This window comes from Harpia harpyja, chromosome W, assembly GCF_026419915.1.
Source record: "Harpia harpyja isolate bHarHar1 chromosome W, bHarHar1 primary haplotype, whole genome shotgun sequence".
In the NCBI taxonomy this organism is placed as follows: domain Eukaryota; kingdom Metazoa; phylum Chordata; class Aves; order Accipitriformes; family Accipitridae; genus Harpia; species Harpia harpyja.
The window spans coordinates 31,899,468-31,971,556 of NC_068968.1; the positions used below are offsets into that span (position 1 = coordinate 31,899,468).

General features: G+C 43.0%; 1 pseudogene; it reads left to right on the forward strand.

The window, feature by feature from the left end:
- Positions 1–12,441: 12,441 nt before the first annotated feature.
- On the forward strand, positions 12,442–32,696 carry LOC128136159 (dnaJ homolog subfamily C member 21-like; annotated as a pseudogene).
- Positions 32,697–72,089: the final 39,393 nt, after the last annotated feature.

Here is a 72,089-nt window from a genome sequence, read left to right on the forward strand (position 1 = left end):
TGAGGGAGTTGCTAAAAGATTTGAGTTAATCGTTACAAATCAAGATCCAGATTGGAGAGAGATTGATTTGATGTTAGATGCCTTAACCGAAACTGAAAAGCAATTAATAATAAAGACTGCTCGGACTCAGGTCCAAATTCAAATAACTGCTGGGGTTTTACCCGGTACGGTAGATAATCACGTACCGAGAACAGACCCCAATTGGGACCCTAATGATGACAGTGATTACCGATTGTTGAAAAAATATCAAGAATGGATAAAGATCGGTATTGAAAATGCGATACCAAAAGCAGTTAATTGGTCAAGTCTGTATTCAGTAAAACAAGGTCAGACTGAAACTCCCACAGAGTTTCTTGATCGGTTAAGAGCAGCTATGCGGAAATTTACTACCTTAGATCCCTTATCTGAAGTAGGAAAACAACAGTTAGTCTCTTTGTTTCTAGGACAATCTTCAGAAGATATAAGGCGAAAGCTTCAGAAACTAAAAGAGCCTGAGATAAGGGACTTAGAGAAGTTGATAGAGGAAGCTTGGAGAACGTATCGAAACAGAGAGGGGGATGAGAGACGAAAATTGGGAAAAGCTATTGCTGCAGCTACAGTAGCTGCGCTGGGAAAGCAGGACAACTCCCTTCGTGGGAGGGGTCGGGGAATTGGAAGGAGGGGAGGCTCACGCCAGCCCTTAAGATCAGATCAATGTGCTTATTGTAAAGAAATAGGCCATTGGAAAGGACAATGTCCTAAGCTAAGTGGAGCACGAACTGTTGTAGCCGATGTTACCTCTGGTCAATGAGGGGGACTGGGGGAATCCACCCTAGCGGATCCACTGGTTAAAGTTAAGCTAGGGAAAATAGAACAAGAGGTGGATTTTCTTGTAGATACGGGAGCGTCCTATTCAGTGTTAAATCAAAGGTTGATACCGGAGGATGAAGAGTTTGTGACTGTAGTGGGAGCTACTGGCCAGCAGAAAAAGGCTTATTTCCTAAAACCGCTTAAATATAAATTGGGTAAACAAATAGGAATACACAAATTTCTGTATTTGCCCGGATCTCCAAAATCCTTGTTAGGCCGTGATTTGCTAGAACAATTGGAAGCAGAAATTGTTTTTGAAAAAGGAAAAATGGAATTAAAAATCAAGGAAGACCAGCTAATTAACATTTTAAGCCTGGCATTAATACAAGCTGAACCAAAATTTGAAGTACCTCCGGAAATTGTTGATCAAGTATATCCTGGAGTCTGGGCCTCTGAGGTTCCAGGAAAAGCTAAAAATGCAGCCCCTATAGTAATTAAGCTGAGACCAGGAGAAGAACCTGTCAAAGTTAAGCAATATCCCCTGAAAACAGATGATAGGAAGGGGATCAAGGAAATAATTGACAAGTTTCTACAATATGGAATATTGATTGAGTGTGAATCAGAATATAATACACCTATACTACCAATTAAAAAGGCAGACGGGAAAAGCTATAGGTTGGTCCAAGATCTGAGAGCCATAAATAAGATTACTGAAGATATACATCCAGTAGTCGCAAATCCATATACTTTGTTAACAAAACTAAAAGATAACCAAGTTTGGTTTACCGTGCTGGATTTGAAGGATGCCTTCTTCTGCCTGACCTTAGCCGCAGAAAGTCAGAATTTGTTTGCTTTTGAATGGGAGAATCCTGAATCCGGAAGAAGAACTCAGCTAACGTGGACAGTATTACCTCAAGGCTTTAAGAATAGCCCCACTATCTTTGGAAATCAATTGGCGAAAGAGCTTGAAACTTGGGTACCTCCAGACAATGAAGGAATCTTGTTACAATATGTGGATGATCTCTTAATAGCTACTGAAACCAGGGAAAGCTGTATTCGATGGACTGTGAATCTTCTTAATTTTTTGGGTTTAAGTGGATATCGAGTCTCTCAACAGAAAGCCCAGCTGGTTCGACAGCGTGTGACCTACCTGGGACTTGAAATCTCGGGAGGACAACGGGAGCTCGGGACCGAGCGAAAAGAAGCCATTTGCCGAACCCCGGAGCCCCAAACGGTAAAAGAGCTGCGGACCTTTCTGGGAATGACAGGTTGGTGCCGCCTTTGGATATATAATTACGGATTATTGGTAAAGCCATTATATGAATTGATAAAGAGAGACCAGTCAAAATTAACTTGGACTGGAGAAGCACGAAACGCATTTAAGCAACTCAAACGAGAACTAATGAGAGCTCCTGCTCTGGGACTGCCAGATATTTCAAAACCGTTTTGGCTGTTTTCTCATGAGAGACAAGGAATAGCTTTGGGAGTACTAGCACAAAGACTTGGTCCCTATAAACGAGCTGTAGCTTATTTCTCCAAACAGCTGGACGAGGTAAGCAAAGGATGGCCTGGCTGCCTTCGAGCTGTTGCAGCAGTTATCAATATTCAAGAGGCCCGAAAGTTTACCATGGGACAGAAAATAACGGTGTTAGTCTCCCATGCAGTTTCAGCGGTTTTGGAACAAAAAGGAAGCCATTGGCTCTCACCCCAGAGATTCTTAAAGTACCAAGCAGTGTTAGTAGAACAAGATGATGTAGAAATTGTAGTTACTAACATTGTCAATCCAGCCTCTTTTCTTAGTGGAACTTTGGATGAACCAGTGACACATGACTGCATAGAAACAGTAGAAGCTATATATTCCAGTCGACCAGACCTCAAAGAAGAACCTCTGGAGGATGCTGAAAACTCCTGGTATACCGACGGGAGTAGTTTTATAAAACAGGGACAACGTAAAGCAGGATATGCAATCACAACCACCCAACAGGTAATCGAATCTAAGTCATTGCCTTCCGGAACTTCAGCCCAAAAGGCGGAGATAATTGCCCTTACCCGAGCATTGGAATTGGCAAAAGGGAAAAAGATAAACATTTGGACAGATTCTAAATATGCATTCGGAGTAGTTCACGCTCACGGTGCAATTTGGAAGGAACGAGGATTGCTAACTGCTCAAGGAAAGCAAATAAAACATGCAGAAGAAATCTTAAAACTATTAGAAGCCGTGAAGCAACCAGAAAAGGTAGCTATCATGCATTGTCGAGGACACCAAAAAGGAAACACAGATTCAGAAATTGGAAATCGACTAGCAGATTATGAGGCTAGGCGGGTGGCAGAAGTGGTGGAAGCAGAGTCATTATCCTTAATACCAGACGGTAAAATCCAAACTGTAAGTACAAATCAGAAACCAAATTATTCGAAGGAAGACCTAAAATTAATTGAAGATCTGGATGGTAAAGTAGAGTCAGATGGATGGGTTCATTTAGCAGATAATCGTATAGTAATACCATCCAATTTAATATGGACAACAGTTTGAACATAATAAGACGCATTGGGGAGCGGATGCCCTATACAAAAGCTTAAATCAGAAATTAATAGGATGCAATCTGTATACAATGGTGAAACAAATATCTCAACAGTGTGAAATTTGTTTACGTAATAACCCTAATGTAGCGAATAAAGTAAAGTTGGGGATAATTGGCAAAGGAAATTATCCAGGACAACAGTGGCAAATTGATTTTTCGGAACTCCCAAGAAAAGGGGGGTACCGATACTTGTTAGTCATGACTGACACATTTTCAGGCTGGCCAGAGGCTTTCCCCTGCCGAACAAACAAAGCAAGAGAAGTAACTAAGATATTGTTGAATGAAATCATTCCTCGTTTCGGAATTCCAGCAACAATATCTTCCGATCGAGGTTCTCATTTTTGTGCCAAAGTAGTACAGCAGGTGAGCCAAACTTTAAGGATAGACTGGCAGTTACATACCCCACATAGACCTCAAGCAAGTGGGCAAGTTGAAAAGATGAATCATTTAATTAAGCAACAGATAGCAAAAATTGGTCAGGAGACTAATCTAACTTGGCCCCAATCTCTTCCCCTGGCATTGCTTAGAATGAGAGTGAAACCAAAAGCAAAGGAAAATTTAAGTCCCTTTGAAATATTGTATGGGAGACCATATCAATTTCAATTTACAGGAGAAGATTTAACCCAACTGGGTGCAGGGTATTTGTGTGACTACATGGTATCCCTCCAGAAGCAGTTGGAAAATATAGATAAGTTTTAGGAACCAGGGCTAGAGGGTTAGATCAACCAATCCATCCCTTTAAACCAGGTGATTATGTATATGTAAAGATTTTTTCAGGACAACCTCTGGAGGAGAAATGGGACGGACCCTATCAAGTGTTGCTGACGACCTTCACCGCCATTAAGATCAAGGAACAGCCAGCCTGGATTCACTCTTCAAGAGTAAAGAGAGCACCTGAGAGACCATGGACGGCCATCCCTACAGGACCCACGGGTCTGCGATTCTCCAGATCATGATGGTAACAGAGTTATTACTCGGTTCAAATGAAGCTCGATGGAACTTGAACTCACATTTTTCCTTGACACAAAATGTTTCCCAAATCCTGAACAGAACTGACTGTTGGATATGTACTCACATGCCAGAACATGGGGAAAAAGGAATCCCACTAATTGGTATTCCGATACCAAGAAATCACTCCTGGACCAATCTTTGGGAAAGTACCACATGGTATACTGACAATGATGAAGTCTGGAAGTTAGAAATAACTAGTCCTGAGGCCTAGGAGCCTTATTGTACGTGTGTACAGAGATGTAATCCACCTAGAGGACTTGGAAAAATTGACTGTGTTAATGGGATGTATGTAGGGAATCATACAGTTTGTAACAAAACTATAGATATTGGAACTTCAACTTCTGTTAATACTACAGCATGGCCAGTGCCGGAAGGAAAAGGATGGTACTGGCTATGCAATGACACTGCCCGGAAAGTTTTACCAAAGAATTGGATGGGAACATGTACTTTGGGAGCAGTGGTTCTGAATATGACTATACACAGTTCTCCACCAAAAGGATGGGTGCGAACACACTTTCGAAAGATTAGACGAGATGTTGAGAATCCTTTAGTAAGGAGGCCTACTGCCTTTCATAGTTTTGTCCGATGGTTTCTTCCATGGTTGGGAGTGAGTGAGTTAGAAAAAGCCATAGTTAACATTTCGGCAGTAATAGAAAACCTTGAGAATAGAACAATTGATGCAATAAGAGCCCAACAATTAGAAATATCCAGTTTATCTCAAATTGTACAACAAAATAGAATGGCATTAGATCTATTATTGACCTCTCAGGGTGGAGTATGCACAGTTATAAATACGAGTTGTTGCATGTATATAGATCAAAGTGGAAGAATCTCCACCGACTTAGAAGAAATTTGGAAACAGACCAAAATTTTACATGAGATAACAAAGGATGACCTCTCATGGGGATTTAAAGAACTGTGGGACAAACTAACATCCTGGCTGCCAAATTTTGGATGGCTAAAGCAAATTTTTATTGTGGTTATAATTTTAATGACTTTAGGAATGATGGTCTGCATTATGCTTAAGTGTTTTGTGTGGTGTTGTCAGAGCACGGTAGAAAATTACGAAAGTTGGAAACGAAATAAAATCAGACATCAAGTAGAAACCGGAAAATACTTTACACGGTCTCTCGGAAGTAGTGGAATCCTATAGTTGCAAAAGAATTTGCAAAGGTTTAAAGAAAAGGGGGGGTTGATATAGAGAACGAACTGCTTATTGCTTAATGATTGTCTCTCTGTAACTTTACATACCAAGGACTGGTGTTTGTCAAGGATTAAGCCTGTCAGAGACTGGCACTTGGGAGTGATGAGCAAGAAGGAACCATGAGCGATCACAAAACTTAATTAAATGTTTGATGAACTTACGATCTTGTTAAGAAGGCACAAGTAGAGGCCTTGCTTGAATAGATAGGGCCGGAAAAGATAACAACTCCTGCCTTTGTTCTCGTCCTTGTAGATAATTTAGCTTAAACTAGCCATATGGTTCTAAACTACTAATGAAAACTTAGATAATAGGAGCACTAACAAGCACTGAGGTATCAAAACATGTAAAGGACCATACTGTGCAGAATCACCTGAGGAGGGTCAAATAGCGGACAAGTGAGGAAGACTATGGAAGACCACCAGAGGACTCCTGAAGACCACCAGAGACCTTCAATGCGCCTGCGTAAAGGACGTTTGCATATGCTAATAGTTTCCCAGAAAACTAGTGAATATGTATAACATTTCTCGGAAATCTAGTGAATATGTATGTAGAACATGTACTTAACCTGCACAATTAGGCCCAACGGTGTGCACGATAGGTGGAACGATCCCCCGTGCATCCAGCGCTGCCAATAAAGAATACCTACTTAATAGTTAATCAAACTATTGAGTTAGTTTCTTTGAATCAGGGTACACAAGAAGTTGGGAGGGGACACAGCCAGGACAGCTGACCCCAACTGGCCAAAGGGGTATTCCATACCATATGATGTCATGCTCAGCAATATAAAGCTGGGGAAAGAAGGAGGAAAGGGGGGACGTTCAGATTTATGGCATTTGTCTTCCCAAGTAACTGTTATGCGTGATGGAGCCCTGCTTTCCTGGAGATGGCTGAACACCTGCCTGCCAGTGGGAAGTAGTGAATGAATTCCTTGTTTTGCTTTGCTTACGTATGTGGCTTTTGCTTTACCTATTAAACTGTCTTTATCTCAGCCCACGACTTTTCTCGCTTTTACCCTTCTGATTCTCTCCCCCATCCCATTGTGACAGGAGTGAGTGAGCGGCTGCGTGGTGCTTAGTTGCCGGCTGGGGTTAAACCATGACACTTAGTTTCTTCACTTGTATCGTGGTTTAACCCCAGCTGGCAACTAAGCACCACGCAGCCGCTCACTCACACCTCCCCACCCAGTGGGATGGGGGAGAGAATCGGAAAAAAAAAAAAAAAGTAAAACTCGTGGGTTGAGATAAGAACAGTTTAACAGAACTGAAAGGAAGAAACTAATAATGATAATAATAACAATAATAAAATTACAATAGTAATAATAATAATAAAAGGATTGGAATATACAAAACAAGTTATGCACAATAGAATTGCTCACCACCCACTGATCGATGCCCAGTTAGTTCCCCAGCGGTGATCCCTCCCAGCTCCCCTCCCCCCCAGTTTATATACTAGACATGATGTCACATGGTATGGAATATTCCTTTGACCAGTTTGGGTCAGGTGCCCTGGCTGTGTCCCCTCCCAACTTCTTGTTGAGACAAGGGGAGTCAAAAGAATCTCAGTAGACATAATAAAGGGGGATGAAAGATGATGTTTAGCGCTTACATTGTTGAAATTAGCTGAGGTAGAGACAGTCCTTGATAAGAAGAGCTGGTCCCAAGAACCAGCCAATGAGGCAGAGACAGTTCCTGATAAGAAGCAGGAGCTGGCCCCAAGAGCCAGCTAAGACTGGTCTTGCGGCTTGGGTGAATACCAAGAAACCACTGAGCCTGCGCAAGAAAAGAGGTTACTAGCGGTGATGAAGAGGAGTCATCTATCTTCATCTCTGCGACCACCAGACGACCACCATAAAGAGGCACTGCGCAAGCGCAGTTGAGAGGAGACTATGGAAATGACCTCTCGGAGCTAATTTTAATATGAAGTGGGGATAGGTCATGCATATGTATAGGCGTATTGTGAATATGTAACACTTGACTGTATAAATTTGAAGCGAACTGCCGAGTGCGGCGCGCACGACTTTGGTGGGACTACCCCCCGTGCTGCCCAGCGCTGAATGAACATACCTACTTTACAATCTCACTGATTGTGGAGTCTGTTTTCCGCACGTCATTGTGCCCCTCCAACCTTCTTGCTGGCTGGGCATGAGAAGCTGAAAAATTTTTGACTTAGTGGAAACACTACTTAGCAACAACTGAAAACATCAGTGTTATCAACATTCTTCTTGTACTGAACTCAAAACATAGCACTATACCAGCTACTAGGAAGATAATTAACTCTATGCCAGCTGAAACCAGGACACTAAGCAGACTCCGAAGTAATCTGTTAGTCTGGTATAGGTATACCTAGCTATATTTCATAGCTATATTGACATAATATTGTAAATACTTGTTTTTACAGGCAAAACTAACTGGACTTCCTTTTTAAGTAAACAAAATACCAATTTCTTTATTAGGACTGAGTTTTCACTCTTTTATTGTCTTCCTCTCTTTGAAAGGGTTCTGGGTTTTGAAACAACAGAGTGTGTGAGCCAGCACAGGCAGGATGCTGGAACAACCACACAACCACGTGTGAAATGCAAAGAGTAAATTTATTTTCATTACCTCGCCGACTGGGGGATCCCCGAAGCAGCACCCGGGCAGAGGCACACAAGTGGGGATGCAGGCACCGCGGAGCTTGGTCCATGGTAGAGGATCACCAAGCCTGCTGTTTTCACCTGTATATCAGGGATTCACGCAGGCGTAGTTTACCACTGTGCTTTGATCTTTCCCACAGCACCACCAGTACATTGTTTCATTTGATGCAATAAGTCCTGGAGATGTTGAATATTGTCCTCTACGCTGGCTGATTCATCAGTTATGTTGAAGCAACACATGCCTTCAAAATGGGAGCAGCATTTATGGTGTCGAAGGAGATAGTCCACTGCCAATTGATTTTGTAATGTTCCTTGGCATACAGCTGTTACCTACTTGGAAAAAATAGCAGTGAGGAACATTAATATCAAAAGCACTTAGCATAGCATAATTCTGTAATACAGCTACTGGGGTTGGCATGCCAATGAAACGTCAAAAGATCTGCAGCTGCTAATCCTCTCTCAATACAAAAGGCCAATGAGTTAGTTACAGTAGAGCCCAACCAAATCCAAGTATTTACATGTTGATCTCACAGAAATGTATCCAGGGTATGTGCCTGTAGTACAAGACTGCAAAGCAGGACGAGCCAACCTGTGATAGGGGAGGAAAACAGGAGTATGATCTCCTTCCAGTAATACATACACCATTGCTCCAGCTCCTTCAGCTAATATCACTCTGAGTTTGATAACCTGATGTGGGGTAATTGCCCACACTGATTGAAGAGCTACGGCTTGTGCTTTTTCAGATTGAACTTCCATTCTATGTTGGGTTCACAATACCAATAACACTGTTCCAATGCTATCTCCTCTAAATAAGGCACAGGTATTTTTCAAAGATACCTGAAATACAAGAACTCGAGAATCTGATATCAATAGAGGATGTAAAATAAGAGGAGAAGTGGGGGTACAGAACCATATGGCATTCTCAGGGGTTATTATGTGAATCTTCACGTCTAGACTAAAAAGTCACGGTCCCACCACGTAATCCGTCAGTGTAAACAATTCCATTTCCCCTGTAGTTAATATTTTGGGAGAGATATCATCTGGAAGAATTTCAATCCTCACCATGTTTTGTACTGGAGATGTTGTAATATGATCATAGGGTGTTTGATTATGAATATTCCAGCTGTTTAACAAAAATCTGCTTTAGTAAGATGTGAACTCCAGTGTTGTAAAGTTTTAGTACTGGATAGCTTTTTTAATTGTTCCTTCAGCATCCCATTCATTCTTTCAATCAAGCCATTAGCTTGGGGATGGTAGGCAATGTGGAATATCCAATCTATCCCTAGCCCTTGAGCCCAATCTTGGACATTGTGTCCACTAAAGTGTGTTCCTTGGTCACTTTGTATTTGGTGAGGAGGTCCGTATTGATAAATGAGTTGTTCTAGTGCTTCAATTGTGTTATGTTGATTAGCATACTTGGTGGGTTTAGCAAAAAACAGTCCTGACACTGTATCCACAGCAGCAAATACATATCGCCACCCCCTCGACAGGGGCAGGGGGCCTGTGTAATTGACCTGCCAGGTATTCAAGGCTCACTGACCCTGTTTTATCTTTCCCCATGGCCTATATAATGCCCTTAAATGTAGCTGCATACAAGTAGTACAATTACATGCACATGTTTTATAAATATGTAATGGCTGTTGAAAAGAAAGCATTAGCAAGATCTGTCACCATCTTCCAGGGTTGTAAATTTTTGCTGATTTTTTCTATAAGAGTAACCATGTCTAGTACCATAACTGCAAATTGGAGGGGGTGACTTTATTCAATTCTCTATAATCTACAGTCATTCTCCAAGTGCTGTCTGGTTTTCAAACAGGCCAAATAGGATTATTAAAAGCAGTCATGGTTTTGTTAACGATTCCCACTTGTGAAATGCCTGAATGGTTTGAGTAATTTCCTCCTCCCCCCCTGGAATATAATATTGTTTTACAGTTACCACCTTGGTAGGCATGGGCAGCACAACAGGATCCCACTTCAGGAATCCACGCAAGACGGTTATAGATCGAATAGCAAATCCTGCTTGTGAAGTCCCAGAGCAGAAGTGACCATTTAAAGTTTCAACTGTTCATCCTGCCAACACATCAATACCCAAGATATATTCTTTAATTGGGGCAATTAACACCATCATGGTAAATGGAGTGGCATTTCCTATTGTTAAGGTGACCTTAACTTAGAGTGCAGGGGTCAGATTTCCCCCCAATCCACAGATCTGTGATGTGGCTTCTTTATTATTAATATTACTATGTAATACAGTAACCTCAGCTCCAGTATCCACCAGAGCTAATACATGTAAAATCCCCCCAGACCACCACTCTATAGTTAAAGGAACATAGGGGCGTCGGCCCCCTTCATGGTAAGAGGCTACAGTGGCAGCAATTTTGGGGGACCTGCCAAACCTTCATTTCTGCTGTTTTGGCATTTGCCAGGTAGTGTCTTGCCTTGAGGTGGCAGGCGGGGGTGGAGGGTAGGCGTGGAGTTGGTGGTGGGGCCAGGGGCAGTCGGCTATTTTGTGTAGGCACTAACTTTTGCCACTGGCGAAACATTTCTGATGTTGTAATCCCATTTATTTCTGATCATGGGATGCTGGCTTATACAAGATCATTCCACATTTGTTTCCTTGCCACCCATAACGTAACTCCTTTCTGTTTTGCCGGCTTTCCTTTATTCACCACCTGCACAGATGGTCCCGAAGTTACAGCCCCAATTTCCCTCAAGGTATTTGCTAGGGCACCTACATTACCAGTAGCATTTGTGACTGCTGGTATAATCAAGGGTTTTAGTGAGGCAGGCACTCCTCTCAAAAGCTGCATTTTGATACTTCTCATTACTGCTACCCTGTCTGGATTGAATCCCGTAATCAACACATGAGCCACTGCTGTTATCAAAATGTTCCCAGGCACAGCAGAGTAAGATGATAAGCAGTACAGCAAGCAGCAAAAGCAAAAAGCAGCCACTAACAAGCACTAGACTCTAATATACAGTAAGGCAAGCAAGCCTCATGGCAAGCACAGAAGCCTGCCGATTAATAGCTAAACAGCAATAACAACTATAAATTCGATCTAGCACATTCCAATCAAATCTGTTGTTATCTTGAACCCTTCATGCCCCATGTTGGGTGCCAAAAAGGACTGTTGTGGTTTAACCCTGGCTGGCAACTAAGCACCACACAGTCACTTGCTCACTCCCCCCTGCCCTGTTTATTAGCAATATGCACTATCAACTGTTCTACAGTATCTTGCAACCCATGGCACTGCTCTGCTTGAGTAGTAATTACTTCTTGCACAATCATTTTTGCATCTTGTAAAGTCCCGACTTCCTTTTCCAATTCTCTCATTTTACTCCGTTATGCAACAACTTCATGGTGAAGAGCTCTAAGACCAGTAACTAATAACCATCCCAATCTCCCTGCTAACTTGCAAGAAGAATCTGATGCCGCTTTCCATGGCAACCCGTGCATAGCCGTTTCAATTGTCTGGGGGGTAACCACCACCCCATCATCTATTTCAGGCCATGCTTCTGGCGCAGCCAATGGTCGTGGTTTAACTACAGCCAGCAACTAAGCACCACGCAGCCACTCACTCACTTCCCCCCACCCAGTGGGATGGGGGAGAAAATCGGAAAAAAAAGAAGTAAAACTCGTGGGTTGAGATAAGAACGGTTTAATAGAACAGAAAAGAAGAAACTAATAATGATAATGATAACACTAATAAAATGACAACAGTAATAATAAAAGGATTGGAATGTACAAATGATGCACAGTGCAATTGCTCACCACCTGCCGATCGACACCCAGTTAGTCCCCGAGCGGTGATCCCCCCTGCCCCCACTCCCCCCAGTTTCTATACTAGATGTGATGTCACATGGTATGGAATACCCTGTTGGCCACTTTGGGTCAGCTGCCCTGGCTCTGTCCTGTGCCAACTTCTTGTGCCCCTCCAGCCTTCTTGCTGGCTGGGCATGAGAAGCTGAAAAATCCTTGACTTTAGTCTAAACACTACTTAGCAACAACTGAAAACATCAGTGTTATCAACATTCTTCTCATACTGAACTCAAAACATAGCACTGTACCAGCTACTAGGAAGACAATTAACTCTATCCCAGCTGAAACCAGGACACCAATGTAGCCGGGAAAGTGGCGACAGGGGTCCAGCACTCAGAACTGGGCCATCCCGGAATATGGGGAGTCACTGTCGTGGCCTCCCCAGTCCCCAACTTTTTTGCCAGCCATGTCATGCTTGTTCCTGGATCCTGCTGACTATGCCAAATGTGTGAGCCAACACAGGCAGGACACAGGAACAACCACAAAACCATGGATGAAATGCAAAGAGTAAATTTATTTTTGTTACCTCGCAAACTGGGGGATCCCCAAAGCAGCACCTTGGCAGAGGCACACAAGTGGGGACGCAGGCACCGCAGAGCTCAGTCCATGCTAGAGGGTTGCTGAACCTGCTGTTTGCGCCTGTTTTTCAGGGGTTCGTGCAGGTGTAGTTTACCACTGTGCTTTGATCTTTCCCACAGCAGGGCAGGAATCTCAAGCATGTTTGATAGGGTGCCTCTGAGTCTATCATAGGCCTATGTTATCTAAGCACAGATGTTCTACTTGTCAAGTACACAAGACTAAACAATGATTAGTATGATATATATGTTTTTCTACACCCCAGCTACAGGTCACTTGAGCGTGTTTACAATCCTCCTCACCAATCTTCCATTATTTTCCCACACTTGGCAACAGGGAAAGGGGAATAAGACACTCCAAATGTTTCTGCTTTTGAGCATTGGCCTTTTACACTTGAATACCTCTGGGAAACAACTCACTGTAACATGTACAAGGAATAAAAATAACTGGGTAGTCATTGGTGCTCATCATTAAATGGAATTCAAAAGTCAGCTTTCTTAGTCTGTGACAGTGTCCTAGTTTCAACCACGACAGACAGCAGTAGAAAATCCTTTTAAAAATTTTAACTTCATAGGAATTCTCTCTTGGGGGGTGTCCTGGTTTCAGCTGTGATAGAGTTAATTTTCTTCCTAGTAGCTGGTATAGTGCTGTGTTTTGGATTTAGGATGAGAAGAATGTTGATAACACACTGATGTTTTCAGTTGTTGCTAAGTAGTGTTTCCACTAAGTCAAGGATTTTTCAGCTTCTCATGCCCAGCCAGCAAGAAGGCTGGAGGGGCACAGGAAGTTGTTGACAGGGGCACGTAATGGTTTAACCCCAGCCAGCAACTAGGCACCATGCAGCTGCTCACTCACTCCCCCACTTCCCAGTGGGATGGGGAGGAGGATCAGAAAAAAAAGTAAAACTCGTGGGTTGAGATAAGAACAATTTAATAACTAAAATAAAAAACAAAAAACCCACAACCCTAACAATAATAATAATAATGAAAAGGAATACAATTAAAAAAAATAAATTAGACCCAAGAAAAGACAAGTGGTGCACAATACAGTTGCTCACCACCCGCTGACCAATGCCCGAGCAGCGATCTGCGCCTCCCAGCCAACTCCCCCATTTATATAGTAAGCATGATGTTCTATGGTATGGACTATCCCTTTGGCTAGTTCGGGTCAGCTGTCCTGGCTATGCTCCCTCCCAGCTTCTTCTACACCTGCTTGCTGGCAGAGCATGGGAAACTGAAAAATCCTTAACTTTGGATAAGGGCTACTTAGCAACAACTAAAACATCAGTGTGTTATCAACACTATTCTCACAATAAATCCAAAACACACTGTACCAGCTACTAAGAAGAAAATTAACTCTACCCCAGCCGAAACCAGGACAGGGGTGGTGGTAATTTTTTCATCTCATAATCCCTAGGGAATGCAAATGGTTATGGCCTCTTAATAGCTCTTTTTTATTAATAGTAAAAAAGCTGCTACTTTTGCCTGTGGTAGCTTCTGTACCTAATCAGGTTCTTAGGACCTGAAACGTACCTACGGGGGAGAAGCAGGCTAACTTGGGATTCTAGCCCTTTATACCAAATTCATTGAAAGTTCCCTAAAGGCAAGAGGTGAACATGTGTTGCGTTAAAGGGTAGAGAAGTTTGGCAGAAAATAACCCCCCCTTGCAGTCCAGCTTATCCTCAGATATCAGAGGAGCTGGGGGCAGCTAGGCTTAGATTCTGAGTGATGCCCTATTCAATGCTATAAGTCCGGTCGCATTCAATATATTGAACTATCACGATGATGGATGCACAAATAGTGTAATATACTTTCAATCTAGTCGTGTTCAACGAACTATCATGGCTAGACTTTAATGAACAGTACAGTTTATTAAAGCAACAGAAGTACAGATTCTTTTGGATTGCTGGTGATAAATACAGTCTGCAAAGCACATGCAAATACCAAGAATATGAATAACACAGTTGACTACAAGCATGCTAAATTATGGAAAAAACTCTACAGAGATTTCTAAGTTTCCTGGGGAAGCACTTGGTATAACCGAGTGCTTGAATCTTACCCAATAGGCGTCCCTATGGGGGGAAAGAGAGGTTCAGCCCATCGACTGATCCCAGAAGACAGCAATGTCCTCCCAACTTGTCTATGATGGTGTCTTCCCTAGCATTCCTCCTCTCTTAAGCCCTTTTATACTATTTTCTTATTTTTAGGTGGAGCTTGAGTGACTCTAGTCATACATACCTTTACTTTGATTGGTATAAAATCTCCTCGCTTTACTTTTAAAGGTATATACTAAAGAAAATTCAGAGCGCATGCTCAGTGAGGGGTGGTTGCACCTTGAAGGCAGGTAGCTTTTGGGATGGAGGAGTGTTTTGGTATTATAATGAGATTATAATGAGCAAAGTTCACCCAGAGGACATGATTTTGCGTGTCACTACTCCAGAACTGGGCACTTGTATAAATCAGAAGTAAGGCAATAGCGTTGACAGAACCCCATTGTTCCACCTCCTTGCTTCAGTGGATTCAATGCAGGGACCTTCCATTCTTGTTCCAGTAGTTCCGGTTCCCCATCCCTGCAGTGATATCACAGAGCCTGGCTGCAGTGTCTCCACTCCGCTCCACCCTCCATGTTACTTCTCAGAGTCAGCATACCAAGCTCCCCTGGTGTTGCTAACATTTAAGGTTGCAGGTTATGTTGCTTAGGGAATTATGGAACAGATTTCTTGTATATCCACCGCATTCCACCCTGGAGGTTTACCTTCCCTTAAGAGGGGGACATATCAGTAAGTCACTTCCAGCAATTATTCCACAACACGCTACCTGTGATTGAGTATCAAAACCATATGCCTACAGTAGCTTGAAATAGAATTGCCGGTGATCCTCTGTTACAGCAACAGTGCTTAAAAGCACTGATTGTGTATAACAGAATTCCATGCTTTTATATGCTTATACATGCAAGCAAATTTTTTTTTTTCTTACAAAAATGCTGTCCTCTTGGTTCAATTGTATGTGTTGTTTTGGTCTTGTTTTTCAAAGTAGAGAGAGTCCGTATAGCTTTTTCCATGTAAAATTGGCAAATAAGCTTCCAATATTGCTTAAAAGTTATTACAACCAAAAGCCTTGATTTTGCTCATATATAATGTATGTACTTTAAGTGCAGCAGTTCATTGCATATCTAGCCTGCTGCACACTGATGAGCAGCAGAAAGTCCAGAGTTTGGTTCACTGTAGTTCTTGCCCACTGTCTGACAGTTGACATTGCCTCAGAGCTGCAGCATGAGGTCAGCTTTAATTTGGGGCTGTATTTTCATGAAGCTTTTAGGAAATTATTGTTTGTGAGTCTGCCCTTTTGCCAGATCTAGTTAAATGAGTCACTATGTTCATAAGTTATTAGCTGGGGAAAGGAGTGTACAACTATTCTCTCTCTCACAGAAAGTGTAATGGCATCAGCTTCCAACCAGAATAAAAATTTCCAACCATAATTGGGTGAGAATTTCTCCGTAGTGCTCAGCAAAAGTCTGATTCCAAGAAACATTCCTTGACTGATGTTAGCAAATAGTTACAGACCTCTCTGAGGCTATTTCTTCATTACCTTTCTTTAATCTGCTTTCCATTTCCAGACCTCATGACCTGGTTCTTCCACTGACTCTACTGCTGTCTCCCCATCTGCTCCCCCAGCTTCCCTGTGTTTCAAGGTTTTGTTCGTGCCCTGTTCCTATTTGGTTCCTCTGCTGGTTTCAGCCTCTGGCATCTTGGTGCTGAACAGACGCTACTGGCGTAAGAGGAAGCTAGCTGACCTGTTAAGCACTAAATTTTATCCTGCCCAGCAGGGCAAGGGAAATTCAGTGTTACCTCTGTAACTAGGTGGCCCACATACCATCTGATTGGAAAGAAAGACTGGTGAATATAGGCATCTGCTCAGTTTGCGCAGTCTAATACGTCTAATCCAAAACTCAGTTCATTCAGTGCCAGTTGATACATGTCTAATTGAGACAAGGTGGCTTGGGCCAAACCTGAGATCTTTGAAGAGCACAGGTGTCAAAAAAAAAAGAGTAACATTGGAAACCTGACACACTGGAGCTGTGTTGGCTGTAAGCTCCTGAGCATTCATGAAAATTTTAGCATGAGGCATTTGGTTCCATGAAATCGAGTGACTGTAAGACCAAAATCCAGCAGTACAGATGGGGATAGCAGCATCCCCGTGTTTCTTCTACAGCTACCAACCAGCAGGGTGACACAACGTGGGCTCTAGCTCTGCAGGTCCGCTCGAGTAGAGGCTGAAGGCATGTCCGGGCGGTAGGGGCTTTGCACCTTCCCTCCCCACGGTACTGCCACGGCTGCCTCTCCGGCCTGCAGCCGGCGAGACCCGCGGGCTCGCCCCGCCTCCCGCCCGCGTAGCTCCTCCTGGCGGAGGGCGGTGGCCCGGGCTCCTTATGGCCGCGCTGCCGGCTAGCGTTTCCCCTTAAGCAGAGCCGCCATCCTATTGCCGTGCAGTGTCACTACGAGGTGCTGGGTGTGAAGCGCGATGCCACCAAGGAGGAGCTGAAGCGGGCGTACCGCCGGCTGGCGCTGCGCTGGCACCCGAGTACGGCCGCGCCTCCCGCCCTCCGCGGACCCGGCCCGACCGCAGGCCTGAGAAGAGGGCCCGGCCTGCCTCGCCCTCGCTTCGCCCCGTGGGCCCCCACCGCAGTGGGGGGGCGTTATCTGCAGGGGGAGAAGCACCTTTCCTTTCCAAGGTAACTTGGAGAGGCTCTTCCAGCACCTGGCAGGCGGCTGCAGTCGGTGTTCCGCCGGTGGTGTCAGCGCTACACTGGCTGGGCTGCTCCTCTGCGCCCCGTGTCTGTCGTAGGAGTCTGCGGGGAGCGGGGCCGGGAGGCAGCACTCAGGCAACGTGTCGGTATTTGCAGCAGCGCCCTCGGTAGCACTCATGGCTTGGTATTTCTGTCTCGGGTTTCTGAAGCGGTTGTAGCAGGTGCTGTCATAACGCTTTGAATTGTTTGCAATTTAATTAAATTGTCTCACAGATAAAAATCTAGAGAATGCAGAGGAAACAGTGGAACAGTTCAAGTTAATCCAAGCAGCGTATGATGTTCTCAGCAACCTGCAGGAAAGAGCCTGGTGAGCAATATTTATCTGGTAGTGTTGTCCTAAATGTGGATTAGTTACCTGGTGTGCAATAGACCAATCTCACACATTCAGGAGAGATACTGCTTTTTATTCAGGCCTGGGTGCTTGGTGAACTTTCCACAAATCAAGCACACCGGATTCATCAGGTGTGTCTCTTTTATACAGTAACAATTGCATATAATTTATTAAACTACTCCTACCTAATACATATTCAAACTATCTAATGTATATGCATAGGATTATATAACCATGACACATCAAATGCCTTCTCTGCATGCGTGGGGGTCTCGGGTGGTCTTCAGTGGTCATTTGGGGAGGTATCCCCTCCTCACTTTGACCGCTAAGTTGATCTGTATGGGGTCAATGGTTCGTTTTCCTGCCAAGAGGGATGCATCATCAATCAGGAAGAACAGAAAGGATCAGAATGATCTTGGCTACTTCTCTAGGTATTATTAAAATTATTTGAAGTTGCAAATTATTAACTAACTTAATTTAAAACAGGATTTTCTAATCTACCACAGGATTTTCTATATCTGACATCAGTAGTGGCCTGGAAAAGACTTTTTAAAATTCTGTCTCAGCTAGGACTTTGAATTTGCTTCTTGCTTGGCCTTGCTGGTAATCAGTGCGGGGCCTCTGTGGCGGGAGTAGCCAGCCTTCCTGGTGCTTTGCTCCAGACTTTGAAATGGTTGAGAGCCACTCAACGTGCAGCTTCCTGGGGAGGCATAGCTGTGCACCTGCACCTTCCTCGCAGTGTTTCTGGAGGTGGTGCTGGGCTGGGTGCTGAGGGGTGCTCTGGGGACACGCCAGTGTTGGCCTCCATTTCTTTCTCCCGGAGCGGGAGGCAGTTTGCATGTTAGCATAGGTATCCCTCTGGTCACAGCCCTCCCTGCCTTATGGGGGAAGAGCCAACACTACACTGAGTGCATGCAGGTGTTTAATATGCTGTTGATTGCTGCAGATAGTAAGCCATAATGACATGCATACTGTCATGTTTCTGTACAGTCCTAATTTGAAATATGCACACGCATCTCAAAAACAGATTGCTACTTTGAATGTTCTGTGTAACTTGTTTTTAAAATGGGCTGAAGCATCTACTAGATTATGCAACCAAAAGCACCTGTACTAAGTTTGTCCTCCTTTAAAGGAAAGTACTGTTTTTCATTTTTTATATGTTGATATATAGTTTGGGGTTTTTTTTTGTGTGTGTATAAGTATTGGATGATTTAAATAACGTCCTACCTGTTTCTGAAAGCTTATCAATCATCTTGCTCAAATGTGTTTGCTAGCTTCCTGTTAAGAAATTGCTGCTATAGATATTGCAGATAAAATAGTAGTAAGTAAACTAAAGGTCAAGAGAGAACATTTGCTGAGCCTGTCTTTTTTTTCTCTCTGAAGACTTTGGATATGAGAAACAAGTTCCAGACACTGGGCTAAAGCTATACATTGAGGAGATACATGTACTGTGTTAGCTGTCTCTTACCAGCACTGGGGAATGTTCTGTGTTGCTACATCCTTGTGAATTTTTGTTAGGCTCTACTGAAAGGAGGAGTTGATGGAGACTATCAAAATGATAGTTTAGATCTGCTGCACTACTTCACTGTTAGCCATTACTCTGGATACAGAGATGATGAAAAGGTAATTAATTAATTAATTCATCTTTAATGAATCAATTTAAATTTCATGAAAAGTGTTGGCATTTGCTAAGTGTTGAAAAGCTATGCATGGAATTGTTGAGCGCAGGTAGTAATAATGCCTACACAAATCTTTCTAAGACAAAACTTATGCCGGACAAGGCAAGCTTTAATTCCTGTTTATTGTCCAACAATTATTTAGTCATGATTTCCAACTATACTGTACAACTACAGAGTGTGCGTGTATATTATTTATGTATGTTATATAGTGAAGCATTCCAATGCTTTGCAATACCATCTGTTTATTCAGAAATATCTTTAACAAGCTACAATGTTTCAAGCTAAAGAAAAGCTATATAATAACAGTGCTTGGGGGAAGTGTCCTTCCTATAATTGAATTCCCTGTTGTATTTTAAGATATTAATCATAACTTAAAAATCTTCAGGTGATTAGAAAAACCTCTGCCAGAGAAAATCCTTCTCTGTCTTTGTGTTACTATAGTAGGAGTGATTTAGTGACATTTTAATTTAAAAAGTAAAGATATAGTTAGGATACTTAATAGTGAATTTTATATTTGAAACTTCCTCAAAACTTGATCCTGTGTAACCAGAAACTTATCAACATCTCCAGCATGCTGAAACTTTTTTTTGTTTGTTTAGATTTGAACACAAGTGCTTGATGTGTGAGAGAGACAGACTACATAAAGGAGATGGAAATATAAAGGAATGGGAGAGAATGGGAACTTTAATAAGCAGAAGGGTCTTGCTCTCTAGAGCAAGTGCTTACAAGGCCTTTACCCTGATATTGAGTTGTTGTTGAAAATTGTAATATTTCTCTAAAATACACTACTGTAGCTGAGCATTTGTACATCTATTATTGAGCCATGCAAAATGAGTCAGGTTTTTTTTTTAATTATTTCAGGGATTCTTTACAGTCTATCAACAAGTTTTTTTTTTAAAAGATTGCAAAGGAAGAGGTGGAATATATGATCCAGGAAGATACTGAAGAATTCCCTATATTTGGATATTCCCAAAGTGACTATGATATGGTAAGAACAAGTGTAAATCTGAACTGAAAGTAACACAGTTAAGTCATTACTTTATCCCACACTGAAATCAAAGGAAAGGCTCCTGCTCATCTCTGAGGTGAATATAAAACCACACTTCTGCTGTCTTTTCTACTACTGTAGACCATTACTATAAAGGAAGTGCTTGTGTTATGATTCCTAATATTTAGATTAATTAAAATTGGTATTTCCTGATGGACTATATTAGTAGCTGGACTTTTAGTGTAAGTTGTCAGACAAACACTTCACAGGGCTAACCATCAATTATGCCAATGAAACTTAAGTGTAATGCAAGGTCTATAAAACAAAAGAACAGATGTTCTCTTTGCTTCCTGATGAGAATAGTTTACCAGTGTTTTAACACAACTTACATTACAGAAAGGGATATTGAGAGATTTAATTTTTTTTTTTTAAGTAACATGTAGTGTCTTGCCTCATTTAGGAAAATCGAGTAGCACTTGCTGCATAACACAGCCTGTAGAAAATGGGAGATGTAGTGGTTGACCTGCAATGTGAGCTCTCACTATGATATTCTTGTAATCTACAATTATTTTGTAGTAAGATTTAATTTCCAAAGTATTGCTTGCTTTCCTTTGGGAAGCAAGAAAAGAAAATGTGTGGGGGCACTTGAATTCTTCTCGTCTGGTTTGCCAACTATTTGTTGCATTCTATTAGACTTTTTTTTTTTTTTTAAGATTACCAGTATTCCTGCATTGAAATTAAATAGTCAAGTAATAGCACTTTCCCCAGTGAATAACTGCATGGTATCAGTACTCTCAAATGTTGTTCCTAGTCTGCTACTTCTCCCTGTCCCTTTTAGTAGAATTGTACTGTATGACTAATTATTTATGAAATTCAAATTGATATATACCGTAAAAAATGAGTAACTTCAATGGTAAAAAACTTGGCTGGAGTTGGAAACAAAGTTAAGAAGTGTCAGAATGGGTGTTTGAATTTCAGGTAAAATTACTGGATGGCTTAACCAAAGGGAAATCTTTCCCAGGGAGAGAATGTGTCTCAAACTGCTAAAATCTGTCTTTTAATGGAGTGAGCTTGAAACATCTTTTGGAAACTGCTTATGTTGAGGCCATAGAATAGATATGATTATAGACCCAAATTAACTTTTATGCTGTCAATTAATAACTGCAAAAATGGCTGGAATTCTAGCACCAGCATAGTTTGACATCTGCCTTGTTCATGCTGTTCTGGAAGCAGAATGCTCCCTGTTTTTTAATGGGATATTTTATGGGAAATAGCCTCAGTTAAATGGGAAAGTCATTATCACCGTTAGCTTATATTCAAAGAGATTAAACTGTCAGAAGATTCCAGCATTGCAGTGCCCACTTCTCTACTCAGTGGGAGTATTGTGGGAAAAGAGTTTTAGAACACAGCTACAAAAACTTGACAGACGCATGTGAATGTGATGTGAATGTTCTCTGGGTCAGTCTACTGAGTTAATTCATTAATTAAGTTTGAGAGGTGGCTTGATCAATGCCAGGCAGCCAGGGAAGTTATTCTTAAGTCTGTGACTTCACAAGACTTCATGAGAAGACTTTTAGGTCAATTAGATGCAGAAAGAAAAGCAATCAGCTCCAAGTATAAGTAGTAGGCAAAACAAAATCCACCTGGGAGATCAGCAAGAGCTGCTGTGTAGTCTTCTGGAGAACATCAGAGAGATGCTTGTATTTCAGGTAGCTGCTGAGGAGGAAAGTCTCATAGCTCATACAGCTGGTGAAGGGGAGGATGATCCTTGTCATCAGTTGATGGCCATGCATCCTTTTGCACAGATAATATCCTCTTCTGAAGCGGAAATATGAGATAATAGAGAGTCTAACCTCACTTGGGTTATTGGCCATATGTAGAGCTGGGTTTTTGTGATAGCAAAGAAAAACTGTGTAGCGACTCACCTGCTAGAGACCATGGCCATGAACCTTTCATTGTAGATAGGCCATTAGAAATTAGCGTTGAGGTGTTGATAGTTGTAGCCCATGTGAATACCAATGACGGGGGAGGAGGAGATACTAGAAGAGATATTAAACTGTTAGGTTAAAGACTGTCTGCTGTGAGGTATGCCAAAATATAAACAGTAGTGCATGTAGGAGTAAGGAGTAAAAAGGTAGTTTAATGGGGCAAGTAATGTAAAAAAGGAGTTTAGGCATGTCTTGTTTCCTGAATATACAACATGCAGAAGGTTAGTAATTATTTGGAGAGGAATAGAGAGCAAAACAAAAAATAAATCTTTATGCCATTTTATTAATCCAGCATTTATTTGTGAATAGTAAAAGGAAGGAGAATGAGGGAAGATCATTTACTGTTTCTTTTAATGTGAGAGCTAGAGGGCATCATTTTAACCTGCAGTCATATAATTTGCTAACAAAACAGGAGTAAGTGCATCTTCACATAACCCCTTGTTAAACTGTGGAAGTCATGGCTCCATGATATTGTATATGCCAACAATTTTCATGGGTTAAAAAAAGAAATATTAAATTCATGAAAGAAAAATCCATCAAGGGCTATTAAACAATTTCTCTCTTGCTCTGGAAGCAGAGAGAATATACTGGGAAGAAATAGTATTGTGTACATGTGTTTGTTTTATTGCTCTTTTTTGTGCTGGTCATTGGCCACTGTTGGAAATGTATGGATAACCTTTGGTGTAATTTGGTATGGTGGTTCTTAGGCAATACATGCATATGCCTGCTTGCGGACAGCATATCTTATTCTGATCATGCTTTTCAGTTTGACAGGAAAACTACAGCAAAGCTAAGTAACTGGGCGCTAGCGTCGGCGCGATCCAATCCTGCAAGGGGATATTTTTTAGAAATTGCAGTTTAGAATAGTTTAATAGACAAGGTTGTTGATTTGACATGGTTTGAAATTTTAAAGGTATTGGAGGTTTCTCTAAACTTTCATGTGATTTATTTATACTCTGGGGAAAAACTGTGGCCTGTATAGAAGACACAAAACTGCTACAGAAGCCCTAAATGATTTGGTACAGTTTCTGCCCCCTCTCTAATAAAGTGATGCATTTAAATTTTTTTTTTTTTTTAACAGGTAGTCCACCCTTTCTATGCATATTGGCATAGTTTCTGTACTCAGAAAAAACTTTGCTTGGAAAGAAGAATGACACACGACAAGCCTCAAACCACTGGGAGAAATGAGCTATGGAAAAAGAGAACAAGAAAACTAGAGATAAAGCAAGGAAATAGAGGAATTAACTGGTTTGTCAGCTAGTAGCCTTTATTTGTAAAAGGGGTAAAAGGGATAAAAGAGTACAGGCTCATAGAAAACTCGTAAAAGAACAAAATGCAGAAAAAACTAGGAAAGCAGAGGAATTTCAGAGGCAGCAGAAACTCAAACAAGCCAAGTATGTAAACGTGGAACAAATCTTTTCTTTTAAACTTGGAGAAACTATCCATGAGGATACCATATAGAGTTATATTCTAATAGTAGCTGCACTTGCTCTTTTAAACATTCTCAAAAATTGTATATATCTGTTTTGGTCTCAAGTCTGAGCTTTTTAAAACTTGAGTCTCTCTGCATTGTACTGACATGCAGAGATCTAACATAACCGGGGAATAGTTATCTGTGTGCTGTGGGTAACTGGCTGTAGTAGCACAGAATTCAGTGTGCTTTTACTTGCCCGGGGAAGTAAGATTTAATAGTTGTTATTGTTCCTTTAAAGAAAAAAAGAATGTATGTTGGGGAATGAGAGAGAACAGGACTATGACAACCTGGACTTAGATCAGCTCATCTGCCTTGGAACTGTACCTGCTAAAAAGAAAGTGGGAAAAATGAACTTAGTTTTGCTTTTCCTTTTAACTCTGCAGAAAGGACCATTTCATTGGACTAAATCCATTTTTTAGGTGCTTTTATTTTTCCCAAAATTAAGTAGAAGGAAGAGGCAATCTCCTGAGTGTAAGCACAATTTATTCTTCAAACTAGAAGAGCTTTTTGCTTGAAAATGGAAGGAGTTTAAATACTTAATAAGAGTGCACTTGCAAAATAATTGCATATTGATTAAAATTATATAATAATAATTAGAATATATATGAAATACATTATGTAGAATTAATTTTTTATATATATGTATTGGGTTTGTGTGGTGGGGTTTTGGTAGTAAGGGAGGGGCTACAGGGGTGGCTCCTGTGAGAAGCTGCTAGAAGCTTCTCCAGCTCCGGGTGTTTTATGATTTGGTTTTACTTCTCATTATCCTACTCTGATTTGATTGGTAACAGATTAAATTGTTTTTGGTTTTTTCCCCAAGTCGAGTCTGGTTTTTGCCCATGACCATAATTGGTGAGTGATCCCTCCCTGTCCTTGTGTTGACCCATGAGCTTTTCATTATATTTTCTCCTCCCCATCCCACCGGGGGGGGAGGAGCGAGTGAGTGGCCTAGTGGTTGCTTTGTTGCTGGCTGGGCTTAAACCATGACAAATTTTTTTTTTTTTTTTTTTCTTCTTCCGAAGGGAGAATGAAGTAGAGGTATGTGTTTACTGACAAATGGCTTGATAATTCTGACTCCAGGAGCCAGGTGGAGCAAAGTTCAGCCATACTGTAGTGCACTGATTGGTAACTTGGGCCACACATAGATTTGGAAAACTGAGCTGGTACATTCCCATAGCACAGAGTCAAGGAGTAATGTGCTTGTGGCTTTTGTGGTGCTGTACTGTCTGTGGGTTTGAATCTTGCACAGATAAAAGCAGCTGTACTGCTTTGAGGATTGAGCTGACTTTCCTGCTGTCAGCTTGATATTTACCGTGCTGCATAGCATTTCCTGCCTGAAATTCAAGCAGGATCCACCTATGTTAATACCTCTTTACTTGCAGTGTAGATGTGCCCATTGACATCACAGATTAACTGCTTGGATTTCCAGGCCCTACAAACAATTGTTTGCTCCATCAAAATATGTTCAGGACTTTCCTCCAAAAATACCAAAGAACAACAAGTTGTCTTTTAAATTAATACTGTTTCTGTAATTCCCATATCATAAACATGATGTAGAAGTTACTGTATTATTCTACTTAAAGGCTTGCTGAGCAGTATAAAGAGCAGAGCTGGATAACTCTGTCTGATCTGGAAAGAGAATTGCAAGAGATGGAGGCACAATATGAAAAGGAATTTGGAGATGGATCAGATGATGAAGATGTTGAAGAATAACTCGGAGATTTAGAATAGTCTGACTATTTTGTGCAAGACGTATTTTGTATATATCAAATTAACAAGTAAGACTGTAATCGGAAAGGCACACAGTTGGCATTCACAGAGTAAGGACACCCTGGAACAATTAGGCCTTGATGTTTTGAGGATGCTTCGTGTGCATTGCCAACTTGGCAAGAATACTCAAGGTCCATCAGAGAGAAAAGAAATGTTAAGGATAATTGGACCTAAGAAATGTAGGATGTGACTGATAAAAAGAAACATTCTGCTCCAGAAGGTGCCAAAGGCTGGATGATTGTCAAAGAAGCATTAACTGGGGGAAAGGTAAAGGTGGCAGGGGGAGATTGTGACCTCTGCCTCAATTCCAGGCTGGAAGAACTTGCCCCCCCACACACACCTGCAAGGAGCATGCATGCTAATCTACATAGCAAGCAAGGCTAATTTAAATATAACTAGCCAATAGTAGATGAGGTGGTGACTACTAACCAATGAATGTAAATTTAGGCAGGTTTTTACTAATCATGTAACAGTAAATACATTGTTGTTCTTTGGTGTGGTGTGCTAGCTTTATGGAATTACCACCTAGCACCTGTCTTTGTGCAAATATGAAATAAATAACGTCTCTCCTGAGTGTGTGATTATTGGCTCGTTGCACACTGGGAAACAAAACTGCTTTTTGGACAACAAAGATTAATTAGAAGAACAGGAGACATAAGGCATAAAAGATATGGGGGGTGTGGGGAGGGTGATCTATAGTGAGTTGTTGCAGCCTGAGTGCGCACTGCACTTAAAGCCCCAGATTCACAATTCTGACTATAGTGCAACTCCCTGCCTCCAGCTTAGGTGTGCTAGGTTAGAGTCTGGTCCTCTGGTGTTTTCCACTGAACATGAGAAACATCAAGCTCCAGCTGTTAATTTATGCTAATGTATGATTTGGTGTGATGATCTTGATCCATCTGTGTGTGAGTCAGCACAGGCAGGATCCAGGAACAACCACAAAACCATGGATGAAATGCAAAAAGTAAATTTATTTTTGTTACCTCGCAGACTGGGAGATCCCTGAAGCGGCACCTGGGTAGAGGCACACAAGTGGGGACGCAGGCACTGTGGAGCTCGGTCTATGCTAGAGGGTCGCTGAACCTGCTGTTTGTGCCTGTTTTTCAGGGATTTGTGCAGGTGTAGTTTACCACTGTGCTTTGATCTTTCCCACAGCAGGGCAGGAATCTCAAGCATGTCTGATAGGGTGCCTCTGAGTCTATCATAGGCCTATGTTATCTAAGCACAGATGTTCTACTTGTCAAGTATACAAGACTAAACAATGATTAGTATGATATATATGTTTTTCTACACCCCAGCTACAGGTCACTTGAGCGTGTTTATAATCCTCCTTGCCAATCTTCCATTATTATCCCACAATCTGCATGTCGATAATACGAAACAATGTTGGTGGTGTGACTATTTGCTGAGGCTTTAAGAGCAGTTTACTTTAAAATTGCTCATCTGACTTTGTCTCTCTAATCTCCAATTGATCTCCAGACAAGCTGAATGATGAGACTGAAAAAGCTGAATTTGTTGATGATCTGTACTGCCCTGCTTGTGACAAATTGTTAAAAACTGAGACAGTGTAAGTGTTTGTGGTTGGGGATTTGTGGGTGGGGGTGTTGGCTTTTAACTTTAAAAAAAAATGCATTTTAAAGACTTTTTAACTTCACACAATGGTCAGTATCTTTCTTTCCAGAAGAGACATTGTCAGGGCAGAATTTTCCATACTTAGTAGTGATGGATAATGGGGCTGTTATTAATTTATATCTAAATATAATAATGTTTGCTCAGAGGTACCTGCAGTAACTATCTGCTGGTCTTCACAGCATGAAGAACCATGAAAAATCAAAGAAGCATCGAGAGATGGTAGCACTGTTATGACAGCAACTGGAAGAAAGGAAATTTCTTGTGTCTTCAGATGATGCAAATGGAATACATACCAAAGAGGAAGAAGAAATGGAAGACATGCCCAAACAGAAGTACTTTAAATTGGGTTTAATCTTTATCGTGACTAGTGACTTAAGTCTTGGAGACCCTCAGAGGGAGCTCCTGATGATTTATAGTTGTGTTGGGACTTACAGTATTGTGCAATTTAAAATATTTCTTTGTATCAGAGTTCCAGTAAAACACACGCACTAGTATGACTGGATTCAAATGTTGTAGGATAATAGTCTCCTATTTTCTCTGCTTCTTAAAGTTACATGTTAAGGAAAAGTAATGATTGTTATTTTTCACACATGGGAACTTGCACAAGCCCAGTGTTTATTGATTTAGTAATTTTTTGGTACTTTTTGTCAGTTAGATGCTGGCATACATAGAAAATGAGTGTGCTTAAAAAAAGAATTGATTAAATAAGTTGTATGACTTCATTTTTTGAATGGCCAAAGCATAATACCAACTATCTTACTGGTATCTTCAAGTTCAGTCTGAGCAAAATAAATGTTTTACTAAATTTAATGAGTAGTTTAGGAGAACTGTTTTCACTTCAGACATGAGTCATTTTCTATTTGTGGCTACTAACCCCTTAATATGTTAAGATGATAAGCAAAAATATAACTTTGTACCTTTTTAGAAATTGTAATCATGTTTTCTTTCTTAAAAAGAGTTAATTTTAAATTCTTGTCTTTACAGACTCTCAAAGCAGCAGCAGAAGAAACAGAAAACAATGATGGTATGGAGTCAGATATAATGAAATTCAGGGAACTTTACAACCTGGTTTTGTTATCTCCTAACTTAACTTTTTTTGTCCTGAAAAATAAGAGAGAGTTTGAAATTCTACAGAACTTGAAGAATGTTTTCAGATATTTTTAATTCTTCTTTGACTGCAAAATCTTTTTTTTTTATATTTATTATTATCATATTTGATAATAATCTCATAGACCTCACTTTGTTCTGTTTGTGCAGATCCTAACAAATGTGGTGCTGGCTCCAAAAAGGTTACAGTCTGAAGTGTAAGGAAAAGAACAGATGGAAACAGGCAGATAGGGAGAATGCAAGGAATTGATCAGAAAGATGAGCAGTGGCCTTAGTGTACTAGCAGATCAATTGTTTGGTGGTGGTTTTCTGCTTTGGTTGCTAGACTTGGTATAATGTATTGTTTGTAAATCTCTAACTTAAAAAAGTAACACATTATTGGCATCCTACTGACACTGTAGTTGTTGGAACCAACACATCCATTCCACCTTTCACTTGCATTGTAAACACGAGTAACGCCAATCTTGTGCTCCAGGATCTGAGTCTGTGCTTGATATGACAGACCTGTGCTGACAGCAGCAGGGTGAAATTCAAGAACTGCAAGTTCTCTTTCGGGCTTGAGTGGCAGGAGTGCCATAATGAGCAAACTCTTCTGTCTGCCTTCCTCAAATTTGATCCTTTTCAAGTCTTACCTCTTCTCTACTTACTATCTCAATCCTGGTCTTGTCCCAGTGAGCTACCTGTACCTGGTCGTGCCTCTTCCATCCTTTCCCAAGATGGTCTTTTGTCCCAACCTAACCCCTCTAGTCTCCTATTATGTGTTCACCTTCTCTGCCTTCTCCCACACCACCATTATCTCTTAACCTCAAGACACTTCTCTGAGACTTTCAAGCAACTGAATTTTTCTTGCTTTTCTTTGCCTGTTGTTGCATAGTCCAAGTTAGTATTGGCTTGACCTTCTTGTTTCCATGTAGGCCATCAGCCTCCTGTTAAACTCTTTCCTCCTCAGTTTGAAATCAGGTGGTCTCATCCTCACTGTATAGGTTGCATATAGGCACTTTGTCTCCCTTCCATCAGTTTGGTCATGAGATCTTCTGCAGTCCAGACAGTGGGTGCCACTCTCACGTAGCATGAGCTGGAATCTTGTGCAGACTGATTCTTCTGGAAACGTAACTTCCATCCTCTACCAAGCTTTACTGAGTGCAGGGAATCACTATGGTTTTTGTTTTGTTTTCCTGAAGGTAGATAGATTAGGCAAGTGTTTTCAGGTAGTTGAAACTGCAAAAGATACTAGAGGTGATAGAGTTGCATTAACATAGTGTTAGGTCAAATTTGTTATTCTGCTTTTGGGAGCTGAGCTGTTTTGCTTCAGACATGCTCAGAGGTTAATCTTTTGCCAAACTGCATGTATTGAGTCTACTCTGTCTTCTGGTATGTAGAAAAGGCTGCCAGTGTTTCTAATGTTAGGGTGGGGAAAATACAGTGTCTAGCTTCAGTTAATTCGGTTATTTTGGCTTAAGTGTCCTAATGCAGGTGTCTGGCACAGAAAACTTTAGTCTAAATAATTACCATTTTGCAAAGTTATAAACAAAGCCACTATCTTATAATGTGAAATGGTAGCCAAAACAGAATGAGCCCTATGTATAATTAAAAGCTACCTTCATTCTCCTCTTCCATAGTTTTAGAGGCTGTTTTTATTGGTGTTTCTTCCCTTCATCACAGGTGGCCTCATCTTTCAAAACAGGAGAACTAAGGTTTTACCTGTTACAATCTCACTGAAAACACAGGTAAAATTAAGAGGGTCAATGGCTTTGTGTTCTCCCTACCCACCCATGTTTGAGTTAAATGAGTATAATACTATAAACATAATAATTAATGAACTTAAAGTAGTTAACTTGCATTTCTGCTTGGATGGACTTATGAGGACTCTTTTGATAAAAGTGCTGATGAAGAAACAGTTGAACAAAAGGAGGTGCCCTGCATGGACAAGGACAGTGGCGCACCAGAGGAGTTGGTAAACAATGGCCAAAGATGTGCTATGTCAGAGGAAGCAAGCACTACAGATGATGTCAGCCAAGTGAATGAAGCAAAAAGAGAAGCAAAAAGGTGCACTGACTTGCAATATAGCAGTGACTCTGTCATTCTGTCATGTTTGACAGTATCAAACAAGTCTAGATTTACTCACCAATGTGAATTGGGGGCTACCCCACTAAATCAGAGCTGTATAAATATGGTACTAAACAAGGAGCGTTAGGATCTACTTTGGAAATGGTGTTTGATTGCAAATCCCTGCCACGTCATTTACCAGTAGCTGATTCATTATCCTAGCTGAATCTTGAGATTAACAACTGATCGTATAAATGTAATTGCTTTATTTTTTGCTGGAAGCACTTGCATTGTGTTGTGTGAAGGAAGAACAGGGGAAGCAGCGGAAACATTGATGACTAAAAACCATCAGAGGCTCTTAAATACTATGTTGAATGTTCCTGTGCACTGATCTTGGTTTCTCTTTGTCTATCAGCAGTACTAAGCCTAAAGGGGAAAAAAGCCAAGGATGCAAAAAAGTCTGCTAAGGCATCTTCAGAGCATCCATCAATGGTATGTCAAATTACTTACACTATTTAAAAGCCCGTGGTCATATTATGACAAAGGTGGTTGGTTTGATCACCTCCAGTCCACAAATTCTGTTTTAGTTTTTTTTTACTTATTTTTTAATAATACAGGTACCTTCTATCCCTGTGATTTTATTAGAATCTAGGAGACTGGAACATCAGCTCATGTCCTTGCAGAGAAGAGTAGGACTAAATTTCAGTTCTAAGAGAGTTGTTAATGCTCTGTATTCAAGGCAGTTCAAACCAAATAAATTAAACCACTGAAGACAGAGCTGCTGTCATCAGGCAGGTACCAGGCAGTACCATTTGCATCTTTCCCAATATTGATGCTTCCCAGAAAGAGCAAAATCTTGTAATAACTACAGCTAAGACACAGTAAATTCACTAAATCTCAGAGCCCAAAGTATTACGTGTATAGTCTTGTTTGGTCAGGTGAGACCAAAACTATTCTTTATCTTGAATTAGATTTGCAAGGCTTCTATTCTTGTTCTTGGTTCTACTTAGTACTCTTTAAAATTTCAAGAAGTCATATTTGTGATTTTTTTTTATATATAAATATATTTAATTGTTAATCAGTAATGGAGTATCTGATAGAAACAAACAGCTTAGTCACATTTCATTGTCTAAGAGAAACTGCATACAGCAAATTGGTGTATTATATTTATTACATATTCTATACAAATGTGAAGCTTTTTTTTCTCATTGTAGAATGAAGTTCCCATTCACTGTGTAACCTGCAACTGTGCATTTCTATCCCAAAATAAACTGTTTGAACACCTAAAAGCCACATGACATGCAAAAGCAACACAAGCGCCAGCTGTAAATGGAGCTGTGAACACCAGAACAAAAAAGAGAAATGTAAAACCAGATAGAACTTTGTTACAGTCTTCAGAATGGTACATGAAAACTCTGCTGAAACTGAAAGGTGATCATTGCCTGTATTTGGAGTTAAACGGAGAAGGCAACTCTTAATTTTTGGGGGGGGGGGAGAAGGGAACCTGAACACCTGATTTTGGAGTGGAAGTAGATTTTACAAAGGAGTTGTCAATGCAGTTGGAGAAGGTAGTGCTCAGCAAGGGCTGTAGTATGTTGTTTAGGACCCCCCTAGAGTGAAATTTTCCAGAAGCACTGATCTTGCATTAACTAAGTTCCTCTAAAGTTTTAACTCATCAAACAAAAATGGCAGAATACTCTCCTTCTTCCACAAGCTAACATGGTACCTTTTATTGGGTCAAGGAATTATTCAAACTTTAAAATCTGAATGAAAGTAAAATGACAGATGTACAGTTCTTGTTGACCATCTACAATTCCTTTTTTTTTTTGTTGTTGTTGGAAACTGAAGGTGGTAATGAACTAAAACATTAAAAAAAAGTGATTATGCAAGAAACACAGCATCTTATTTCACCAGCCAGAGGTTGCATCTTTGCTAAATGACTAATGGGTGTGTGTCCTGGTTTCAGCTGGGATAGAGTTAACTGTCTTCCTAGTAGCTGGTACGGTGCTATGTTTTGAGTTCAGTATGTGAAGAATGTTGATAACACTGATGTTTTCAGTTGTTGCTAAGTAGTGTTTAGACTAAAGTCAAGGATTTTTCAGCTTCTCATGCCCAGCCAGTGAGAAAGCTGGAGGGGCACAAGAAGTTGGCACAGGACAGAGCCAGGGCAGCTGACCCAAAGTGGCCAACGGGGTATTCCATACCATGGGACATCACATCTAGTATAGGAACTGGGGGGAGTGGGGGCGGGGAATTGCCCCTCGGGGACTAGCTCGGTGTCGGTCAGCGGGTGGTGAGCAATTGCACTGCGCATCATTTGTACATTCCAATCCTTTCATTATTGCTGTTGTCATTTTATTAGTGTTATCATTATCATTATTAGTTTCTTCTTTTCTGTTCTATTAAACCGTTCTTATCTCAACCCCACGGGTTTTGCTGCTTTTCCCGATTTTCTCCCCCATCCCACTGGGTAGGGGGGAGTGAGTGAGCGGCTGCGTGGTGCTTAGTTGCTGGCTGGGGTTAAACCACGACAGTCCTTTTTGGCGCCCAACGTGGGGCTCGAAGGGTTGAGATAACGACAAACCTGACCAGAGCTTGTTAAAACAAATTTGTTATAAGCATTCATTGTATCGGTCTAATAGTCGCTGGTCATTATGTTGATTTATGTGTTCTTAGAGTTGTTGCTCTGGTTTTTAAAGTTCTGTTATGTATCACCTCGCTTGCTGTATGTAGTTCCTCTTCTGCTGCTTATCATCCGTGGGAGGTGGATTAAGGTTTTTGCTTTGATGTATTGTATAACACTGGTTTATGGTATGATAAAGTCGTCGGCTGTGGGATTAATCCGGTACTTGCACTCAGCATTGTCACCTTTATACTGTGGAAGCCATCTGTGGGAAACTATTAATAATTATACCATTTACCTTTCCTCCTTGGAAAACCAGTCTATGGGTGGGATACCTTTCTTCCCCTCTCTTTTCTCCTTCAGTCCAGTTACAATGGTGTTTGAGAATTTTGAAAAATTTGAATACTCTTGGGATGTTGGGACCAGCACGGTCCTAGCCCTACTGCTAGGAATTAGCATGCTTCTGAATGTGGTTCAGCTCTCGTTTAAGGTTAAACAACTATTTAAGAAGATCACCCAGAGATCTGCCCCAAGGCTGGATAATGATGAGTGGCAGGGTGTGTGGGGTAGTATGGGCAAGTACCTAGAAAAGTGGGCACCTCCAATGTTTTGGAAATTCACCCCTGAACAAGTGCAGAATCCAGAAGAACTAGTAAAATATTTGGAAAAGGTATGCTGTCACCCCGGCAGCTCCAGAGAGATACAAATTACTGCAACGTGCTGGGGCCTGGCCCATGCCTATCGAGCCCTGTTCGACACCACTCAGTACCCTCAAGGGGAAGAGAAGGTCTCTGGATCTAACAACAAAACGATGAGCACTGCGGCCCCTCCAGCCCCGGCGACGAGCACTGTGGCTACCCAAACCTCAGTGACAGGCACTGCAGCCCCTCCAGCCTCGACAATGAGCACGGCAGCTACCCAAACCTCGGCAACGGGCACTGAGGTCCCTCCAGCCCCAGCAACGAGCACAGCAGCTACCCAAACCTTGGCAACAGACACTGCGGTTATCCAAGACCCGGCGAGCGGTACTGCAACTGAACCAGCGGACCAACCTGCACCAGTATCAGTTGCCCCCGTACAGAAAAAGAAATATACAAAAAAATCAGTTCGCTTAGCGAAGGATGAAGGCGAACCAGGGTCATCACGGGAACAGGAGGAAGAGGCAGAACCAGAGGTAATAACCCGGTCCCTATCCTTGAGTGAGCTGCGGGATATGCGAAAAGATTTTGGCCGCCGTATAGGTGAGCATATTATCACCTGGCTCCTCTGATGCTGGGACAATGGGGCTAATAGCTTGGAATTAGAAGGTAGGGAAGCCAAGCAGCTGGGATCGCTTGCCAGGGAAGGTGGCATTGACAAGGCAATTGGAAGAGGGACACAAGCCATCAGCCTCTGGAGGCGACTCCTGTCAAGTGTGAAGGAAAGGTACCCCTTTAAGGAAGATGTTATATGTCAATCAAGCAAGTGGACAACCATGGAAAAAGGTATCCAATACCTGAGGGAATTAGCTGTGCTAGAGACAATTCATCATGATCCGGACCACCCACAATTACCCAAAGATCCAGACGAAGTCCCAATGCACACGACCCATGTGGCGGAAGTTTGTACGGAGCGCACCATCGTCCTATGCCAACTCACTGGCAATAATGACCTGGAAAGATGAAGAGGCACCGACAGTGGATGAAGTGGCTCGCCAACTCCGTCAATACGAAGAAAATCTCTCCTCCTCCCTACAAGCCTGCATTTTGGCTGTGGAGAAGCTGTCCGAGGATTTCCAGCAATTCAAAGAGGAGATGTCCTGTTGCCCACCTGTAAGGACCAATGTCTCAGCTATTAGGAGTGAGCGCTCCTCTGCCCAAGAGAGAGAATATAGAAGGTACACACCGCGAGGTGCCCTGTGGTTTTACTTATGTGATCATGGAGAGGACATGAGGAAATGGGATGGAAAACCTACCTCGGTCCTAAATGCACGGGTACGTGAGCTGCGAGGAAAAAACACCACAAAAGGGGATTCTACCAGGAAAAATGCCGCTCCGGTTTCCAAACAGAGTAGAAGGGCTGATCTTATTTCTGATCCTCTTGAAGGGACTTCTGAGCCAATTTTACGAGAAGTGAATACTGGATACTGTGACCAGAATTAGAGGGGCCCTGCCTCCAGCCAGGTGGAGGAAAGGGATAACCGGGTCTACTGGACTGTGTGGATTCGATGGCCTGGCACATTAGACCCACAGGAGTATAAGGCTCTAGTAGACACTGGCGCACAGTGTACTTTAATGCCATCAAGTTATAAAGGGGCAGAACCCATTTGTATTTCTGGTGTGACAGGGGGATCCCAAGAGTTAACTGTATTGGAAGCTGAAGTAAGCCTAACTGGGAATGAATGGCAGAAACACCCCATTGTGACTGGTCCAGAGGCTCCGTGCATCCTTGGCATAGACTATCTCAGGAGAGGGTATTTTAAGGACCCAAAGGGGTATCGATGGGCTTTTGGTATAGCTGCCTTGGAGACGGAGGGCACGGAAAAGCTGTCTACCCTGCCTGGTCTCTCTCAAGACCCTTCGATTGTGGGGTTGCTGAGGGTTGAAGAACAACAAGTACCAATTGCTACCATGACGGTGCACCGGCGGCAATATCGCACCAACCGAGACTCTCTGATTCCCATCCACAAGTTGATTCACCAACTGGAGAGCCAAGGAGTGATCAGCAAAACTCGCTCACCTTTTAATAGTCCCATATGGCCCGTGCGAAAGTCTAATGGGGAGTGGAGACTAACAGTTGACTATCGCGGCCTGAATGAAGTTACGCCACAGCTGAGTGCTGCTGTTCCAGATATGCTAGAACTTCAATATGAACTAGTGTCAAAGGCAGCCAAGTGGTATGCTACAATTGACATTGCTAATGCGTTTTTCTCAATCCCTCTGGCAGCAGAGTGTCGTCCACAATTTGCCTTTACTTGGAGGGGTGTCCAGTACACTTGGAATCGATTGCCCCAGGGGTGGAAACACAGCCCCACCATTTGCCATGGACTAATCCAGACTGCACTGGAAAAAGGTGAAGCTCCAGAACACCTGCAATACATTGATGACATCATCGTATGGGGCAACACGGCAGAAGAAGTCTTTGAGAAAGGGAAGAAAATAATCCAAATCCTTCTGAAAGCCGGTTTTGCCATAAAAGAAAGTAAGGTCAAGGGACCTGCACGGGAGATCCAGTTTTTAGGAATAAAATGGCAAGATGGGCGTCGTCAGATCCCAATGGACGTGATTAACAAAATAGCAGCTATGTCTCCACCAACTAATAAAAAGGAAACAGAGGCCTTCTTAGGTGTTGTGGGTTTTTGGAGAATGCATATTCCAAATTACGATCTGATTGTAAGCCCTCTCTATCAAGTGACCCGAAAGAAGAATGATTTTAAATGGGGCCCTGAGCAACAACAAGCCTTTGAACAAATTAAACGGGAGATTGTTCACGCAGTAGCCCTTGGGCCAGTCCGGGCAGGACAAGATGTTAAAAATGTGCTCTACACTGCAGCTGGGGAGAATGGCCCTACCTGGAGCCTCTGGCAGAAAGCACCTGGGGAGACCCAAGGCCGACCCCTGGGGTTTTGGAGTCGAGGATATCGGGGATCCGAGGCTCGCTATACTCCAACTGAAAAAGAGATATTGGCAGCATATGAAGGAGTTCGAGCTGCCTCAGAAGTGGTTGGTACTGAAACACAGCTCCTCTTAGCACCCCGACTGCCAGTGCTGGGCTGGATGTTCAAAGGGAGGGTCTCCTCTACACATCACGCGACTGATGCCACGTGGAGTAAGTGGATTGCACTGATCACACAACGGGCTCGCATAGGAAACCCCAGTCGCCCAGGAATTGTGGAAGTGATCGCGGACTGGCCAGAAGGCAAAGATTTTGGAAAGTCACCAGAGGAGGAGGTGGCACGTGCTGAAGAGGCCCCGCTGTATAATAAACTGCCAGAAAATGAGAGGCAATATGCCCTGTTCACTGACGGATCCTGTCGCATTGTGGGAAAGCATCGGAGGTGGAAGGCTGCCGTATGGAGTCCTACACGACAAGTTGCAGAAACTGCTGAAGGAGAAGGTGAATCGAGTCAGTTTGCAGAGGTGAAAGCCATCCAGCTAGCGTTAGACATTGCTGAAAGAGAGAAGTGGCCAGTGGTCTATCTCTATACTGACTCATGGATGGTGGCAAATGCCCTGTGGGGGTGGCTACAGCAATGGAAGCAGAGCAACTGGCAGCACAGAGGTAAACCCAGCTGGGCTGCCGCACTGTGGCAAGATATTGCATCCCGGCTAGAGAATCTGGTTGTAAAAGTACGTCATGTAGATGCTCACATACCCAAGAGTCAGGCCACTGAAGAACATCAAAACAACCAACAGGTGGATCAGGCTGCCAAGATTGAAGTGGCTCAGGTGGACCTGGACTGGCAACATAAGGGTGAGCTATTTATGGCTCAGTGGGCCCATGATGCTTCATGCCATCAGGGAAGAGATGCAACATATAGATGGGCTCGTGACCGAGGGGTGGACTTGACCATGGACACTATTGCACAGGTTATCCATGAATGTGAAACGTGCTGCAATTAAGCCAGCCAAGCGGTTAAAGCCCCTGTGGTATGGAGGGCGATGGCTGAAATATAAATATGGAGAAGCCTGGCAGATTGACTATATCACACTCCCACAAACTCGCCAAGGCAAGCGCTACGTGCTCACGATGGTGGAAGCAACCACTGGATGGCTGGAAACATATCCTGTGCCCCATGCCACTGCCCGGAACACTATCCTGGGCCTAGAAAAGCAAGTCTTGTGGCGACATGGCACCCCAGAACGAATTGAGTCAGACAACGGGACTCATTTCCGAAACAACCTCATAGACACCTGGGCCAAAGAGCATGGCATTGAGTGGGTGTACCATATCCCCTATCATGCACCAGCCTCTGGGAAAATTGAGCGATACAATGGACTGTTAAAGACTACATTGAGAGCAACGGGGGGGTGGAACTTTCAAACATTGGGATACACATTTAGCAAAAGCCACCTGGTTAGTCAACACCAGAGGATCTGCCAATCGGGGTGGCCCTGCCCAGTCAGAATTTTTACATACTGTAGAAGGGGATAAAGTCCCTGTAGTGCACATAAAAAATACGTTAGGGAAGACAGTCTGGGTTACTCCTGCCTCAGGCAAAGGTAAACCCATTCGTGGGATTGCTTTTGCTCAAGGGCCTGGGTGATGCGAAAAGATGGGGAAGTCTGATGTGTGCCTCAAGGGGATTTAATTTTAGGTGAGAACAGCCAGAATTAAACTGTATATTAGTTGCTATATAACCCTGCTACTGTATGTTATCCTTACTATAATTGTTATGTGCTATATCCATAGTACTATAGTAAGAATCACTTAGATCAAGCAAGAAAAGAACTGTGATAAAACTGAGCAAAGCGCAGTAGTGATGGAACCAGAACTGACTCCAGCATGCAACAATCCAACGGTGCACACCATCCTCCTGCTGCGCCAAATGTCACCTGCTTGTCACACTGCACTGAAGCCCAATTCTGCTCTACCGACTGAGAGGACTTTGCACCATCCCTCCTGCCCAGAAAGAGTGGTATGACAGATGGAGCCCAGAGTCGGAAACTAAATGAACTCAATGAACATTTTATGAACATGACCCATGAACTAAAGGAATGATATCTCTGTGTGTGTATACATATATATATATCATTGCTCATATGTCTTAAAGGAATGGAAAGGTGATGATTGATCAGGATGTAACTAAAGGTATGGGAACTGTGCATGACGTCAATGGTATAGAATAAGGGGTGGATACTGTCCTGGTTTCAGCTGGGATAGAGTTAACTGTCTTCCTAGTAGCTGGTACAGTGCTATGTTTTGAGTTCAGAGCGAAGAATGTTGATAACACTGATGTTTTCAGTTGTTGCTCAGTAGTGTTTAGACTAATGTCAAGGATTTTTCAGCTTCTCATGCCCAGCCAGTGAGAAAGCTGGAGGGGCACAAGAAGTTGGCACAGGACAGAGCCAGGGCACCTGACCCAAAGTGGCCAACGGTGTATTCTATACCATGGGACGTCCCATCCAGTATAGGAATGGGGAAGTGGGGGGCAGGGATTTGCCGCTCGGGGATTGGCTGGGTGTCGGTCGGCGGGTGGTGAGCAATTGCACTGCGCATCATTTGTACATTCCAATCCTTTCATTATTGCTGTTGTCATTTTATTAGTGTTATCATTATCATTATTAGTTTCTTCTTTTCTGTTCCATTAAACCGTTCTTATCTCAACCCACGGGTTTTGCTTCTTTTCCCGATTTTCTCCCCCATCCCACTGGGTGGGGGGGAGTGAGTGAGCGGCTGCGTGGTGCTTAGTTGCTGGCTGGGGTTAAACCACGACAAGGCCACAGTTTGCTTTCACGTGGAGAGGTGTCCAATACACCTGGAATCGACTGCCCCAGGGGTGGAAGCACAGCCCTACCATTTGTCACGGACTAATCCAAACAGCACTGGAACAGAGCGATGCCCCTGAACATTTACAATACATAGATGACATCATCGTGTGGGGCAACAAGGCAGAAGAAGTGTTTGAGAAGGGAAAAAGAGTAATTCAGATTCTTCTGAAAGCTGGTTTCGCCATAAAGAAAAGCAAGGTCAAGGGACCTGCACAGGAGATTCAGTTCTTGGGAATAAAATGGCAGGATGGATGCCGTCATGTCCCTATGGATGTGGTTAACTAGTGTGGTGGGTTGACCCTGGCTGGGCACCAGGTGCCCACCAAAGCCGCTCTATCACTCCCCTTCCTCAGCTGGACAGGGGGGAGAAAATATAACAAAAGGCTCATGGGTCAAGATGATCTTTAAGGTCCCTTCCAACCCAAACCATTCTATGATTCTATGATATTGTCTCCCATTTTCAGTCGCTGTATTGTAAAAAATGGCAAATATGGATAAAAGCTGTTTTGTTTTTCTTAATGCTCAGATGTATAATTTGAAACACTCTTACATGGGCACAAACTTCTTTTATGTTGTCTCTATCATTATCTTCCCCTCCCCTCCCCCAAACCAACACTACTAAAAGGGAAATTTGCTCTTGACTTCCCAACATGAAAATGGCTTTAGGGAAATCCTTTTAGAATTAGTCTCCTTTCCCCTCCTGATGGTGACTAGTCCTCTGGAGCAGCACCATAATGGCCTTATTGGATTAACTTGCAAATCCCATATGTTTACTGAATTTGTGGGTTAACATTCTTTGTAAAATATCTCTTCCAAAAGTAACTCTTGATCTGCAGTTGCCAAGTTCTCTAAATGAATAAACCTGTTTGGTTTTCCCCAAACAGGAAAAGTAATTAATTAATTCAAGTCAAACACTTATTCCCAAAAGTGCTTTATTTGAAAACAAGGGCTTGTGAATAAAAAGAGTAGTAGTTGCATTGGTTTCAAAGACAGCAGCCATTAGGTAGCAAAGCAGGATTTGCCCTCTACTTTTGAGTAATAGGAGCTCTAAGAAAAATCTGAGGACACAGCTCTTCTGTAGCCTTCACAAGTTAAATAGGTAAGAAAGAACTGCTTTTTAATTACTGCTGCTGGCCAGGCAGGCCTTTCTCGTGGTTTTAAACCCTGTCTTAACTGAAATATGATAAGGAGTTAGTAAATTTTAAGTTGCTGGGAAAAGAGGGGTAGAAGCCCAATTTTTTAGAGACACTAGTGGCATCTAAATATTCTTAGTTTGCCGCATGGATCTGATGAATAGCTTTGTGCTTGAACCGTATATTCATCACCACCTTGGTTTAGGGCTCGTGTTTGCATCTCACTGGCTGTAAGGTATCTGACAGCTTAATGCTTAATCATGGCAGATTATTCTTTGCCTTCGGCTGGAAGGAGCTATGTTTGGGCCTATAGGTGTGCGGGGAGGTTGATTCACTCTGAGCTGGGGTATCTGTACATGTGTAGCCCTGGAAACGTCATGGCTGCAGGTACTGAAGGAATCACCAAGGGTTCATGACTTTGTCTCCTCCTGCTCACTCTCTCTGCCTCACTTGCTGTGGAGTGGTCCAAAGAGCAGCTTTATTGCACAGAAAAACAAAGCTATGCCTGAGGTTACTGACAATACCGTAACACTGTGAGCTTCGGTGGAATTGCTTCCCGTTTGCCTCCATGGCAGTTGAGAAACTCTGCCTTCCAAATTTCCTCCCGCCACTCCATATCTGACCCAACAATACACAAAATTGTCTCCTCTGTGATCTGTTTTTCGATCACTGCCTGCATTCAGAAAGTAAGCGGTATGTACAGCAGAGCAGAAAATTATTTAGTAAACTAGCCAATTTCATCAGGATGAACTATGTGGTTAAAATAAGTCAGATTTCAATAATTCACCAGTTATGCTGTAGAGAAAGAAATAATAATAGTTAAAACAAATGTATGGATGCCAAATGGATCAGAAGTTAATGGCTGCTGCGTGGAATTCAAAGTCAACAAGGGTTTACTGCAGGGCTCTGCTTTTAAATGGACTCTGTTTTAAATAGTGTATGAGAAAGTCAGAATCTTAGTGCTTTATTAGAATTATTTTGTGACTTGGATGCTTTCTCTGGTGACCCAAGAATCAAATTATTAACTATGGAAATGAGTTTAAGGGGTATCATCATTAAAAAAAATCATGCAAGTTAGTAGAGAAGTAAACATCTGTCTTGAGAGAGGTGGATTTCAGAAGAGCTTGGAAAAAAAAAAAGAGGTAAAAAGACAAGAGGGTAGAAAACATTTAGGATGGAAGAATGACTTAGAAATTCATTAATTCTGGCTGTCTGTAGAGTAATCAAAAGTGGTTTGCCTAATACGTAATTAAATTAGATGATATCTATATCTGTTAAAGCAGTTCAGCCAGCTCTAATAACCAAGGAAACCAATTCTGAGTCCAGGTGTCAGCTCCCATACTCTGCTCCTTGAGGTTTTCCCAGCCTTGAGGATATTCTCTCATTTAATGATAGTATCAATAATAGTATTAAAGAATATGAGGAGGCATATTCTCCCTTTTTATATAATCTTCAACATGCACAGCAGCACACTTGGGACTCACTGGCCATGTACTACATTAGAGGAGTCATGCTACTCTTGGTGAAGCCAAGTCAAGATCTCCTTTAGATTAAAAAATGTCATATACCTTGTCATATACTGAGTCATAAGCCGGTGTAAGAATCCAGCATGAACCCAATGTAAAGAACTAGTTTAAATTCCATGTAAAGTTCTGCCTTCTTCACATATTGGTGACATTTGCTACCTGCTTGTAGTTTGTGTTGCTTTCTGCAGTGAGCCTGTGCTGGTTGCCTGTTTTACCTTCTGTTTCTCTTCTGCATGCTTCTATTTTAAATCATTTACTTGTAAGTTATGTTTGCATAAACCGTATATAACTTAGAGCTATGTATCTAACTCTTGTCAGGATCTTACAGCCTAATGGATAGCACGTGTGGACTTAAGAAATGTTGGGTCCTGGTCAAACCTTTTCTCTCCACTGCGAACAAGTCATGGCACCGGTGACAGGGAGATGATGACAGCAACTCGCTTTCTGCAGGTGCTTGAGCTCTCTGGGGGAAAAGCATTTTATTAAACACTAGGTTTTACTGTAGAGCATTTCTTTCCAGGTACCTGCCTGTCTGTTGGAGGGTTATAAAGTTGGAGCAGCTTCATAAGGGCTAAAATTCTCTGAAATACCTGTTTCTGCAGAAGTACATTTGAGCAATACAAATAAGCCCTAGCTTATGAGATACCTGCCTGGTTATGAATTTAGCCATTATCCAGTCTTCCCAAGTGTCTCCAAGAGGCATCAGTGTAAACAAGCGAGACTTATTTACCTGTAGGGTTTTGCTAGAATAATGACAGAATGGAAAAACTGAGTTCTGTTCTTCTGAGGCCTTGAAGCCAAAACACTGTCCTTTTCTGCACCTAGTGCAGGCTTTGAGAAAAAAAAAACCCAACTTGTTTTTGTCATGGTGCTCCAGCCAACATGCAGCTGAAGTTTGATTTCCAGATACAGTATTTGAGGTTTGTTGTGAAGTGAGAAGGTCCAAAGCCAAACCTGCTGGAACTGCTAGTTTTCTGTTTGGAGCAATCACTCCCTGACAAGAGTTCACACAGTTTTATAAAACTTTGCATATTATACCCTCACCAGGTTATCTTTTAGAGCAAAAGTCTAGCAGGGCAGTTCTGGATGTGGGATGTGTGTTTATTGGGGAAAAAGGAGCCATTTCAGGGCTTTATTGGGGAAAACATGATGAAAAGGTTTCCTGTTCAATGCAACTCTTATTTGGTGAGAACTTCCTTGCAAGTATAAACAGGCTCCTTGGGAATCAACTGAGCTGAGGAGGAGCCAGTATCAGTGTCAAGATAAGCATGTGAGAAAAAGAAAAATAGGATTAAATATAACCATATAATTAATCTCATGGCTGCATGGCCACATAGTGGGAACAGTCTGGTAACACTGGGAGCATCCCCCACCTCAGCCCCCAAACATAACCCTCTCTCATGCTCACCTCACACCCGTCCGCCTTGTTTTATGGTCTCCAGTTTGGCAGCCAGGGAGCCCATGGGAGATGCGCAGGGGCAGGTTTCCCCACGAGCCGGGGCAGTGTGGGAGTTTCAGGCGTGGACACAGGGAGAAGGTTCATGCTGCTGTTTGTGTTGTCCAGGGACTTCTGTTTCTGGGGTTCCCCAGACTCCTCTTCTGAGGACTAAGTTCGTGCAGGGAATGGGACACAAATGTGAACATGAGTTGAAGCCGAGGGTTTCCATCTCGATCATGTTTTGCTGCCTGCTCTTTTGGCAGCATTCATCAAAGTAGCCTGAAAATTGTGCCCTGGAGAAATAGCTTAATTGGCTTGATTGAATATTTAAATTTTAAACTTTAAACTTACCATTGCTCTTATTTTTCCCCAGGTCAGCTGCATATTGGAACTTTTAACCTTTAGATTGTGCCAATTGATCAAAATGTTCCTGTATAGTTACTGAGGCCTGATTTTTTTTTTCCTTTCAATTGATGGCAAAATCTGCTCCTGACTCTCAGGAAGGCTTGGAACCTTACCAAATGAAAGCCTGAAACCAAGGAAGAGCATTTGGTGTTCGTAATACCCCTTCTCTTTGGGTACAACCAGAAGACAAATTATTTTTCACCCCTTATAAAATGACTTCACTTTTTTTCCAGATATTTTAAATAATCATTGAGGGGGGAGGAGGTGAATCCCAAATATTAGGGGATACAGGAGTGGTTCCTGATTTCCATATGTGTAAGCATTACCCCAGGGTAACTTGATTAACTAAAGAGGTGACTTTTGGTTTCTGACCATGTAAAAGGAGAATTGGACCTGCAGGATGTGTTCTCAGATGTGGTAAGCTGCCACAGATTGGTCCATAAGAAAACATCACAGCTCCAAAAAATTAACATGAAGCTAAGGACCAGTCATAAATCTCCAATCCAACAAGATACAGGAATATCTTAGTGAAAAATCCAAAACAGATCAGAAATTCAAGAAAGATCCTGCCCATGGAGCCAATAAGCACCATGCCCAAGATCTGCAATCAGTACCAGATGCTACTGATATATGGTGTGGAGCCTATAATAAAAAGACATGCTGGACCCATCCAGCCCAAGCAAGAAGCAGTGCAGATTAAATTTGTATTAGTTGGAGCTTGTAGATTGATTTAGCAAGCAAAACTGAGCCTGAGTGTTAAGATGATCTGGATCAAGAAATCCAAATTAGGTTTCCTCCTTAAAGAGAAATGAGCACATTTTGGCACTGGTTTTTGTAACAGTTTTAGAAAGAAAATATTTGGAAACAGATGCACTATGTTTCTGTATACTAAATCCAGTCTGTGAAATAAAACTACTCTCTCTGACTGCACAGAATGGTCAGAAGACTCCTGGAACAAAATCCTCCCTAAATCTCATGTATGTTTTAAGGAAGACTCTTGAAACATTAATAAGTGGCAGGCAGATGGCATGTTCTGACACGCGCTGGGAAGTACGCACAGATAAAATGCAGGATGGTTGGTGATGTTTAAAAAGCAAACAAGATCTGGGCTTCCACTTTGAATATCATAAGGTACAGATCACAGTGTAATGCATTAATGGAGGCTATTCTAGCATAAAATGAAAGCCACATTTGGAACAATCTCTGCAGTCCTGGTTTAAGACACTGGGGAGAGTAATATATAATGACTCCAGGGTGGAGCACAGGTTGCTGGAGGGGGCAGCCTCTGCTGTGACCTACATTATTTTTGTAGTTAAAGAGAAGGGAAAACTGTTGCTTTGATAGGAAATCCTAGTGAGCAAGCACATATGAGCAGTGTATTTGCTAGGGGGGTGTTAACCCCTGAACAGAGAGCTTGTGTAACCCTACCTGCTACACAAGTCCCACTAGCTGGAGTGCTGGCAGTGCAAGTAGTGCCTAAGCATCCTGCTGGGTGTTTGCAGAAGGGTAAAATGCTCCGTTCCCTTGGCTGCTCTGAAAACGCACCATGCCGGAGATTGCATTACTCCCCATGGAGGTGTGTTTAAGTGCCTGCGTGCTCCTGGCAGCCTTCATCAGCAGAGGGGTTGGCCTTGCTCCCTGTCCCAGCATCATCGTTCAGTCAAGCTTGTGGCTGGGGCTGGGAACTGGCACCATCCTTTCTTTCCTCTGTTCCTTCCCTCGCTCATCTTTCACCTTATCTCCCTCGTGCTTTTTCTGGGATGTGTTAACAGAGTCATGAGTGGTCTTGTCCCATTTCATGTCACGGTTAAATCACTTCTAATACTGCAAGTAGGGGAAGGCAGGGAGAGCACCTGGAGACACCATCCTGGAGCAGATTACCAGCAACATCATGATAGGGCAGTTGATGTCTTGGCCAAATTAATCTTCTCTGGTAGATTTGGAAATCCCAGTATGAGGCGCGGGTGGTAGCAGGTATGCAGAGCCCTCTGTTGCGTTAAAGGGTAAAGGAATTTGGCAGAAAATAAACCTCCTTGCGTTCCAGCTTATCCTCAGACGTCAAAGGGGCTGGGGGCAGCTAGGTCTAGTTTCTGAGTAATGTCCAATTCAGCGCTATAAGCCTGGTCGCGTAACTATCATGATGACAGATGCACTTATAGCACACTGCACTCTCAGCTTAGCCATGTTCAATGCATGAGAATTACCAGACTTAGGGAGTTTGGTTGCGTTAACGAACTATCACGACTAGATTAATGAGCAGTGCAGTTTGTTAAAGCAACAGAAGTACAGATTCTTTTGGATTGCTGGTGATAAATACCCTGGCTGCAAAGCACATGCAAATGATAATACAGTTGACTACAAGCACATAAAATTATGAAAGAAAAGAGCTCTAAAGAATTCTAAGTTTCCTGGGGAAGCACTCGGTACAGCCAAGCATTCGAATCTCACCCAATAGGCGTACCTATGGGGGGGAAGACAGGTTCAGCCCGTCAACTGATCCCAGAAGTCAGCGATGTCCTCCCAACTTGTCTATGATGGTGTCTTCCCTAATAGTCTTCCTCTTTTTGGGTCTTTTTATCCTATTTTTCCTTTTAGGTGGAGCTTGAGTGACTCTAGTCATACATACCTTCACTTTGCTTGGTATAAAGTTCTCTTGCTTTGCTTTTAAAGGTACATGCTAGAAAAAATTCAGAGCTCATGCTCCGTGGGGGGTTGGTTGCACCTTGGGGGTGGGTAACTTTTGGGATGGAGGTGTATTTTGGTATTATAATATTATAATGAGCAAAGTTCACCCAATGGACATGGTGTTGCATGTCAGTACCCCAGAACAGGGCACGTGTGATATAAATCAGAAGTAGGGCATTAGGTCGACAGAACCCCCATTATTTTACCTCCTTGCTTCAGTGGATTCAATGCAGGGACCAACTGTTCTTGTTCCTATCATTCCAGTTCCCTATCCCTGCGATCACAGAGCCTGGCCGCGGCATCTCCACTCCGCTCCACCCTCCGTGTTACTTCTCAGAGTCAGCATACCAAGCTCCCCTGGTGTTGCTAACATTTAAGGTTGCAGGTTATGTTGCTTAGGGAACTACCATGGAACTGATTCTTTACGTGTCGACTGCATTCCACCCTGGAGGTTCACCTTCCCTTGAGGGGGGGGGTGTCAGGGTGTCATATCGATAAGTCACCTCCAGCAAACATTCCACACTCTCCCAGTCCACGGCAGTGGCTTGCTGCCTCTAGTTAGCAGCTGGTGCGTTTTAAGTACATTTTTCCCCTATCTGTTGACCCTTTAGGTTTATAATGAGATGTACATCATGTACTGTGTGTACGGAGTCTTGTTGCTGGAAGATTCAGATTGCTGTTCTTGTGCAAAGAAAACAAAACCCATTGATAGCTGTGTTCCCCTAGGCTGCTGAGAACCCCGTGCAACATTTTACACTCAGCAGAGCTTAGCGGAGTTAAAAATAGTTCTTGTTGTTAGAATATTTCTTGGGAGTAAAAATGTCCTTAGGATACTTTGTGAAATGGTAACCTTTGGACCAAACAGGGTAAGGAAAAAATCAGAACATAGTCTTTGACCCAGCAAAAAAAAAGTTTGTCTTAATTGTGCAATATGGGAGAAAGGTTAAGAGCAGAGAAAACTGGCATCACCTTGGGGAGGAAAAGAATGGAATTTCAATAGAGATCTAAGGGTGAGTACATAATGTAAGATATCATATCTTTGTGATGTATTTTTCCTTCGGTGCTTGAAAGATTATCTGGGAGAAAATGTCTGGCTCTGTGTAGTGGATTGAGGTCTTGCTGGGAGTCTTTGAATTCAAGGTAGAGTAAAACCTGGCCTTTCGCTTTTTTTTTGTTTTTAAAGGGTAATGTCAATTCTAAATTTGGCCCCCAAGTTATCATTTCTAAAAACAAGCTTCGATAAGTATTTCCACCCTGGAAAAAACACAACTATCTTAATGATAACAGATTGTTTTGAGCAAATGCATGTTCCTGTGTACAATCTCAAAACAGGGCCATGCACCATAAACAAGTGAATGTATTAAGTGAACAGAAATTACAATTAAACAGAGGACACTACTGAGACAAATGCAAACAGTAAATAAGGATTGAGAGGTGAAAGATGGCTTGATGATGTTTTTCATTTTAATAACTGTAGCTGGTATTAAATGGAGCAGATGATAGGCAAATTGCTTTAAGACACTGTGATTTCTAGGTTATTACTCTCTCTTTTATTTCAACAGTATTAGTATATTTCCTTATATCTGTTTTCTGCTCTCCAATATTGAGTTACTGCTTTGTATTTTGAAGTCAAATACAGTACACTTAATGCCATGTAAATCAGTACTAATTGATATGGTATTATTCTGCTATTTAGTACATACCTGAATTAGAGAACTGCCTGGGTGAGAAGGCTTTATCCCCTATATATTTGTAGTAACCTCTAAATAAATTCCACGAGCACATAAAGAAATTAAATAAAAGATGAGTTCAGAGCAGTAAAATGTAGATACGTTGCATCACAGTTTGGAGTTTCATGGACCATCCTCTAAAAGTGGGATTTTTTTGTGTCTGTATATAATTGATTTTTTAAATGATCAGCGTGTAAATAAACTGCAAATGCATAAAATAATCTCTAATATGGCTGTTCACCAAACACTATAAATGTTCCACTGTATGTGGTTTGTGTGGTAAGGTTTTGGTAGCGGGGGGCCAACGGGGTGGCTTCTGTGAGAAGCTGCTAGAAGCTTCCCCCATGTCCAACAGAGCCAATGCCAGCCGGCTCCAAGATGGACCTGCCGCTGGCCAAGGCTGAGCCAATCAGTGACAGTGGTAGCACCTCTGTGGTAACATACTTAAGAAGGGGGAAAAGTTGCTGCACAACAGAAACTGCAGCCAGAGAGAGGAGTGAGAACATGTAAGAGAAACAACCCTGCAGACACCAAAGTCAGTGAAGAAGGAGGGGGAGGAGGTGCTCCAGGTGCCAGAGCACAGATTCCCTTGCAGCTCGTGGGGAAGACCATGGTGAGGCAGGCTGTCCCCCTGCAGCCCATGGAGGTCCACGGTGGAGCAGATATCCACCTGCAGCCCGTGGAGGACCCCACGCTGGAGCAGGTGGGTTCCCGAAGGAGGCTGTGACACCATGGGAAGCCTGCACTGGAGCAGGCTCCTGGCAGGACCTGTGGTCCTGTGGAGAGAGAAGCCCATGTTGGAGCAGGTTTTCTGGCAGGACTTGTGACCCCGTGGGGGACCCATGCTGGAGCAGTGTGCTCCTGAAGGACTGTACCCCATGGAAGGGACCCATGCTGGAGCAGTTCGTGAAGAACTGCAGCCCGTGGGAAGGACCCACGCTGGAGAAGTTTGTGGAGGACTGTCTCCCGTGGGAGGGACCCCACGCTGGAGCAGGGGAAGAGTGTGAGGAGTCCTCCCCCTGAAGAGGATGAAGCGGCAGAGACAATGTATGATGAACTGACCACAACCCCTATTCCCTGTCCCCCTGCACTGCTGGGGGGGGGATAGGTAGAGAATTCAGGAGTGAAGCTGCACCTGGGAAGAAGGGAGGGGTGGGGGGAAGGTGTTTTAAGATTTGGTTTTATTTCTCATTACGCTGCTCTAGTTTGATTGGCAATAAATTGAGTTAATTTTCCCCAAGTTGAGAACGGCTTTGGTGGGCACCTGGCATCCAGCTAGGGTCAACCCACAACATTCAGAAACAGGTCTCTGCCCATAGAGTTCAACCTCTGGCTAATGGGGTATGTTTGGAAGACGTATTCTAGAAAAGGGCTTGTGGGAGCAGTGGGAGAGGGTTATCAATACAGCCAGTCTTACTTCACACCTCCAAGGAAATCCCCAAGCAAATAAAAAAGAAACCAGTCCAGTGGAGAGATTTTCTTAAAATTTCTGTTTTGAAGGCTAGTGAGCTTTCATAGTTTGAATATCAATTGGCTTTAACATAGGAATTTACACCGTAAGCTCTCTAGGACAAAGACTGTATGTCCTTTATTTCCTTACAAATTACCGACTGTATTTTGAGTGCTATAAAAAATAAGAATAAATGAATAGATTATTAAAATTGAGAGGTTCAATTTCCCAACAGCTATCAATAGTGCTTCTTATTATTTGCTTTTCGTATTTTGCCTAAGAAACCCTGCCTTTTATAATAGGAGAACACATTTCTGATGATAGCCCATGTAGCTAAGGAGCACAGCTGAAGAGCTTACTGGCACACAGACACAGGGACAAGACATCAGACCCCCCTCCCCCAGAAATCACTGAAAAACATCTTGTTTCCTCCTATTTGTATGGTGGGAGGAATAAGCGAGTGTTTACAAATAATTCTAGTATAGGTCTTGCAAGAGCCTGTCTGCCTGTAATTTGCATATAAAAACCCACTAAAGATTAAGGGCTGGGGTGTTTTCAACCAGATCTGGAGCTGTTTGGAATTATTTTGTCACTGGCATTTTCGGTACACCCCATGGACTTGTGGCAGGTTTGCAGCCAGCACGAAAGGATGAAGGTGTAACTCCTAGCTGAGCCCTGGCGGGATGCTGGCTGTGGGCTGTGGTATTCAGCTCTCCAGGGCTGTTTATAGTAGTTGTGTGTTGGAGCTATTAAACTTGCATTTTTTTTAAAAAATTACTTTTGTTGTTCTTGTGTGCAGAAGAAATGGTAAGGGAAAGGTTTCCTCTGCGTTGTTCATCACATAGTGTAATAGCATGTGGTGCAGAAATGGGGCTTTCTGGAGATGGTGTTTGTGGAGACTTAGGGAACTCGATGGCCTGAATGCACTGAATTGACCGAGCAAGCTGTGGGAAGATCCACGTGGAGGTCAGGGAAGGGTTTTTTTTGTATTTACACTGGCATGGCTGGGAGTAAAATGTGGCCTTTGCAGTCCTTGGCTCTCTCTTGGCATGCTGGACTCCTATGTAGTTTTAACCCCCTTTTGTGCCATTTTTGTGGTTTCTGGCTGAGTTCTGAAGTTTGGTGTTTTCTTTTAGGAAAAAATGGAACATTGCGTTGTTGTTCTGGGTTATACGCAGTCCTGGATGTATATGCTTATTGTGTTTTCAAAGGAATTTCTTTTAAATCTGTATATTCATTTTGCTGCCCATCAGATCCACAAAAGTCTTGGATCCTGGGAACATGTACCATATAATTGACTTTATCTGTGTGTGTTGTTGTTATCAATTAATATGTATAATATGATTGAAATAACCAGGGAGCTGCTAAAGTCCTGTGTACAGCCCCCCCCCATCAGTTAATATTTAAAGTAGGGAAACAATAACTAGACATGATTTAGGGTTTAGGAACTAACTGTTAGACAATGGGGCTTTATGTTTATGTCAGAAAAGGTAATGGATTGTGGTCTGATCAACAAACCTTGAAGAACCGCTTGGAACTGCCAAGACAGAGTAAGGAGTCAGTAAAAGGTAATTCCTACAGGGGGAGATTGCGACCACCTACTCAAATGATACCACCTACTCAAAAGAAGACAATGAAGGAAGAAGATAGAGTCTGTGCACTAATTTACATGAGAGGCGAAGAAGAAAAAACCAATCATTAAGGGAAATAATAATGAATATCTATTACTTAAGTATATATGTGGGAGAACTTGTGGGAGAACTTATGGGAGAACGAGGGAAACTGTGTAAGGCACAACTGTTATTCTCTGTTTGCTAGAACAAGACACTACTGTTCTTTGTTATAAGTTTGTTGAAGTAAGCACAAAAAGTAGAACAAGGTCGGGCGTACATGACTGATAACAGGAGGGCAACGTGACCGAAGACAGGGTGCAAGACAGCATGCAGGTGGAGGAACTATTCGCGTGATCAGAAGACTTTATCCAATTAGACTATTGTTTAAGCGCGTGAACGGCACATGTTAACCAATCAACAAATGGCTTATGTGTGAGTAGATATTAGAAACATATATAACCGAGTGTTGCGCAGTTAATAAACGGAGAAACCGTTTGATCCACAGTATCTGTGTTGGTCTGTTTTCTCCCCAGGGCAAGTCCCTGGCGATGCGTCGTTTTCCCTAGATTGTCGCAGCGGAGAAAGTGCGGCAAGTGGTGACCCCGACGCAGACGCGGACGTGGAGTGTGCGAGTGTTTTGCCTGGCCAGGCGATTGGAAGATGGCCCTCGGGGCGATCCTGCCGGTGACGATGGCATCCATCGGAATAATTATTAAGGTACTAAAGGCGGTAGGCAGGGAGGTGGACTGTGGAGTGCATACGGCTCCAGTCACGAGTCTCATCCAGTGGATGATACAACGGGGCTTCATAGTAAAGCCGGGAGAGATATTTGATGCATCGCGGCTGCAGGCTGCGCGCGAGGAGTTGGTGGAGGAGTGTTTGAGTGGAAAGAAAGGAGCTGCGGATAAGCTCGCAGCTCTTGGTTCAGTGTTGACCGTATTGAGGAAGGGGAGAGAGGCAAAGGCGGTTTGGATGGCGGCTACAGCGGTGTTGCGCGGAGAGGCGAGTAGAGAGGTGGTTGATTTGTTAGAGGTACAGGCTGACAAAGAGAGTAAAGACGCTACAGGAGTCGGAGGTGAGGAGATGTTGGGAAAACAAGTAGAGAGAGTGGAAGGAGCGGGGGATGCTCCGGACGCCTTGGCGTTTCCAGTCTCTCGCGGGCAATTAGAGGATTCTTTTTTTGGGTATCCACCTCTCCCCCCGCCAGGATTGTTTTCACATGAGTCAGAGGAGCCCTCTAAGTATGTCCCGCCAGCAAGTAGTACGACCACGGGTCCTAGTGCACCCCCGGTGTCTATGATAGAGGTACATTCGGATGAAAAAGAACGTTGCATTAGAAAGAAATTGCAAGCAGAAGCAGTTCCATTGCTGGACTTGGATGAGGAGAGTCCACTGCATGCAAAACAGAATCAGATCACTGAGGTAACGGAGGTTTTGACAAAATTTAAAAATTTAGCGGCGACTATTGAACAGACAGTACAGCATGCTCAAAGTGTTGTAGGTCGTGCGGCACAGCCTCCGGTGTTTACGGATTGGAAGTTAATAGCAAAAAATTGTGTTCTAGAGGGTGTGGATTTCAAACCTTCAGATGAAGGGGGAGTATTAGCATGTCCGTTGTTAATCACTCAAGATGGACCTAGATGGCAACCACTAGATTACAAATTAGTAAAGGAATGGCAAACGAGCTGTAGAGATGATGGATTGCAAGGCCCAAGGATGCGAGCTCTGTTAGATGTGATTTATGCTCAGCCGTTACTACCCTTTGATTCGAGACAGCTGGCGCGTGCAGCACTTATGGCACCTTTGATGTGCCTCTGGGAGCAGGCGTTTAAAGAGGAAGCAGAAGCGGTTGTTTTGGACGCTCTTACTCCAGGACACGATTTAGTAGGGGTCTCTATGGCACAGTTAACGGGGACAGGAGATCATGCATCCCCTCAAAATCAGGCCGGTTTGTGAGGTCGGGTGATAGCGGCTTCTTCAAAGTGTGCTAGAAATGCATTTATGAAGGTCAGTAAGTTTGAAAAGAAGAGAGTCCCGTATACAAAGGTTATTCAGAGAATTAATGAACCATATCAGGATTTCTTAGAGCGTTTGCAAAAGGCGGTGGAGGTAGCAGACATACCGGACGAGGTTAAGCCAGTTCTTGCGAAAGAATTAGCTCGTACACAAGCAAATGACCAGACAAGGCAAATTTTATCGCAATTGCCAGCAAAAGCTTCAGTAGCAGATATGATTAAACGAGTGTTAGAAGCAGAAGCTCAAACCGCAGCGGCACCTGTGGTTGCAGCAGTTACAGCTGTACTTCACAATCGCACAAATAACAACCCGAGGAGAAACATTTCTTGCTTTGGTTGTGGGGGAAGCGGTCACGTTAGAAGCCAGTGTCCTTCAGTGTCTAGACCCAATCTGGGCAGGACGCCAAATTCAGACCAAAAAGGGAATTGTTTCTGCTGTGGGAAGTTAGGGCATCTTGCAAAGCTGTCCTGGTTTCAGCTGGGATAGAGTTAACTGTCTTCCTAGTAGCTGGTACAGTGCTATGTTTTGAGTTCAGAGCGAAGAATGTTGATAACACTGATGTTTTCAGTTGTTGCTCAGTAGTGTTTAGACTAATGTCAAGGATTTTTCAGCTTCTCATGCCCAGCCAGTGAGAAAGCTGGAGGGGCACAAGAAGTTGGCACAGGACACAGCCAGGGCACCTGACCCAAACTGGCCAACGGTGTATTCCATACCATGTGACGTCCCATCCAGTACAGAAACGGGGAAGTGGGGGGCAGGGATTCGCCGCTCGGGGGACTGGCTGGGTGTCAGTCGGCGGGTGGTGAGCAATTGCACTGCGTATCATTTGTACATTCCAATCCTTTCATTATTGCTGTTGTCATTTTATTAGTGTTATCATTATCATTATTAGTTTCTTCTTTTCTGTTCTATTAAACCGTTCTTATCTCAACCCACGGGTTTTGCTTCTTTTCCCAATTTTCTCCCCCATCCCACTGGGTGGGGGGGGAGTGAGTGAGCGGCTGCGTGGTGTTTAGTTGCTGGCTGGGGTTAAACCACGACAAAAGCAATGTCACATGACACGGGCCGGGGAACATCAGGGAAACTACGGGGCGGTCCCAGCACGGGGTGGGCGGGGCTGCCGGAGAACAATCCGTCCTGTCAAGTATCCGTAGAATGCCGAGAATCACCGACAATTGGACAGCAAAAGGATGAGCCCCTGCCCTGGAAGATGACCACCGATGGGCTTTAAAGACTACCACAGGAGTGTGGGTAGAGCAACCAACAATGGTAACATTGAAGAGAGGAGGATCGGGAAAGAGTACGGGTGGAATTTTAGTGGGTGATGGGGCTCACAAATGGGGAGTCGATATTATTCCGGGAATGTGCACTGAAACAAACGATGCTATACAAGCCACTATAGTTCCCCTCACTGAAATACCAATGTATATTCCTGAAGATACCCCTATGGCCCATTTGGTGTTAGATATGTCAAGGCGACCTACTATTGAATGTACAATGCAACCAGTGTGTGAGCGATGGGGACAGACCATATCTCAAATTAGAGCCCTTTTAGACTCTGGGGCCGATGTTACAGTAATCCCACAAGAAGTTTGGCCAGTGTCATGGCCTCTGGAAGAGACCAGCATCTCAGTAACAGGGGTTGGAGGAAGTCGAGGTACCCAAAAAAGCCTTTTGCCAATTCAAATTCAAATAAAAGGAGAGGACCAATCGACTGTTATCAAACCTTTTATCTTAAAAGGACTTCCTTTACCCCTGTTAGGGAGAGACGCTATGCAAGGCTTGTCGCTGCGCATAGTTTCCAACTCACAGTTGCACACAGATCCGCATTTTTTATAGGGGCCGCTGGCCAATGCCCACCGGCCCTAGCCATGAAGTGGAAAACTCAACAACCGGTGTGGGTTGACCAGTGGCCCCTTCCCCAAGAAAAACTGTCTCAGCTACAGCTATTAGTACAGCGTGAAGTAGAAAAGGGACATTTAGTCCCAACCACTAGTCCGTGGAATTGCCCTGTGTTTGTCATCCAAAAGAAGTCAGGTGCCTGGCGTCTTCTACATGATCTCAGAGCGGTCAATACCATTCTTGAGGACATGGGACCTTTACAACCAGGTTTACCTTGGCCATCCATGTTACCCCAAAACTGGCCTGTTGTAGTGATTGATATAAAAGAGTGTTTCTTTTCTATTCCACTCCATCCGGATGATCAACCCAAGTTCGCGATGACGATCCCGACGATCAACAATCAAGAACCAGTGCAACGTTACCATTGGACAGTGTTACCACAGGGGATGAAAAATTCCCCAACTCTGTGTCAGTGGTTTGTTTCTCGCGCGTTGCGTCGGTTTCGGGATACACATCAAAATTGGGTTCTCTATCATTATATGGATGATATTTTGCTATGTGGGGAGGGAGACATTAACACAACTTTAAAACACTTAGTTCAAACTCTTAAAGAACATGGTCTAGAAATAGCACCTGAAAAAGTACAGACAATTGTTCCAGTGAAATATTTGGGAACACTCATTCAGAAATGGGCAGTCCAGCCTCAAAAACTACAAATTGAACACCAAGTGTTGACCTTACACGACCTACAGGTGTTGGTTGGTAACCTACAGTGGTTAAAAGAATTTATTCCCATAACACACAAGGAGTTACAACCCTTGTTAGCAGATTTAGCAGGAGCCCCAGATGTCGCAGCTCCTCGCACATTGACAGACACACAAAAGGCTGTGTTACAACAGATAACTACTAAACTAGCTCACAAGAGTCTCAACCGTTATACCCCAGAAATCCCATTAGAATTGCATATAACTATGCAACGAGAAGGAGCAAACAGACTAATATATCAATTCATTGATTCACGGGTATGTCCTTTGTTATGGCTGTATACCAGTTATCCCAAACAAGCCGCACCACAATTTTTAGTAGCATTGGCAGATGCAATCTCTCGAGGACGACGACGAACGCAGCAGTTATCAGGAAGAGATCCTAAATTTATTTCAACATCTGTTAGTCCCCGTAATTTTGAACAATTACTAATGTTTGATATGTGATTACAAGCGGCCTTAGCAGATTTTATGGGGCAAATTATCCCGGCTAGGGGTGACCCTCTCATTAAGAGTCTATTATCATCAACCTTCAAACCACAAACACCCATTTCAGAGAAACCCCTCCAAGGCCTCACTGTGTTTACAGATGCCTCTGGAATGACTCAACAGGCAGCTATAGCCTGGTTTTTGGACAATCAATGGCATACCAGAGCTTGGAAAAGCCAAGGATCTGTTCAAATTTTAGAATTACATGCTGTGTTAACTGCTTTAACGACTTGGCCTACCATCCCTCTAAATATTGTAACAGATAGCGAATATGTGTATAACTTAACACAATGATGTAAACAAAGTTTACCGGGGGGGACTGAACCAGCTCGAGAGCTGTTATCCATATTAGAGAAAAGACAAGAACTTGTATTTTTTGCACATATTAACAGTCATACACAAATACCGGGTGCTTTAACGGGGGGAAATGCTCATGCAGACAAAGCAGCAGGAACCCTCATTCAGACAGTAGGTGTTCCCATTTTACAACAAGCCAAACTTTCTCATGAATTTTTTCATCAGGGAGCTAAAGCACTAGCAAGACAATTCTGACTACCCCTGTCTGATGCTCGAGCAGTGGTCGCTTCTTGCCCACACTGTTGTCAAACTAACTCTTGGACATGGGGAATTAACCCCCGCGGTCTACGACCGAATCAAATTTGGCAAACAGACATCACAGTCTATGAACCTTTCAAACCCCGGAAGTATTTACATGTTACTATAGATACTTGCAGCGGCTATATCTGCCCTACTGCCGAAACTAAAAGTAACGCCACCGCCACCATACGACATTTTTGTCACGCCATCAGTATATTAGGGGGTCCACAAGAAATAAAAACCGATAATGGCCCCAATTATGTTAGTTCTCGGGTTCGCAAATTTTTAAATAAGTGGGGCATCTCACATATAACCGGAATACCCTACAATTCTACAGGACAAGCAATCGTTGAACGAGCCCATCAAACCCTAAACACGCAGTTAGACCGTCTTAGGGAGGGGGAGAAGGTACCTGTAAGCTATCAAAATGAACTGTTAGCCAAGGCCTGCGTGGTAATAAATCATATGCCACGAGGCGACTCAGATCCATCTCAGCATCACACCGCGGCACAGCGACATTTTTCTACCGCATTGCTATCTGACCGTACGCTGGGAGCACCAGTTCGGTATCGAGATCCAATCACGATGGAATGGCAAGGGCCAGTACCCATTTTACAATGGGGGCGAGGATACGCCTGTGTCCAAACAGACTCAGGACCCAGATGGGTACCGGCCAAATGGATCCGACCAGATGTACAAGGAACCAATAAGGATTAACAGCCTACAAAGTGATACCCCCAAAACTGCGAGGAGGACTCTGTTCCCTAGGACGATTGAGAGCCTGGGCACCTACAGAAGCACAATTAATCAACGTGACACGTCGAGAAAAAAGAACTGTACAGGTAAAGAAGTTGGACAGCTCTTGTGACCCCAACGTCCGTTTACCCACTGATTTTTATACTTGACACTCTCATCGGTTACTCCAGTAGGACCTTGGATAAACAGAATGAATATTCAAGCTTTAGCCTGTTTGGTTTTAAAACAAGGAAATGCCACTGCTCGAGCCATCGACGCATTAACAGCGCTTCAGGAAATGACAACAAATCAATTACAAGCACTACTTCCACCCATAGATTTTCTACTGGCTCAATTTGAGGTAGGATGCAAACAAAACAACACCCCTTTTTCCAGAATTTTGTTGTTTAGACTTTACAAACAACACCGAGATGCTGAAAACCATCAGGCAACAAGCCGAGATCATTCGACAACTCCAAGATGCCGTAAAAGTGGTAGGGATTTCAGGTATTCCTGAGGATTGGTTTGGCTGGTTGAAAAAATGGGGTTTCTCCATCATTGGAGGTCTGTGTGTTTTGGCCATTGTCTGTATGATCATTCCCTGTGCTTTGGCGCTTTGGAAAAGTATGTTAGATAGAATAGTTAAACAAACTATGCACGCTTATGTATTGGACTCACCTATTGCAAGCGAAACTGTTTAGATGAGCTTAGGGAGGGGGAATTGTGGGAGAATTTGTGGGAGAACTTGTGGGAGAACGAGGGAAACTGCGTAAGGCAGAACTGTTATTCTCTGTTTGCTAGAACAAGACACTACTGTTCTTTGTTATAAGTTTGTTGAAGTAAGCACAAAAGTAGAACAAGGTCGGGCGTACGTGACTGATAACAGGAGGGCAACGTGACCGAAGACAGGGTGCAAGACAGCATGCAGGTGGAGGAACTATTCGCGTGATCAGAAGACTTTATCCAATTAGACTATTGTTTAAGCGCGTGAACGGCACATGTTAACCAATCAACAAATGGCTTATGTGTGAGTAGATATTAGAAACATATATAACCGAGTGTTGCGCAGTTAATAAACGGAGAAACCGTTTGATCCACAGTATCTGTGTTGGTCTGTTTTCTCCCCAGGGCAAGTCCCTGGCGATGCGTCGTTTTCCCTAGATTGTCGCAGCGGAGAAAGTGCGGCAATATAAATGTGGGAATTTTTGAGACAAGGGTGTGCTGTCTGAGACAGGCACCCATTCATGCACATCAATGAAATTAATTTGAAAATACCTCGACTTTGTGTGTTGTTGGCTTGCACACTGGGTAAATGAATCCGCTTTTAGGACAACAGTTTCTGGCGACCCAGATGGGACATCACTGACAGCCTTGCCCAGATCATCTTACCGCATCCAATGGGGACAAAAGAATTGAGTGGACTCCAGCGCGCACTGACCTATTGATTGGGGACTCCATCGCCTCCTCTCCTGCAGTCGGGCGGTGAGCAACAAAACGGTGCAACACTATTTGAGAGAGGTATTTTTTTAGAAAAAAGGGGGGGGGAGGAAAACTACTGAAAATCAGTGAGCATTTGGATCCTGTGTAAGACGTATCAAGGAGGGTACGCAGCAGAAGACGAAGGGAGACATCCCTTGTAAATTGTTTTCAGTACCGAAATGGGCGCTACTGCTTCTCAGGAAATATCCTCCTGCTCTCCCTTAGGATGCATCCTAAAGAATTGGAATAAATTTGGTGGGGATCCCCTGACAAAAGATAAATTAAAACGTTATTGTAACCACTGGTGGCCACAATACTGATTAGAGGATGGTGAAAAGTGGCCAGAAAATGGATCTTTGAAATATAATACGATATTGCAATTAATGTTGTTTTGTCAAAAGAGTGAAAAATGGGATGAGGTACCTTATGTTGATTTATTTTTTACTTTGAGAAATGATTGGGGTGTTCAAAGAAAATGTGCTTTAATAGATTCTAAACATCAAATTGGCATATATGCATTGAAAGAAAAAAAGGAAAAAGGAACTGGATCTTGTTGTGCTGGATGTGGGGGTGGGAAATCTGAGACTGGAGAAAATGAAGAGGATGTACAATTACTAGTATCCCCCCAAGAACTTAGAAGTGAATAGTTCAAGAGATGAAGAAAGTGATAATGACTCCAGTGTCAGGAAGAACAAGACAACAGAAACTGTCGTGGTTTAACCCCAGCCAGCAACTAAGCACCACGCAGCTGCTCACGCACTCCCCCACCCACCCAGTGGGATGGGGGAGAAAATCGGGAAAAAGAAGCAAAACCCGTGGGTTGAGATAAGAACGGTTTAATGGAACAGAAAAAGAAGAAACTAATAATGATAACACTAATAAAATGACAACAGCAATAATGAAAGGATTGGAATGTACAAATGATGCGCAGTGCAATTGCTCACCACCCGCCGACCGACACCCAGCTAGTCCCCGAGCAGCGATTCCCTGCCCCCACTTCCCAGTTCCTATACTAGATGGGACGTCACATGGTATGGAATACCCTGTTGGCCAGTTTGGGTCAGCTGCCCTGGCTGTGTCCTGTGCCAGCTTCTTGTGCCCCTCCAGCTTTCTCGCTGGCTGGGCATGAGAAGCTGAAAAATCCTTGACTTTAGACTAAACACTACTGAGCAACAACTGAAAACATCAGTGTTATCAACATTCTTCGCTCTGAACTCAAAACATAGCACTGTACCAGCTACTAGGAAGACAGTTAACTCTATCCCAGCTGAAACTAGGACAGTATCCACCCCTTATTCTATACCATTGACGTCATGCTCAGTTCCCATACCTTTACTTACATCCCAGTCAATCATCATCACCTTTTCCATCCCTTTGAGACACATAAACAATGATATATGTGTGTGTGTATATATATATGTATACACACACAGAGATATCATTCCTTTAGTTCATGGGTCATGTTCATTAAATGTTCGTTGAGTTCATTTAGTTCCCGACTCTGGGCTCCATCTGTCATACCAGTCTTTCTGGGCAGGAGGGGTGGTGCAAAGTCCTCTCAGTCGGTAGAGCAGATTTGGGCTTCAGTGCAGTGTGACAAGCAGGTGACACTGGACGCAGCAGGAGGATGGTGTGCACCGTTGGATTGTTGCATGCTGGAGTCAGTTCTGGTTCCATCACTACTGCGCTTCGCTCTAGTTTTATCACAGTTCATTCTTGCTTGATCTAAGTGATTCGTACTATAGATATAGCATATAACAATTATAGTAATGATAACATACAGTAGCAGGGTTATATAGCAACTAATATCATACAATTTAACTCTGGCTATTCTCACCAAAAATCAAACCCCCTTGAGGCACACATCGGACTTCCCCATCTTTTCGCATCACCCACCAAATGCACCCAGGTTCTTGAGCAAAAGCAATCCCACAAATGGGTTTACCTTTGCCTGAGGCAGGAGTAACCCAGACTGTCTTCCCTAACATATTTTTTATGTGCACTACAGGGACTTTATCCCCTTCTACAGTATGTAAAAATTCTGACTGGGCAGGGCCACCCCGATTGGCAGATCCTCTGGTGTTGACTAACCAGGTGGCTTTTGCTAAATGTGTATCCCAATGTTTGAAAGTTCCACCCCCCCGTTGCTCTCAATGTAGTCTTTAACAGTCCATTGTATCGCTCAATTTTCCCAGAGGCTGGTGCATGATAGGGGATATGATACACCCACTCAATGCCATGCTCTTTGGCCCAGGTGTCTATGAGGTTGTTTCGGAAATGAGTCCCGTTGTCTGACTCAATTCGTTCTGGGGTGCCGTGTCGCCACAAGACCTGCTTTTCAAGGCCCAGGATAGTGTTCCAGGTGGTGGCATGGGGTACAGAATATGTTTCCAGCCATCCAGTGGTTGCTTCCACCATTGTGAGCACATGGCGCTTGCCTTGGCGAGTTTGTGGGAGTGTGATATAGTCAATCTGCCAGGCTTCCCCATATTTATATTTCAGACATCGCCCTCCATACCACAGGGGCTTTAACTGCTTGGCTGGCTTAATTGCAGCACATGTTTCACATTCATGGATAACCTGTGTGATAGTGTCCATGGTCAAGTCCACCCCTCGATCACGAGCCCATCTATATGTTGCATCTCTTCCCTGATGGCCTGAGGTATCATGGACACGCTGAGCCATAAATAGCTCACCCTTATGTTGCCACTCCAGGTCCACCTGAGACACTTCAATCTTGGCAGCCTGATCCACCTGTTGGTTGTTTTGATGTTCTTCAGTGGCCTGACTCTTGGGTATGTGAGCATCTACATGATGTACTTTTACAACCAGATTCTCTAGCCGGGATGCAATATCTTGCCACAGTGTGGCAGCCCAGATGGCTTTACCTCTCCGCTGCCAGTTGCTCTTCTTCCATTGCTGTAGCCACCCCCACAGGGCATTTGCCACCATCCATGAGTCAGTATAGAGATAGACCACTGGCCACTTTTCTCTTTCAGCAATGTCTAATGCTAGCTGGATGGCTTTCACCTCTGCAAACTGACTTGATTCACCTTCTCCTTCAGCAGTTTCTGTGACTTGTCGTGTAGGACTCCATACGGCAGCCTTCCACCTCCGATGCTATCCCACAATGCGACAGGATCCGTCAGTGAACAGGGCATATTGCCTCTCATTTTCTGGCAGTTTATTATACAGCGGGGCCTCTTCAGCACGTGCCACCTCCTCCTCTGGCGACATTCCAAAATCTTTGCCTTCTGGCCAGTCCGTGATCACTTCCAAAATTCCTGGGCGACTGGGGTTCCCTATGCGAGCCCGTTGTGTGATCAGTGCAATCCACTTACTCCACGTGGCATCAGTCGCGTGATGTGTAGAGGAGACCTTCCCTTTGAACATCCAGGCCAGCACTGGCAGTCGGGGTGCTAAGAGGAGCTGTGTTTCAGTACCAACCACTTCTGAGGCAGCTCAAACTCCTTCATATGCTGCCAATATCTCTTTTTCAGTTGGAGTATAGCGAGCCTCGGATCCTCGATATCCTCGACTGCAAAACCCCAGGGGTCGGCCTTGGGTCTCCCCAGGTGCTTTCTGCCAGAGGCTCCAGGTAGGGCCATTCTCCCCAGCTGCAGTATAGAGCACATTTTTAACATCTTGTCCTGCCTGGACTGGTCCAAGATCTACTGCATGACCAATCTCCCGTTTAATTTGTTCAAAGGCTTGTTGTTGCTCAGGCCCCCATTTAAAATCATTCTTCTTCCGGGTCACTTGATAGAGAGGGCTTACAATCAGATCGTAATTTGGAATATGCATTCTCCAAAAACCCACAACACCTAAGAAGGCCTCTGTTTCCTTTTTATTAGTTGGTGGAGACATAGCTGCTATTTTGTTGATCACGTTCATTGGGATCTGATGACGTCCATCTTGCCATTTTATTCCTAAAAACTGGATCTCCTGTGCAGGTCCCTTGACCTTACTTTCTTTTATGGCAAAACCGGCTTTCAGAAGGATTTGGATTATTTTCTTCCCTTCCTCAAAGACTTCTTCTGCCGTGTTGCCCCATACGATGATGTCATCAATGTATTGCAGGTGTTCCGGAGCTTCACCTTTTTCCAGTGCAGTCTGGATTAGTCCATGGCAAATGGTGGGGCTGTGTTTCCACCCCTGGGGCAATCAATTCCAAGTGTACTGGACACCCCTCCAAGTAAAGGCAAATTGTGGACGACACTCTGCTGCCAGAGGGATTGAGAAAAACGCATTAGCAATGTCCATTGTGGCATACCACTTGGCTGCCTTTGACTCTAGTTCGTATTGAAGTTCTAGCATATCTGGAACGGCAGCACTCAGCTGTGGCGTAACTTCATTCAGGCCGCGATAGTCAACTGTTAGTCTCCACTCCCCATTAGACTTTCACACGGGCCATATGGGACTATTAAAGGGTGAGCGAGTTTTGCTGATCACTCCTTGGCTCTCCAGTTGGCGAATCAACTTGTGGATGGGAATCAGAGAGTCTCGGTTGGTGCGATATTGCCGCCGGTGCGCTGTTGTGGTAGCAATTGGCACTTGTTGTTCTTCAACCCTCAGCAACCCCACAATCGAAGGGTCTTGAGAGAGACCAGGCAGGGTAGACAGCTGTTTATTTCCCTCCATCTCCAAGGCAGCTATACCAAAAGCCCATCGATACCCCTTTGGGTCCTTAAAATACCCTCTCCTGAGATAGTCAGGAAGACATTTAACTCTATCCCAGCTGAAACTAGGACAGAAACCTATAGTGCAGCCTCCCCTTAGACAAGCAGTGGGACCAGAAGGAACAGCAGTATATGTACATGTACCATTTACCACCTTAAATTTACCACCTTAATTTAAATTGGAAACAGGTGATTGGATCATATCAAAGAAATCCTGAAGTCATGCATAGCACTATTGAAACTGTGATGATGACTCATAACCCTAATTGGGGAGATATACAGGCCCTTTTAGAATATTTGTTTACTACTGAAGAAAGAAGAACAGTTTTAGAAAAAGCTGGGGAAGGAGTGACCCAACAGCATGGGGGGGTACCTAATATGGACATTTACCTCCCAAAAGAAGATCCTCATTGCGACCCTAATATGGGGGGAGGAATGGAAAGGCTAAAAGGGTACTAAAAATTTATTTTATATGGAATTCAACACAGTGTACAGAAACCTAAAAATTTATCCAAATTATATGAAGTAAGACAAGGGGATAAAGACACCCCTTCTGCTTTCTATGAGAGATTGTGTGAAGTGACACAAAAATGGACTGATTTAGATCCAGAAGATCCCAGCAATTTGAAGTTGCTTAATATGTTATTTATTGGTCAAGCTGCAATCGATATTAGAAAAAAATTGCATAAAGTAGAAAGGGCAGATGGAATGATGATTTCACAGTTAATATCCATTGCATATAAAGTATATAATAATCGAGATGAGGAGTCTGTGAAGGAAAAACAAGGACAGGCCAAAATTCAGGCGTCCCTAGTAGCTGCCTTAAATGATGGGAGAAGCAGAGGGCGATAAAGGGGGCGTGGAAGAGGCGGATTTCAAGGAAGGGGAAGAGGACAGGGAAGTTATGATAGAGAAAATTACAACGTCCCTTTAGGAACAAATCAATGTGCATATTGTAGAAAGGAGGGACATTGGAGAAAAGAATGCCCTAATCTTTCTAATGATAAGGGAAAAAGAAAAGAGGAGGCTATTGAGGTAATGACAGAGATTGGATTAGACTGAAGGGGACCAGAGGAATCTATTAAAATCTCCCCAGCCAATCCTCTGGTTCCAGTTAAGCTGGGGAATAAGAAAATAGATTTTTTTAGTTGATAGTAGAGCCACACATTCTGTAGTAACTAGTTGTAAGGGACCCTTAAGTAAAACTAAAGTAAATGTTGTTGGTGCGACAGGGGAAAAAGACCTTAAGGCTGTTTTTAAAACCTATGGAGTGTTCAATTGGTGATACTAAATTAACTCATTAATTTCTCTATATGCCAGAATGCCCCTTACCACTGCTCGGATGAGACATACTTTGTAAATTGAATGCACAACTAACATTTTCTGAAGACTCTGTTCAGTTGCATATTCCTGCAGAAATAGCTTGGAAAGCCCAGATATGTTTAATAGCTGAAGAGAATCCTGATGAAGAAATGGATATTCCAGAGGAAATATTAAATGCAGTTATACCTTTGGTGTGGGCATTGAAGATACCTGGACGAGCAAAGAATGTGATACTGGTAAAGACTGAACTTAAACCAGGAGCCTAGCCGGTAAGAAAAAGACAATATCCTATTAAGCTCGAAGCCTGAAAGGGCTTAGAACCTATGATAAGCTCCTTTTTGGAATATGGACTGTTAAGAGAATGCCAATGAGAATATAATACTCCAATTTTACCTGTAAAGAAACCTCATTCTTCAGAGTATAGACTGGTACAGGATTTACAAGAAATTAATGTGAGGACAGTAGATGTTCTCCCTGTGGTTCCGAATCCATACACTCTCCTTGCTTCAGTCACTGACAGTAATACTTATTTTACAGTGTTGGACCTAAAAGATGCTTTCTTTTGTATTCTTGTGGATAAGCAAAGCCAGACCATCTTTGCCTTTGAGTGGGAAAATGCACCTACAGGGAGAAAGACGCAACTATGTTGGACTGTTCTTCCCCAAGGATTCAAGAATAGCCCCACCTTGTTTGGTAACATACTGGCTAAAGAGCTGGAACAATGGCAAAGTGATAATGATGCTGTGACTTTGTTACAATTTGTTGATGATTTGCTAATCGGTTCTGATAGTTATGAGGCATGCTTGGAAGCCACCATTAGTTTGCTTAACTTCCTGGGCCTGGTGGGATATCAAGTTTCTAAGAAAAAGGCACAGATTGGAAAAGAAAAGGTCCAATACATGGGGTTTGAAATTATGAAAGGACAAAGAGAATTAAGTAATGAAAGAAGCGATTTGTAGGATCGCTGTCCCTACATCAAAAAGACAATTAAGAGGATTTCTGGGAATGGCTGAATGGTGTTGTTTATGGATCCCCAATTTTGGACTAATTGCCAAACCATTGTATGCTGCCATAAAGGGACCTGAGGAGATCCTTGAATGGACACCAGAATGTAGAAAAAGTTTTGATGAAATTAAGAGAAAGCTTATGGAAGCCCCTGCCTTAGGACTTGCGAACTTAAGAAAGCCCTTTTATTTGTATATAGGTGAAAGACAGCATGTGGCACTAGGAGTTTTGACACAAAAACTGGGAAGCTGGAAAAGACTGGTAGGATACGTTTCCAAACAATTAGATGAAGTCAGTAAATGATGGCCAGCCTGCCTGAGGGCAGTAGCAGCTACTGTAACATTGATTGAAGAATCTCAGAAATTAACATTAGGCCAACCAATTACTGTGTTTATACCACATGCCGTGTCATCTCTCCTTGAAAACAAAGGACATCATTGGATATCACCAAGCAGGTTAGCTAAATATCAAGCTGTGTTGCTGGAACAAGATGATGTAGCAATTTCAGTGACTTCTGCTCTGAATCCTGCTACTTTACTCCCGATTTCTGAATCCAGTGAATTGCATCATGACTGTTTGACTACTATTGAACAGGTGTAGACCTGACCTGCGGGATGAACCCTTGCCTGATGCGGAGTTGGAGCTATTCACTGATGGGAGAAGTTTTGTATTGAAAGGAAGGCGAAAAGCTGGATATGCTGTGGTAACATCTACTCAAACTTTAGAAGCTAAATCTCTACCTAATAATACTTCTGCCCAAAAGGGAGAATTGGTAGCATTAACTTGGCCAAGGAAAAAGAGTCAATATTTATACTGATTCTAAATATGCTTTCGGAGTGGTGCATGCACATGGAGTGATTTGGAAAGAAAGAGAACTTTTAAGCTCGCAAGGAACCCCAATTAAATATGGAGAAGAAATAATGAAACTTTTACAGGCAGTTCTTCAACCCAAGGAAGTTGCAATAATACATTGTAAAGCCCATCAAAGAGGGAATAGTGAAATTATAAAGGGAAATTAAAAAGCAGATCAGGTGGCAAAAGAAGCAGCTCTAAAAGAGTCAAAATATGAAAGATCCTTAATTCCAGCACCTCATTTAGAATTATCACTTCCACAATATACTGAGAGAGAAGATCAATTGGCAGAACAATTAGATTGTTCTAAAAATGATCAGGGATGGTAGGTGACACCTTTGAAACAATTGTTAATTTCTGAAAAGATGATGGAAATCCTACTTAAAAGGTTACACCAAGAAACACACTAAGGGGCAGATGCATTAGTATTGACTGCCAAAAGGTATGTTGTAGGACCAAAAATGCAAAGTCTAGAAGATATAATAGTTAAAAGATGTGCTATTTGTTGTGCTAATAATCCAAAAATTACCAAGAGAGTTATAGGATGTGGGGACATATTTAGCTAATGGTCGCAAGAGCATTCCAGACGCCTTTAGAAGACCTTGAACAGAATAAACAAGACGACAAAAAAAAAGAAAGATGCCAATTAGAACACAGGTGCGCATTCCACGATAAAGGGAACTTGGCACAAAGAACCTCAATTCGGCAGTTTATCTTGACCAATTAGACTGAGACAAGTTTCGCATGTTTTAGTTGGTATAACCAATTATGCCTTATGTTTATGCACGTGTACAGAGTTGATATAACCAATCATATTTTATGCTTGTGCGCGTGTACAATGACTTTGCAGAATATATGATTATAAATATGTGTGTGTTTTAGCAATAAACGTCGTCTGCTTTCAACTTTACAGGCGTCCGTTTATTTCTACCTCCTGCAAATGGTGACCCCGACGTGGCCCTGAGAGTGCAGAAGACGCGGCAGGAGAAGCCCTGGTTGGAGGTACTGCTGTCGGCGGGACCGAAGCAGGGAAGCTGAGCCTAGGCTAAGAAGACACCTGAAAGGAAGGTGAGCAACCAGGGGCAGTATGGGGCAGAACATGTCCTCGGAGGAAAGGGCAATAGTCAGACTCCTACTGCATATACTCTCTAAGAGAGGAATTAAATGTAATGAATCCTCCATGAGAAGGTTATTGAAATGGTGCCGAGTTCAGGGCTCTCCTGCTGAAACGGCTACCACATTTGAGCCTGATATTTGGGTGGAAATTGGAACAAAATTATGGGATGCGATCTCTAAAGGGGATCAACATGCTGAAGAACTGGTTACTACTTGGCGGTTGCTTTTTGACAATATACGATCCTTACAGACAGAAAGAAAGGTGGCAGAGGGAGTGGTCATTCCTCATGCTTATCCTGATATAGTGAGGGCAAATAATCCAAATGAATGGAATCCCTTTTCATGGGATTTGATAAAAGAAGTGCGCAAGTCAGTCCATAATTATGGGCTGACGGCTCCTTTCACCGAAGCGCTGCTCGACAATATTTTCAGAGCTCAACTTTTGACTCCATAGGATTGCGATCAATTAGCCAGCATGCTATTAAAGCCAACTCAGAAAATGTTGTGGAGAGACAGATGGAGGGGACTGTGTGAAGAAGTTGCTATAAAAAATTTGGATAGACCCGATGATGACCCCACGAAGGCAATAGGGATAGATCACCTTATTGGGACTGGCAAATTTACTGATCCAAGATTACAGGCAAGGTTTCCCATAGAGGCCTTGAGAACTGCTTCAGTAATGGCGTTTAAAGCAATGATGACTCTGCCAGAAGAGGGTAAAAATGTTATGTCGTTCACGCAGGTTAAGCAGGGTCCCCAGGAATCGTACATGTCCTTCATTGACAGACTAAGAGATGCAGTAACTAAACAAGTATCGAGTGTGGAGGCTCAGAATGCTTTGGCGCTAAAATTGGCAGTAGAGAATGCAAATGCTGACTGTAAAAAGCTTTTGATGGCGTTACCCAGAGATGCCAGCCTTGTCGATATGGTCGAGGCATGTAACAAGATTGGAACTACATCATTCCAAATGAATGCATTAGCAGAAGCGTTTGCGGTTGCGCTTAGAGGGGATAAAAAATGTTACAATTGTGGAAAGCCCGGTCATTTAAAAGCACAATGTCAGGCTAAAGGGAAACCGGGACAAAATCATTTGCAGTATCGACAACAAACTGTAACGCCAGTTCAGGTTCGTGCAAGATGCCAGAAGGGTGGCCATACGGCTCATGTTTGCCGTTCTAAATATCATAAGGATAGCTCTCCACTACCACCTATGGCGGGAAACGGCCAGCAGAGCGAGCCGGTGAACCGCGCGAAGACACAAATAGCACCGGCCGCTCAGGCTGCCTGGCAAGCCTCTCCACCCGCACAGCAGGCAGTGCCGGAGTGGACCTGGACACAGCAGTAGAAACAACGCTTTTTGATACAACCGTGCAGTGTATTCCAACAACTGCATGTGGACCGTTAGGGTTTGGACTAAGTGCGTTATTAGTAGGACGATCATCAACAACTAGGAAAGGATTGTTTGTTTTGCCAGGAGTAATTGACTCTGATTTCACAGGACAAATTCAAGTTATGGTATGGACACCTATACCACCGGTTAACATTCCAGCTGGAAGCTGAATTGCACAACTCGGTCCTTTTCAAGCACACGTTCCCAATGCTCTAAAACAACATAGGGGGACAGAGGGTTTTGGTTCCACGGGAGAACTGGAGATTTTCTGGGCTCTAGATATTGGACAAAGAAAGCCAACTTTGCAAATTCAGTTTTTACACCCTCAAGATCAACCTAAATTCTGGACCTGTCAGCTATTAGTTGATACAGGAGCAGATGTGACAATAATTTCAAGCAAAGACTGGCCATCAAGTTGGCAGCTGGTCAATCCAGCCCATGGACTCGTGGGGGTGGGTGCAACATCAACCACCATGCAAAGTGCAGTAACATTAAAATGCAAAAATCCCGATGGTTATGTTTGCTCAGTGCGTCCCTACATTGCTCCTATACCAGTTAACTTGTTGGAGCGGGATGTATTAGGGCAGATGAGTTGTACCATTGTCAGCAATCCTAAGCATTTTGTGGAGCGGCCATTGAAGAGCGACCAACCCTTAAATTAAAATGGAAAACTGATGATCCGGTTTGGGTAGATCAATGGCCACTAACCCAGGAAAAGGTCGCTAAACTGCAGGAGCTGGTACAGGAACAATTGGAAAAGGGACATATTAGACCAACAACAAGTCTGTGGAATACACCTGTGTTCGTAATCCCAAAGAAAAGTGGAAAGTGGAGACTTTTACATGATTTAAGAAAAATAAATGAGGTTATGGAAGACATGGGAGCCCTTCAGCCTGGGTTGCCATCTCCGAGCATGATTCTGCAAGACTGGGACATTTTGATAATTGATTTAAAAGATTGTTTCTTTACCATTCCTTTGCACGAACAGGATGCGACACGATTTGCCTTTTCGGTGCCATCTGTTAACAAAGCTGAACCAATGAAACGATATCATTGGACGGTATTGCCACAAGGTATGAAAAATTCCCCAACGATGTGTCAAATTTTTGTGGATTGGGCATTAAAACCAGTATGAGAGAAATGGCCTCAGTATATAATATATCATTACATGGATGATATATTGCTTGCTGGAAGCCAATTAAATAAACCTGAACTGATCGATGAGTTAACAATTAAGCTAAAAGAAGTAGGGCTACAGATTGCACCGGAAAAGGTTCAATGTCAATCTCCCTGGAATTATTTGGGTTGGAAAATTACGCAAACAGCTATTTTCCCACAAAAACTGCAATTGAGAACAGAAACCAAGACATTAAATGATGTTCAAAAGTTGGTAGGAGACCTAAATTGGGTGAGAAACATTTGTGGCATTACAAATGAGGAAATGAGTCCATTGTTAACATTGTTGACAGGAGAGGGCGATTTACATTCCCCTCGAACGTTAACAGAGGAAGCTGAATTAGCTTTACAGGGGATAACCAAAAAATTAGAAACAGCATACGGAGATCGACAGGTGGGAGATGTTGAACTTCAATTAGCCATAATAAATCATGACCAACATCTGTATGCTATTATATTGCAGTGGTTGGAAGCTGAAAAAGATCCTTTACGAATTTTAGAATGGGTGTTTGCGCCATTCCAGCCCAAAAAGACAATTACCACAAGATTGGAAATGTTTTCATTGTTAATAATAAAAGGAAGATCACGTATAATTGAAATAGCCGGTGAGGAACCAGGGAAATTGTTAATTCCCTTACAACAAGATTATTGCGAATGGGGTTTGCAGAATTCTGTAGCACTTCAAACTGCAATAGAGGGCTACACAGGGAAACTAAGTATTCACTACCCGAGTCATCGAATGTTCACCTTTTGGAAAAACACAGGGCTAGAATCAATACCTAAACTTAGTCAGCACCCTGTTAAAGGACCTACAGCATTTACCGATGGAGGAGGCAAATCAGGAAAGGCTGGTGTAGTGTGGAGAGAAGGCAACGAATGGAAGACTCACGTGGTTCACTGTGAAGGCTCGGTGCAAAAAGTAGAGTTGCAAGCTGTAATTGAAGCGTTTAAATTATGGTCGAATGTTTCCGTAAATATTATTTGCAATTCGCTTTATGTTGTTGGGGTAGTACAACGAATGGAAAGAGCTATTTTGAAACACTGTAAACAAGAGGATTTATACCGACAGTTTAGAACATTGTGGTACCTGTTAAATGACAGGTTACACCCCTATTTTGTGA